Raw genomic sequence first — 72,089 nt, forward strand, 5'->3', positions numbered from 1 at the left:
GGTTCCTAATATGAGTTCTAACACTGTAACAGCTTCTGTAACCAGAAGGTTAGGTTGCAAAACATGATATGTTGAACATACGTCGTGTGTGTGTGTGTGTGTGTGCAGACTGAATTCGACGATGCCATAAATTCTGTAATCATTTACACACCCTCGTCTCCCATTCCTTCAATCAAAGTTGAACCCAGACAAATTAATATATTAATAATAGTATTCAGCACACACACAGCCTCTCAACCATTCTAATAACAATTCTCAAGTCTATTGTTTTTTTTTTTTCAAGCATGACACGGATGTTATAAAGGTGTCAAGCGCAGAGAGAGCAAGATTGGAAAAGAAAATAATTACCACCATCCCCAGGGAATAAGAGACGCATAAACGTATCACAACCACTTTTACAGACCAAAATATATTTCTAAAAGAGTGCCGCTGACTGATACTGCAGCTGAAGTGATATATACATACACACAGATGTATTGTAACTATATATGCATATATAACACAGAAATGCATTCCTTCTAACATCACTAAGACAGTGTTCAAAGGCAAATTACTTTAACAGGTCATGAAAATGCAGTGATATCAAATTATAGCCACCTCAATATGATGACCATAAACCACTGAGTGATGCAAGACAAAGTCGAGGGCAACGGTTGTTTCTCCTCGTGTGACACCTTCTCTTTTGCACGTAGAACACAACTTTCCAGAAGCGTTTCAACTTCGACTTGTGGTTGCAAAAAGGTAGTGCAGATTTCAAATATACATAAAGTTTTGCCAATTAACTGTTAAAACATTGATTTTGTCATGATTAAGTAACGTATTTAGCACGTACACGTACGTTTTGGAGAACTGTGTACAGGAATTGTGACACAGGTCTCTGCTTGTAAACTTGGGATAAACACCATTCATTTTCCATTGGGGAATGATTAAGTCACACAAGCTAAACTTTAATTGAGGTTTAGACCTTGTATGCTGAAGACAGCAGACTGCAACAGATTAAAGGTTAGGTCTTGAGCCAGCACCGGTAATCAAATGATTTTTCCATTGTAAAAAAAAAACAAAAAAACACCTTTTACTGAAATGCAATCCAATTCAAGATAAGAGGTGAGTTGATACTTCCATTTTTGATTTGCTTTTCAATATAATTTTACAGCACTGTAAACCATTTTATGGTTCAAGAGCCCTTTAATGGGTCTTTTTCTGGGTCAAACTTACTTGCATTCAGCAAACTACATGTTAAATGTAAATTTCCTATATAAAAATAATAATAATAATAATAATGAAATTAAAGGAGTTGCAAAAATCAAATATAAATAAGGTTGTTATTTTCTACTGTCACTTGAGATACGGCGGTGTCTTTCTGCCTTGACAGTGCAGACATAACAAGGGTGCAGAAAAAAAACATTCATCCCACAATGTTACCATTCCTATTCATTAGTGGAATATGAAATATGACTACAAATATATTTGAACAGATTCCTTATGAGGGACTGAAAGCACTTTGTTCCACAGAAAGGCCTTGAAATCAATCAAAGGGGCCTGGATGGGGGAAGTTGGCTTGTGAGTGTAGACATATTAGAAGATCAGTAGGACATGTTCTTGTGTGTGTGTGTGTGTGTGTGTGTGTGTGTGCTGGAGGAATTTGTTCTACAAGGACAACCTGTTAATTCACGCACCAGGCTTGATTTGTGCTTCATAGAGTCGGCCTCAGAAACCCCAGACAAAAAGCTGCATCTAACAAATAAAATATACAGCCTTAAATCACAGTCGATTTGAGTAAACAGAATCTGTGACATTCATAAATATATATTGCTTGTGCTGGCTTGCAGCAACAATACTGAGCAAATAACGGTAAAATTATGGATGGTTTCAAAAGGAACAAGGAATTTTGAGGGATAGAACTGTGATTAAAACCAAAAACAAGTCTAATAAACGTACTAATTATACACACACACACACACATATATATATATATATATATATATATATATATATATATATATATATATATATATATGTTCTCTAAAATAAAATAAATACAATTGTCAGGCCATAACAATCTAGACCTTTTCTTGTAGTTTTGTTTTTACATTTTTGAATATTTCGCATATTGTATTTGTAACTGTAAATAAAATGCCCTACAAATATGTTCAATGAACCCTATATTTTTCTTAGGAATTAAAAGCGGAAATGTTCAACAGCTTTTTGTAGCCAAGACTTGTTTCATGTAATCTACTGACACTAACCAGAGTAAAGAGTGTGACAACTTGCCCCAGGCTCCCCTACATAACAAAGACCTTTATAAATCCACTTGAGATGTCTTTTCGGACTTTGTTAGCTCATTGTACACAATGAATGTAATGTAGACGCAACCAGTGTTCTACTTGCATTAAATGCTGGAGACTGAGTAGAGGAATGGAAATAAAGCGACTCAGGGGAGAGCAGCAAGAAGTGACCTGAACTGGCTCAAAGACAGATACCCACTCTAAATGATGATAAGGACACGAGGAAGCAAAAAAAAAACAAAAAAAAAACAGCATGCCCCACTTACAGTCTGCATTTCATTCAGGATATTAGTGTAACCTGGAACTAAACTAGGTCTGTAAAAACTTGATAAATGCTAGATCCTACAGTTGTACCCTTACGCTCTAACGGCTGTATGTGTTACAGTAGCTCTCTGCATTATTGATGTGCGTTTGGAGTCATGGTTTATTCAGGAAGCGCTGCATTGAGTCATCTGCTCCACTGAGAGGGGTTTTATCAATCCCTCGTAGTGCCGCTTGGGTTACACCAAACGCCGATCCAACCCATTGATCATTGATCCAACGCAAACCCCAAAAACCAGGTGTGGACTTGAGGGAATCGTCCCTCCCATTGTCACCTTCTCACGCAATGAAATGTCAGATACACACACTCATAGAGCACTCTGCTATAATGAGCTGCTCTAATTTCACGGCAGATGGAAAATGTCTCTTTTCTCGCTCCCTCCCGTTGACAGTAGCCAGGCTGTGGCCTAGGATCGGGCAGGCCGTATCAAGTGATGGGGAAAGGGTGAAGTGGCTGGTGACTAGCTTAACCACAGTGGAAAAACTGCCTCAGCCCTCATCAATATTTCAGCCGTGCCTGCTGAAAACCAACACCGGCCAACATATTCCATCTTGTCATTGGAAGAGCGGATCGAATGCCGCGCCTTGACATGCTAACATTGTCGCCTTACAAACGGTGATGTAAAGCCTGATGTATTATTCATCGCTCCTCCAGAGGAGGAGGCGGGGGCCTGACGGAGGAGAGGCCGCGTAACGGAGGAGGTCAAGGAGAAGTGAGCGACATGATGAAATGAAAGAAGTCATTTCAGACATGTCCCCGCGGGCTAATGGTCGCAGGGATGTGATAACAACGGTGAACCCGAATGCCACAGTAATTAGCGGGCCGGTTAAACCGCTGGGTTAGGGCAGCAGTCGGTGGGTCACCAACGTCATACTGGAGGCGACTAGCCTTCGCTTGCACTGTTTCCGAAGAAACAGTCTGATCTCTAGTTCCATCTACTGTCGAGTGACCTGGCCACTGCCCTGTTAATTATTCAGCAGGATTCTGTAATCACACAATACATACATCATCCCAGGACAGTGTGCGAGAGTATATTTTCCAGCAACATATGTTGTGGTAATTGTGTCATATGTCACTGCATACGCGCAGGGCTGTCTGCCAGTTAGATCCGAATTGAGAGTATTATTTAAATTCTTAGTACATTTCTAATATTTTGCATTGACTGGTTACACTTTATTTAGGTACATTAATAACACTAATTCACACTTAGGATTAGGGTTTGGAATTTGCATAAAATGATGCATAATATATTGTTATTATAATAGCAAGTACATGTAACGTGTAACATGAACACCTTAAAGTAAAGTGTTACTGAATGAAATTAGAATTAAAAAAAGAATGAAAGCCAAACGAATGTAAAAACTGCTATAGGTGTATAATACTGCATTTATTTTTTCTGTACGAATTACTTACAAACATGCTATCATATATGTAAAAACGTATGGGATGTTTCTAGAAACATCAGTTTTCAGGTATTATATGAATGTTTTAAAATGCCACAAACAGAAATTTATATTAAATATCTCATTATATTAAATAGATTTAATCTGAAGGCAGTTTAAGTAACTGAAAACAATATAAAGAACAATTTATAGCAAAATCTGTCCGTTCGATTGTTTTCCGGTATTAAATCTAATTTATAGAAATAGAGTATGTATATGGAGCAATTCAGTACATTTATCTTCCTGTCATTCAATTCAACATCCTGTGGGGTTCATGAATAAAAAATAAGCCATTTCCACACCATATATATTTTACAGATACTCCATAAAAATACAATGGTTTAGTCCTATAAGATATACTACATTTAATAATATTGGCTGACAAGTGATTTGGTTTTTGTATAGTGCTGCACTGAATCATCTTGCAGCGATTTAATGTTATTGAAAAAAACACAATTCTGCAACCAATATTATATATATAGCAGAAAGCTGTAACTTAAAGGCAATGTCTTATAAATATATTATTCAATACTTATTGTAAGCGAACCTTTTCCAACTTAAAACATTCCCAAAGGCTTTTTTCATGATTTGCTCATAGTGTGACGCACAAGGGGGATTTTTTCTGCCCTTTGACAGATAAAAGGAGTAGAAATAACATGAAAAAGAGCGGAAATGACTGTATGTCTAGAGCAGTCTGTATCACCACACCCCTTTTTTTCTGCCCCAGATGGTACAATCCACATGCACTCAGATCAGCAGAATAACCCTTAGTCACAGTTGTCCAGATAATGACCCGAGCCCAAGCCCTCCCTTGCTTCAAACAGCTATTATTTACAGGCTTATCTTTGCTTTCTTTCCCAAAGGGGCAAAGGGGCAGGTGGGCACACTGGTGGCACAGAGGGCCGTTTTACTGTAAACTCCCTCCAAAAGCCCCCCACTCATCAGAGGCTGATTGTTCTGGCTTCCCCTTTTCATCCCATGAGGCACGAGTCTTTGGTTAGGATAGATTTAGCCCGAGTGTAAAGCGCTTGCGCATGTGTTTGCGTGTCACTGCAGACTGTTGAACCAACACATACACACCCATAAAGGAAAATAACAAAATAACCTCAGAAGATGAGCTTCAATTTCAGCAACTCATTTCCCTGAACAAGACCTGTTTATTATCCGGGGCTAAATCCTCAGTTGATCTCGATTTTATGAGCCCTCGTCCACTTTCGCAGCGGCTCTTACAGCTCTAATGGATGTTTGGCCCTCATAATGACTCCCATTTCATAAATATCATGTGCTCCTGCCACAGATGTGGAGTCGTTCCAGACAGACAGCACCTTCTGTGTGTGTGTGTGTGTGTGTGTGTACGCTTACATTAGTAAACATAGTGGCTGTGTGTGTGTGCTTGTGTGTGTGTGTTGACTCAAGTTATTGATAGGGAGAGTGACTGGAGTGTAAACAAGTTTGTTGATGTAATCATATTATATCTCTGTTTTTCCTTCCACTTTGGAACTTTCAGCTCCTTTTCTTTTGACCAGACAAACCGCAAAGCATGAAGAGAGAGACCGTCGGAGTCGGGGGAAAATTCTACTTAAAATGATTCATCTTGTTCCAAACCTGCTTGAACTCTCTTTCTTCAAAGGGACAAAAAGAGCAGAATGTTCATGCTGCCATTTTCCATACAATGAAAGCGAATGACGTACCTAAAAGGATGTAAAGCTCCAAAAATGATGAAAATCATCATAAAAGTGCTAAACTCCAAGTGTTCCAATGCATACAAAACTGTTATTGTTATGTAGCTTTACAGCCCCTTTTTATTTGCACTTTCATTGTACTCTTCTGTGGCTGATGGGAGACAGAAAACAATATAGGTTTGGAATGATGTAAGGGCCAGCAATTTACAGAATTCACATTTTTGGCTGAAGTGTCCCTTTAAAAAACATTATTCAGGCTTTACTTGCACAGAGATTGAGGAAAACAGACATTTTAGGCATGACATAGAAAATTCAGCCTTATACTGCTGCTTGGACAGACAACACATATCAGGTCCAAAGTCACAAAGGACACCCACATACACAAACAGGTAGCTAGTCACAAGATCTACAATTTTCCATAACCTCAAAGGGTGGATCACTGATTGGTGATTGTGTCACAAGGTTAATGCTAGATGCATCTGACAGAGTGAATCACATGCACTATACTGCACTGGGATAGGAACTTCCACACCAGTCGGTCCGCAAATGTCGGCATCATCAAAAAGTACCCCAAACGCCCATGCCTGATGATTTACTGAGACTGGCAGAGCATTATTCCCATGGCCTTACTTATACAGCTATGCATACACTTAAATATACATTTTTATTTACATTTTTTTCAGCATACACATACCTATATCGAACACATACAGCTCTAAATTACTACAAATACCTATAAAAAGAAAAGGAAATTACAGCAATAGATGATATGTACAATAATTGTAATGCATTATACATGAACACACCCATATCACATTTACAACATTTAGGCAGTTTCCAGAAGATGCAGATTATACTAATAAAAACTGTTTGAAATTCACAAAGTATATTTTATATAGTATATTTTGTCCACATAACTGCAGAATATATATATATATATATATATATATATATATATATATATATATATATATATATATATATATATATATATATGCACATATGCAGTATGTATTTTGTAAATATTTTGATGGATACATTTATGCATAAATATATTCAATTACTAATCAAAAATTGCGTTGTGATATATTTACAGTGGGATATTTATTAAATATTTTCATGGAACATGATCTTTATTTAATATTCTAATGATTTTTGGCATTAAAGAAAAATTTATAATTTTGACCCATACAATATATTTTTGGCTATTGTTATAAATATACCCCAGTGACTGGTTTTGTGGTCCAAGATCACATACATAAAATGGAAAATTCTATTCAAATTGTGCCTGAAAAGCAAGTATTAACTTAATTTGTCATTGACATTTCCATGGATTTGTGAATTTTTGTTCTAGGAAACTGATTTCACTTTTCTGAGCCATTATATAACTGGATTAAACTTAGATTGCAAATTTAAAAAGGACAAAAATACTTTTAACAAAAGAACATAAATGGCGGTCTAAAGTACAGTGTTGATTTTCTTTTCTTTTCTTTTTTTTTGAAGTGCAGGTTCAGAATCCAAATGCTTTTTAGAAGCCACCAAACACGCACGTACACATGACATCCAAACTACAATACATACGAAAACCTCGAGCTCGTTTGAGGACTCTCAGACTGCTGCGACTGTCTAAAGCAGCGTGATGTGTACGTACAGCAACCCCAAAGAATGTTTGGTATCAAGTTGTCCAAAGGACTGTGAGGGACCGTGAACGACGGATAGGCAGCTGTTGGGAGCTGCCCAGCTCTGATGCAGAGCCCCAGGTGGTGCGGCAGACAGCTGTGGAAACATAGGGGGAATTCCCGCCGGCCTTTAGGGAGATTTCCCTCCAAACTCTTCAGCGCAGAAGCTTCCCAAACACAAACACTGGGCCGCCGGATCCCTAGCCGCTCTCATTACTGAATGAGTGTTCAGGCTGAGTCACATAAAGAGTTCGGCATGTGTCAGAACGGAGAACCGACCTTTACAGAGCGCGAGCTAATTTACAGCAACTGTCACGGGCTCGGTGACGGATGAACAGCAGCATTCTTGGCGCTAAATAACGAGAGGAATTCGCCTGTGCTGAGCTAAGCACTTACCTTATATGGAGGTGACCCTGGCAAACCAGATTCTTGGCACATAACATAAACACAAACACGCACGTGCGCACGGTCTTGTGATCACGTGATCTCAGACAGGCCAAAAGGGAGGTGGGAATGGAAGTTGGGGGGATACCCTATAGCGGAAATGTCAAGCCTTGATCCAAAACCGCTTTCCAAGACCTCCGTCATAGTCCTTGAAGATATTAAAAGAACTCGTCCTGCTTGTAAATCAGACTTGAGTCACATGAGTTGTGTAAGGCTTTCACCTTTTTGGGGATCCCCTTCACTAGCAGTAATGCGAAGGGTCACTTTTCAAGAGCCCTGGGAATTCCATAAATACTCGGACATTCCAGTTCGGAATTCTTTGAAATAAAATCTCCAACAAGCTGATATTCTTTGCTCTTTATATCGTAGGTTTCCTGAAACCCTCCAACCTAAGCCACTTTGCTCCTCTGCGTCTATAAAAGGGAATTTTTCTCTTTCTTCTTATCAGAGTCCAGCCTTGGTGTCTCTGAGGGCTGAAAGGTTCAGTCTGACAGGCTTTTATTAACAGTTCTGCCAGTCTGTGAAACCCCACAGTGATTGGAGAGGTGGTTATAAATGGTGCCCAGCTACGGCCGGCTGAGCCTTTTTTCTTTGAAAAAAAGGAACGCTTACATTCACACATTTACTAGTTCAACAGGAGGAAAAAGGGATCTAGAAGTAGAGATATGAAATGGCTGAAGACATAGAAAAGCACTAACCTGACCTTTTGAGCAATATCACTAGAGCTTTGTTGGTCATTGGAGGTTTCGCAGGAATAAGGTGTTAATGCTGTGTAAGACAAAAGAGAGGAAACCCTCCGTCAGTTTCTACATGATGGATCAATGACAAATAAGATAAGAAAAGAAAAATCACATTAATTTAATCTTTTTTTAAGCACAAATGAAAATCTATTTTTTATATATTTTTTTATTTTTTATCCTTAAATTCATTTTAGCATGTTTCAAAAGAAAAGAATAAATCTTATGTCAGTTTTTTTTTTTATCTTTACAGGTAACAGGAAATGTTATGTTTCTTATCATTTTGGTTTCACATATTTTTGCAAAATGTTTTGTACCTTTTTTAAGATATTTAAATTTAATGGAAAAAAAACAAATATGCTTATACCACACATACATAATAAATATATTTTTAGGGCATAATTTATTTCATTATATGTATTTATTACAAATATTGTGATTTATTATTTAAGAAATCACTATGTTATTTAGAACCTGACCAAATGTTTTAATATCCAAAAAAAACAAAAAATATATAGTATTTTCTTTCTTTCTTTTCTATTTTTGTTTCGCATGGGCTTCTACAAAGTAAGTGAATAAATAAATATCACGTCAAACCAATTTTGAAATATGATCATGATTATGATATCAGAACAGTTGTATCACCCTGACCTCCACTAACCCACATTATAAACAAAAAGTGAAAATGTTATAAAAAAAAAAACCTGTCTGCTCCACAAACACAGACAGAGTTGCATGTTAAAAAAACTGTGATCAAACAATAACAGACAACAACACTTCAAGTGAAGGGATGAATGCATGTATGAAATGTTTACACAGCACTAATGAAGTGCTGGAAGGTATTTAATAGTGTGTGTGGTGTGTGTGTGTGTGTGTGTGTGTGCACATGTGTTTGTACGTATTCACCTCCATGCTGTTGTGGGTTTGGCAGAAAGTCAGTGGGAGCTAAATAAAGCAAGCATTATTCTCCCCTGCTCTACTGTCACACAGCGTGCCACACACACACACACACACGCACACACACACTCACACTGTGACCTCTGGCCCTGCCTGACATACTGTATTTGGGGTCTTTTATCATTGTGACAAGACAAATTTCTTGACATTCCACTGAGAGACACTTCATGTATACGGTTTCTAAACCTTCAGTATCAATAATGGCGAAATAAAAGCGAAGTAAAATGTAGAATGCCAGTCTGACTCATCCTGCGCTTATTGTGCATGTGTGTGTGTGTGTGTGTGTGTAACAGCACAGCAAACTATCTTTTTTGTCTTGCAAATAAGACCTTGCTTTCCAGTGCAGTGCCGCTTCTGAATAGAAGTACACACCTGTGTGTTAGTCACGGATCACACACACAAGTACACACAGTGTCGCTAGCCTTGTTGCCAGCTCACCTCTATTATGCTTTCAGGCCATCTTATCAGCAGGCTCAATGATCAATGGTAATAATTAGTCACAGCAGGGAGAGATCAGATGATAAACAGAACACTAGTTACAAAGTTCCACAAGGTTGCAATCTACAATCAATTGACTGTCACATGAAACAATTACACAATAAAAAAGTTCTTCATAAGCATATTATACCTTAATTCTTTGAGTAATTAAGATATTAAACTTTCTATCAGTTTCTGCTACATCAATTAATGAATTAGTGATAAAAAATAAAGAAAAAACCTTTAAGTCACATGCTAAATGTACTCTTTATATTCACAATGATTTTGTATGGTATTAAGTATATATATATATATATATATATATATATATATATATATATATATATATATATATGTTACATCAAAGCATCAAAGAATGCTACACTACGAATAAATAAAAAGAAAAGTAATTAAATAAAATTATATATATATATATATATATATATATATATATATATATACATATATATATATATATATATATATATATATATATATATATATATATATATATAAATAAAGGTTATATATAAAATGAACTATTGATTAATAGTAAATAATATTTGCAAATGTTAAACTTAACTTAAAACAAATCTGCCAACAAATTAAAAAGTAAAGTTTTATTAAAAAATAAAAAGGATTTAAGCTAATCAAATTGGTTATCACATCAAGTTAAATTGTAGTAAATTAAAATGAAGTACATTCACCTTGCTTTAAGGATATTTAGATATTTTTCACTGGAAAACAAGACTAAAATGGTGAATGAGAAATTGATTTTTCCTTCCTAGTGCACAGATGGCAGCTCAGTGAGCACTTTATCTCATCTTTCCTAAAGATTTGTAAATTTGTTTAGAATCTCACTCAATTCAGCGGGCAGAGAGCAGGTGAGGGTGGGAAAAAGAAAAAAAAAAAAGTTACGCATTTTACATGAGACTGAACTAAGGACAAGTAAATACGGCTTTAATATTTGAAATGTCGAGATTAAATTTAACTAAAAAAAAGGATGACTGCAGCAGTAATCAGTGGAAAATACATTATGTATATCTGTTCCAAGGCAACTAATACCTCAGATAGCAGCTCAATAAAAACACTGATTATAAAGGCATCACATTTTCCAGACAACTTTTATCTGTCAGAATCTGTTTGAAAACACTAGTGAAGTAACTAAGGAGATAAGCGAGCACAATTTACTTTGCAAGTTGTAGCAATAATAGAAGATACAGTTAAACATGCATCATAAACGTCGACCCATAAATTCAACATTTGACGTTTTAAATTCTACCGTGTGGGAGAAATTAAACTTATGCACTTTCCATTTTTAATATTGCTTTATCTGTGGAGGCTTTGGAGCACTTGAGGAAACAATGAATTGGAATGAGAATTAAATTCGGATGAAAGAGTCGAATGCAAATCCTACTTGAACAGTCAACAGGCCAGTCAATTATGACCCCAAATGACTGTATCAACCAGCTGCTGTAACCATAGTAACTAAAGTAAACGCTAAAGTCAACAATGAATCAGTTCGGTTTGTGATGTCACAGAAAGCGGTTGTCACTCTAGTTTAAAACTGATGTGTGTGTGAACGGAACGTATTTAGAGTTCTAAAACGGAACCGACAGCCGTATTCTGCTGCTGTTTGAACGTAACCACTTCTAAACCTCCCCAGCTGAACCCCATTAAAACAAAGTGCTGTCAGAACGGACCATTATTTTGATCTGTTACGCCTCTGTCTCTCTGGTGTTCGCCCTCTGCCTATCATTTTCACCCTTCCGTCTCTCTTTTAAACACCCCTCATTCGTTTATCGGGTGTATATTGACGACGGTGAACTTAATAGTTCGAGATACAGCGAACACTACACACATCTGGCCTTGGTAATAAGTGAGCGTTTAAACCTCACAAGCATTGCAGTCTGTTTTATAACAGGGTTTGAAATAGAAACATAAATGTTCTTGTGTGAAACATGAGTGTCCTTGCAAATTTGCAATGGCTGTCTCATGAACACACACACACACACACACTATTCTTTTTCTATTCTTTTTCTCTCCCCATCCAGCCTGAACAGCCTGAGCTACAGTTGGGAGGAGAAAAGTGCGTATTTATAGAAAAGCAGACTGACTAAAATGGCTGAATGACTGGTTGTGTGGCAAAACGTTATATTTAACGCACCATGATGTCAACACCAGGCTGGACCGTTGCCATGGTTTCTCCCTCACTTGGCTGAGGAGGGCGCTTCTTATCAGCAATATACAGGGACAGATGTTGAGGCACAGTGATGGGCTCACTCACACACACACACACACACACACAGACAATGAGAGACACGGCAAGCAACAATAGATCACACTGAAAAAGTCCTAATGATGTTACATATTTGGTGAAAGCGATGCCGTTTGCCGGATACACCGGTAAAAATCACTGGGAGAATAAATATTGCTGTAAATGCCTGGAAAACTATTTTTATTTAATTACAGAGCTGTAGATGTTGACGAGGGAAGTGGTGAACCCACACCGAGCTATTAGCTCGTCTGAAGAGGCTGATGTGTGCGGCTCATTTCACTACCTTAACATGCAAACACAACACCAAATAAAGCCATGTCTAACAACTGATCTAACAACTGATTCCTGCTTCAAAAGTGTTGTAAATATTTTCTTTATGCAGTTTCTTATTTTCACCATGGCTGAATTCATTTTTGTGATAAAACAGAATTATTATTTCAGTTTGGAAGAAGCATTTTTTATTTAAATGTTTTTGTAAATGTAATTTATTCCTGTGATACGAAGCTGAATTCTCAGCATCATTACTCTAGTCTTCAGTGTCATATGATTCTTCAGAAGTCTATTATATTCACATAGTACTGACAAATGAGAATGACAGTAAGTTGCATTGCAGTAATGAGAATTAATAATTCATTAACAAACAGCCATCACCTAAAATAGTATGGGTTCAAATTATAGATTTTTTTATGCCAAATGTTTTTGTAAAATTCGTACCATAAATGTATCAAAACTTAATTTAAATTAGTAATATGCATTGCTAAGAACTTCATCTGGACAACTTTACAGTCGTTTTTTTCTCAATATTTAGATTTAGTATATTGTCCTATCCTAACAAACCATACATCAATGGAAATCTTATTTATTCAGATGATGAATAAATCTCAATTTTAAAAAATAGACCCATATGACTGGTTAGTAGTCCAGGGTCACAAATATTTAATTATGTTGATTACAAATTGTATTTGATGGAAATTATATATATATATAAAATATATATATATATATATATACATATATATATAATTTCTTTTCTTTTTTTTATTTTACAGTCATATATGGATTTATTCTGAAAAAAATTCTAAAATAAAGAGAAAGATTTTTCCACAGGTCTGCAGCACCTTAAATTCTTTAAACAGTCCTCTTCTTTTCAAGGATCGTTTTTCAATGTTGGTAAGCTATCTATAACCTATATATGCTCATGATCCCAACTCAAATGTCACGTGACGTCAGTTTTATGAGTATCATCACATCTGGCCATCAATCTTACATTCATGAACGAAACAGGTAGATAAACACATGAGACCCGCCATTCTGAAATCACAAATACAGATAAATACATAATCATCTACGCACACGAACTAAAATCTTCATTTATTATTTTCTTCATATCGTGGCCTGTTTGTTAACATTACAGTTTTCCACCTGCTTTCACGTGGTCTAAGCAATTTCCTTTTTTTTAAAAGCTGCATTTTCCTTTGCCTAGCTTTCCCTCTATTCTCCTGTCCTTTAAAAGCAAAAAGAAGCCCTATTTTGCAAAAATAGGTTATTACTTCACATCACGCATGTTGCAAATAAAAGAGCAAAAAAAAAAGAAAGAAAAGCCTGAAATACGTCACATGACGCAAGCTCCATCTGAAAATCAAACAAAAAGTATTAAACTGTTCAGTGAGTCACATCCGTTGCCGTTGAGTACAATAATGTGAACTAAGTAGCCTTGATGGCTCTTCATACAGCTTGTAGTAAAGCAGTCCTAAGGCATGTTATCTGTCTGGAACACTAAAAGGGCTGTGAAGCTGAGGAGGAGAGAGATAGAGACACTCCAATAATCCTGAAAGCCTTTAAAGTGAGAGATTCTGTGACTTCTGGGTCCCTTTCATATGCTTCAGTGATTCACATGTTAATATATTTCTTTACTGGGATAACAGAGACACTTTTTATTATATATATATATATATATATATATATATATATATATATATATATATATATATATATGTGTGTGTGTGTGTGTGTGTGTGTTTTACTTAAGCACTGTTACTATGATATTAGTAAAAAAAAATCGAATGACAAGCTGGCATTTTCTTTTTAAGAACTTATTTTGGCAAGTTGTTTATTGACACCCCTGTTACAATGATTTTGTGCAGTAAAAAAAAATAAAATTCTGATGATAATCATATTGCAGCATTATAAAGTCTGGTAATGACAAAATCCAGCAATAGCTAGACAAACTCATTATGTTCTACGTCTAATAAGATGTTTCAAATCTTGTACCTAAAATTACTTTAAAACGAAACATCACCATTTTATAGACTGACCCATCTTTCCTCTTTTTTTTTTTCAAGCTTTTCAAACATTGTCAAGTCAGAAGTGTTACGAGAAAGGGGGACGTGACAGAGGAGGAATCAAAAGTGAGAGAGCGCAATGCTGAATACACACAGAAAGACACTGGTGCTATTTTTAAGCCTGTGCGTCTGAAATATGTAGGGAATCAGTTCTGAGAATAATCTTCCATTATGCATGCATGTGCAGAATTCTGTATGAAATAAAGCACTGCAAATCAGGGGCGTTTTACACATTTCACTGAAGCAGCACAGTGCTAAAATAAAGCAGCAATCGATCCCACGGGACCCTCATATGCGATCAGAGGTGCCTCAAATGTCTCTCACACACACACACACACACACACACACACATTCATTCACCTACATAAAATGAATCCCTACAGATGAACTGAAATGATGTAGAGCTGACAGAAATAGATGGGAAGACTGCCATTCTGATGTACAATTCTTTTATTAGCTTCTTAAATTGCCTTTGTTGTACTTAATCTTGCTTAGAAATCTGCATTTAAAAATATATATCATATAACTGTATGTATACACACACTCAACTGTTTATCCATTCAGGATGGATGAAAATATCCTGAAAAAAGGTACAAATTTTACATTGTAAACATATCTTTACACTACTAACGTTGCAACATATATTTCAATAAATATATGCAGACTTGGTGAAAAAGGCTATTTTCTAAAATATCTTAACAATATTTATCTTAATAAATCTTAACAACCACACTTCTGAATATATATATATATATAGATATATATATACACACACACACACACACACACACACACACACACACAGAAATGACCTAATCAGAAACACACACACACACACACACACACACACACACACACACACACACACACACACTCTGCAACAAATATCAAAGTCCAAATCAAAGCATGATTAACCAACCTCAAGGCCTTCTTATTACAGTATAAGCCTTTAAGCTGCTATCATCAGCCACTGAAAATGCAGAGTCAGATATCTGTGACTGCTCTCCACAATCCCATCATTCCCCATTCACTCTAAACTGCCTGACCCCAGCGTCAATCACTCGGATACCTGGAAAACAGAGCCGTATTTTGCAAAACATACACTTGAAATAAGTGATAAGTACTCAGTTACCTTGAAGAGGAAGGAGATAAACACAGATTAACAGCAGACACATAAAACCAGTCCAACTTTCCGATGGACTCGGGCAAAAGGCACGACCTCACTTTACACATGTAGGACAATGTACATTTGAGTCTTTATTGGAAAGTGTAGTTGATGTGGGTTCAGAGGGTTGTGAGCTGGTGTAAGCGTCAACAGTGTTAATTATATAATGAAGCCAGTGTTATCGCTGGGGGGAAAGAGAGGGCAAATTTAGCTTATTTAAGACAGAGACGAAGGAGTAATCTCACATCTTCCCACTCGCATCAGGGTAATCACAATCTACACAAACACGCAGTGTGCATCTGAGCTCATTAGCAGCTTGGTATATTTGTGATTGTGTGAATCAGATGTTTAGGCCTATAGCAGAAGAGACTCTCGTGAAGTATAAGACTCAAAGCTTCACAGCACACACACACACACACACACACACACACACAGCTTCACACGGCATGACTAAAGCACTGTGGATGCTCTGTCAAGTGTGTGAATGTGAATCTTTTACCTCTGCTTGAGCAGTTACAGAAAACACACACACACACACACACACACACACACACACACACACACTCTTTCGGGGAGTAATTAAATCACATTTGTGCTGTAGAGTTGGACAGAGTGTTCACACACTGATGTTCCCTTCGGATGAATTAAGCTGGACTCTAGTATTGAAGAAGTATTAAAAAAAAAAAAAAGTGGAAGCTGCCTCTGAGAACAATAAAAAGAGAAATTTCTTTTTTTAAGTATTTAGTAAGTAAGTATTTAATGTTACGTTTAGACAAAAGCGGCAGTAAAGGCATGTATAAAGTTACATTTAATAATTACTATTTAAAATAAATGCTGTCAAATTATATCTATATACATGTTGTATATTTAATTTACAACATGTAAAATTGTTGCTCAAATATATACATGCATGTGTGTATTTATACATAATAAATATACACAGACACACATATATTATGTCAACAAAAACTTTTATTTATTTGTGATAAATCATTTAAAAGCACTAATTAAAACAGATAAGAGTTATTTTGAGTCATAATAATATTTTACAATGTTGCCATTTCTTTTTTTACTGCATTTTTTTAATCACAAAATACAGTCATAGACCCCAAATTGTTGAACTGCATAAAATCACAGCTGTAAGAATAAGTCCTAAATGGAAGAGAATTAGTCATTAATGAATACATTTTTAAATGTACATAAATCTTTTGACAAGTAAATGCCAGGATTTACTTTTTGCAAAACATTGTTTCAAATTAGCAGCTCCGTAGAGAAGCTCTGCAACCCCTCAGCAACAAAACAAGTTAATTTCCTCTCTACACGACACTATAATCAACGCACAAAGACCCGGGAAGCTTTGTCTCTTAAATCAGACGTGTGGCGTCTCCTGAAAAATGTACTCAAAATAACACGTTGATCTGATTTGACTGTAAGAATTGTTAAACGTATAGCAATGCTTAACTAAAAGTCAAAAAAAAAAAAAAAAAAATCAGTAGAAAAGGTCCTTTTAGCTCAGTTAAAGAAACAGATTACCTAAAAACGAAACTGACTCATCCTCAAGTTTCTCCAAACCTGTATGAGAACACAAAAGAATAGCAACCAGCCATTGACTTCCTAGTAGGGAAAAAAAATTTTTTTGGCATTGAGGATCAGAATCCTCCCGAGTTAAAAGAGTTTGGCTCATCCTGTACTCAGGGGCGTGTCCAATTTATTTTCTCCAATTAAGCACTTCCTAGAATGAGGATGTCCCTCCCCTCAACACCACCTCCTTCTGAAGACCAAGTAGCAATCCATGTCGACAACAGCCTACTAGTTATACTTATTGAATTGGATCAATGAGTGCTGCCGTAGATGGAGGCATCTTGGCAAGTGAGTGTTGGTTAGTGTCTAGGGCACGAGGCCTCGGGGACGTCTTCATTAAGCTGATGACACATTGGGGCTCCTCAGACCCCCTCAGTCTGTGTGTTAGAGAGAGGACGGTCTCGCTCTCCTGTGATACGTTAATTACCTCCTACAGACACAATTCAGCTCGTGTAGGAGTCAGGGGAGTGGGGCTCTTTCCCCCAGTCATACTGCAATTTACTCCTCCGTCTCTCCCTGGTTCTCTACCTCTCTTCCCCTTTCTGTCACCCAATCTATTTCTATCTCCTCCTCTCCATCTCTTGCTCCAAATAAGCTGTCGTATCCGTTCACTTTTCATCATTCTGTTGCACCAGGGCTTTATCTCTAGTTTATGGCTCTTTGGGAAAGAATTCAGCTTCTTCTTCAAACACTACGAGTGCTTCGCTGTGGAAGTGAGTGCCTCTATGGCTGTTTCTTCAACTATTCTTTGTTTTCTGAATCAAATGTTTCAGATTTCATCTCGAGCTCTTCACGGATAGCGTTGTCTCCTTGGTAGCCAAGTATTAAAATGTGATAACACATTATGAGTGACAAATGGGATCATTTTTAAATTTCCTTAGTTGTGCCCAAACTCAGCTGAAGTACTTCTTCCATTTATTTTTCACGTACTAAAGTTTTTTTCAAGAGCCAAACAGTATTTTTATTTATCAATCAGTTTTTTGTTCTATTTATTATAAACCCCCATGAACAATAGATGTGATATTTTTAGTGCTGTCAAACGATTAATCGTGATTAATTGCATCCAAAACAAAAGTTTTTGTAAATGTGTACCATTTATTATGTATATATAAAGACACATTTTGAAAATATTTTCATGTATATATTTAGAATTTATATTATACATAATCTTATAATTTCTTATATAAGAGTAATACGTTTTCCATTAATATATATACATACACGTATGTGTAATTATACATAAATATACAGACCGATCTCACATATACTATGTAAAAAAAAAAAAAAATTGGATGGATTAATCGTGCTTAATTGTTTGACACCAACTATTTTAAGTTCATTGCATACAAATATGTAGGTAATTTGAGAATTACTCAAATTTTAGCCAGAAACGATGGTTATCACATTAAAAAACCTTAATGATGGATTTGTTTCTGACGGCACCCATTTAATGCAGAGGATTTTTTTGGTGAGCAAGTAATGTAATGCTAATTTTCAAATCAGTTCCTATCAAAAAACTCTTTAACAGACAGAGGTTATAATTTGATGCAGTTTTTTTGTTTGGTTGAACTAGTCCTTTCACCGGAGCGGGCAGGTGCTTTTTAATGTACTTGTACACAACTTGCTTGTAGCAATTCTCTGATTGGTTAAGACTTTGACGCAGAATCACAAGTAATCATAGCTTTCCACAAGAAATTTCTCTATTCAACATGATTATTTAAAAACCCATTTGAAATAATGAGGGCTGATTGCCTGAACAAAAGCCACAGCTCATGGCTCAGCATTTAACAGTTAATAAGTTGTTCAAAATCAGTTTTCCTGCAGAAAATGGATTGATTTCTACTTCCAAAAACCTGATTGTTGAAGTCTTTCGGGTTGAGCCAATTAAGCACGGAGAGAAAGTATGTTGCCATCGACTAAACAACACATTTCACCTTAAAAGGCACACCTTCAACTCCAGAATCTTACATCTTCCATATGATCAGACCAAGACGCGCTGAGCAAATGTCGTTTGAATGAACGGCCGTGGCATTAAATTACTGTGATGCATTGGGTGAGCAGATGTTTGCTATGTAGCACACCTCATTAGCTTCCTCTGCCCTTCTTTCCACTTCATAGCAGGGCAGGGAGAGGCAGAGCAAGCAGCCCGGAGCCTTGGGCATCTTGGGTTGCCATGTCCTCTGATGTTACATCAGCTGTAGGTTCTGTGTCCTTATTTTGCACTTCATCCTGTATAGGCCAATTAACAGCACCAAAACATTTTCCACCTCTGCAGCACCTGCTGCCGAGACTCAAAATAGATTGACGGAAAGAAAAAACGCAGCAATTTTAGCAATGCTACGACGCTGAAAGCAAAAACGTAGGCTTGCGTTAGTATGAGTCACGCGGTTTTCTGCTTTGCCACTAGACACCTCGGGCCAAGTTCAGAGCCATGTTAAACCCAATTTTGAACCGAAAGAATTTAAGTCCATTTTCCACTTTAACAGAGGTTTTCAATTCAGACAGCTCCATGCTGAGAAATCTTTGGGCTCAATTCGCTGTTTTGGAAGGAGTTTTGGAAGCTGCGGTCAAGAACGTCTCGGAAGAGAGAGAACCAAGGGCCTCTTTATCTTCAGAACAGCTGCGTCTGACAGCAGAGAGTCTAATCCAAACCAAGAGTTCAAATACAGAAACATATATTAATACACAGGTACAGCTGAGAGCTCACACATGCTCCTCATTAAATGTGTGGAGGACTCGATTTTAAAAAATGGATAGCATTTATCAACGTGCATGCACACACAACATTTTTTTCTTAAACATAGTGGTTGTTTACTGCCATTAAAGAACTGTTCTTTGACTGAACTGAACCGAACTTTTCCATTCAACAAAATGTGTATAACAGACACTTTCATGCCCAATTAAAATTAGGATTTTAGGATGTAATGTATTAAGCTATAACATTTTTTTGTTATATAAAGGTCATATTAACAGCGTTTAATAAAATCTTTAAACCATGCCTTCATTACTTGTTTTTTGTCATTTCTAATGCCTTTTAATCTTTTCCAATTAGTAGTATCGTTATCAACCTTGTCCTAGAACAAGACTTTCAGTCTAAAAATGTGAAAATCTATCAAAAAATGTAATCGTAAGTGAAGAGAGAAATAATAAACCATTTCAATACGTATTGTGTGAAAATAATATCAGTTTTTGCACTTAGCATAACTCGCACAAGCATTTTTTTTGTCCCTAATAGTTTACTATTTTAATTACAGCTTTAAAGCTGTAACTTTATTATAACTATAACTATAAATTAACTTTAAAGTTAGTGAACCTGTTTACAAGGTAGATTAAGTAAAATACCATAAAAATTACGGTAAAGTTTACATTTAAGCTGCACAAAGTAAAATAAAAACAAAATACTGCTTTTATTTAGGATACATAAAATCAAAACAATATGTTTATGTTGCTTCCACCACATATTCTATTCATTGTGAAAAATATTTATCTTCTTAAACAACACGGCCAGAAGTATTCATACTTGTATAAACACCAAAAAACCTTTTTCCTTTTCATGCAACTGGCCATAAAGCGCAGGTCAGATTTTGAAAGAATGCAATGGAAACTTTTAAAGAATGGTCTGAGATTAAATAGGGAGGTTTTTGTTCAGGGCGGCTTAAGCCAGGAACACTGGCATATGTGAGGGGTAGAGGAAACACTTCTAGACAATGAGGTGTTTCTGTCTAGTGTGTGTGTGTGTGTGTGTGTGTTAGAGCTCTGCTTGCACACCTGCCGCCCCACTGTCTGACAGTCACCTCTACCCACACACACACACAAACACTCTCTCTCACACACACTGACAAAGGCAGACAGATGGGCTGATGAGAGAGAGCGGGAGAGAGGGAGAGGGTAGAAAGCAGACGTGTTTGTTGTTTCCTCTGGCCTTGGGCCTTGCACTGTGCACACACAGACTGTGGAACAAAACCAAACATGAAATTTGTCCAGTTTATCACACAGACGGTTCATGTGAATGCTTCATAGCAGCTCCTGATGACAGACCCCTGAACAAAAGCCAACCTGTTTATCTTAAAGCCAACGGTATAGCTGACACATGACTAACAACCTACACTATGACTTTGAGCTTTAAGATGAATGACTGTGTGTGTGTGTGTTATTTATTATTGTTGTGTGTATTTTATATATATAAATTATATATATATACATATTTTTAAACATATTATCATGTTGTATATAAGCATACATATGTATATATATATTGTGTGTGTATATATATATATATATATATATATATATATATATATATATATATATATATATATATATATATGTATATATATAAAATATATGTATGTATATATGTATGTATATTTTATATGTTTAAAAATAATACTACTATTCTGGGGTTTTGTTACTTGAATTGTTTTTGAACATGAAAGTGCAGTCTTTGTTCATTTAAATAAAAACAAACAACAAATAACTTTTGCCGGTCAACTGAATTACCTGAGAAAATATTTAATTTCGAACATAACGTCTACATGTTTTTGATTTTCTTCTTTAATACATGGATGTGAATTTTTACATACATTTCTATTTTTACACAGTTTATCACTTAAATCTCTTACTTGACAAAATATTATTCTAAACATTAAAAACGAACAAATCATCTATCTGTCTCTTAACTATATACATCAGTGTATGAAATATAGTCGTTTTTGACAATATACAGTATGTATCTGTGGCATAATACAAATACTACGTGTGGGAACTGTATGACAAAGATGACGTGTCTGATGTGTCTGTCAGCTACTCTCTTTCATTTTCTCCCTGCATGCTGCCGCCACACTAATTAAGTTAGAGGATAATTACTCTGCCATCACCTGCCTTTATCCACTCTAATTGCATTCTGTAATCACCACACGACCAAACAAGAGACTAAATTTGGCATTCGCACATTAAAATCCACAGCATAAATGCATTAGAAACGAATTTCAGGTGATCGCCATAACCTTTCCCGTGCATCTCTGTCCCCCGTTGCTTATTTAAGTTATTCATCAAATCTCTCTTTTTTTTTTATTGGTTCGATTTAATTTCGCTTTCAGCAGGACTGACCCCTCCTTCCCTGGGGCGGTCCGTCAACGGTGCTGAAACCACACCAAGCACAAGGAACAGGTTTGGCAAATTGAAAAGACTTAACAACAATTGCATTTTTCCCTCCCCCCCCGCTGTTTAATGAGTAACGTTTTAATTGCAGAATGATCTCTGCGCTGAAGCAGAGAGGATAAACGGGGCTATTGTACGCTCCTGTGATGTCTAAATGCCACAGCGCTGCTGCTTAGCTCCTCTCTGACACACTCATAATTAGTTTTCTGAGCCACGGTCGGATTGGGGGCACTTCTCTCAACATGGCAGTGCCATCTGTCGAGATGCCAGGCGTTCTATGCCTCTTTTCTCTGGCTCAGGCTTTGTGAAGGAGAAAGGAGGAAGGAAGAGGCATGACATTTTCCACAAGTACGGTACACTGTGGCGTCCCATTATGCTACTGTAAAGCACAGAAGCATGATTTTTACTGATGTTAGATTAGCTATTACCTCATCTTGGCCATAATGATTATATTATATACATATGTTACATTATATTTGTTTAGTCAACTTGAAATTTTAAGTTACTTGATGTTAGTTTAAGTGACAACTGGAACATTTTAGTTGGCGTTCGTCTCTCTCGTTTATTGTCAAGGTTAGTTAATTTCATTGAATTGTCAACCTAAAAATGTCTAAACTATAATTAACATTTAATATACACTTGCTCCAACTGATCATTTGTGTAACATTAAAATATTTGCGTTACAGAAAAGTCCATTTATGTATAATTTAAGTCATTTGTGTATCATTGTATGTGTATTCAAATTCAGATTCATAAATTCATATACTCAAAATAATAATGTAAAAATTATAGAAAATTAAAGCGGAGATTTCTGAACACTAAAAGGCAACTGTGAAATAAGACCCAGGGATTTACTTCATGCAATTTCTTGCAACATAATAGCTCGTACATTCACAAAAAACCTGCGCAATTAAAGAGTTTGACTCATCTAAGAGACACAAATGGTGCCGTCATAACTTATTTGTGTAGCATGACAAACATTTTAATCTTATGCCAGATTATGTGAAACATGACACTGGCTATGATGTTTTAGAGTGTTACGTAACGCTCGCTGTGAAACGCCAGAGTCACGGATAGCTGGTCTGCCAGTGCGGCTTGCAAACAGGATGAAATGTAATTAAACAGAGCAGGGTCTCAAATCATAGGAGGAGTTGGTGTGAAAAGCTTTTTACACCGGTGAGTCAGAAATGGCATGTATTGTTTTTTATTATGTATAGCCTTACTAATTACAATAAATTATAACAAATTTACATTTATTTACAAAAAAAAATAAAAAAATTCTTGATGGGTCAAAGAGAAAAGCACCAAAGCAATAAAAGTAAAAAATAAATAAATAAATAAATAATAATAAATAAAAAAAAAAAGAAAAAAGGTAAAATTCCGACAGCTTGGGTGCCGGACACACAGAGTGAAATAACAGGCACATTAAATCACATTAATTATTCCTAATTTTAAAATTATTTTTTGCTGTAATTTTACATTACATTTTGTATTTTCTTCAGGTTTTACTGTTCAGTAAGATCCTTTACTTAAATGGAAAAAACATGAAATTATCATTCATTTTGAACACTGCTTTAATTTAAATAATCAGCCATAAGTTCAAAACAGTTAAAGTTCACACATTAGAATGCGCCCTGTTTAACGATATATTTTTCTGAGCAAACAATAATAACATTATTATATATTTTTATAATGATTTACAAATTCGGTAAAACAAGTAAATCATGTCAGGGATATTTAGAACAATTAGATGATATTAAGAAGACCATTACAGTACTCTATGCATTTTAAATCGTTATCAATTATTGCTATCCTTCCAATCAGTATAGGTTTCACCCATTTGTCAGCAAAAAGTTTTCAATCATTTAAAATGTAATTCAATTTCAGTATGAAAACTTATTCTTTTATATATTTAAATAAGTACAGCTCATATTATGTATGTTATTTTGTGTGTGTGTGTGTGTGTGAGTGTGTGTGTGTGAGAGTGTGTGTGTGTGTCAATCACTGAGGAACAAGATACACAGACAAACTAGTACACGCATCATATCCATGATCCACATATGAGTGGACATGTACAGCCACACCATAAAAAATAAATGCATTACACAGAGCGCACACTATAAACCAGGATGTGACGGCAGTCACAGATGATATAAACTGTGGGCAGTTTGTGGCCGACATGAGGACACCGGTTGGCCTGCCATTGGCTCACTGGAGGCTTCACAATAATAAAACATGGAGCCCAATAATAATATATAGAACAGCTCCCAGATGCACAGGCTGTTTGGAAAGTAGAACGAGAGATGAGTGGCTATTACATTAACTCAGTCAGGCTGACCGCAGTTGCCAACTATGTCCTAGCTACAACAAGTGCTGTATGAGATAAACTATTGAACTTTATCTATTTAGTGAAAAAAACGTACCACTGCTTTACGCTGGCTTTATTTTTCAGCATGTCTGAATGCGTGCGTTTGCTCCATTTCCAGTTCATAAGACCAACTGCTCCCTAACAATGCAACCTTATTAACTTGAATTTATTCACCTACTTTGCATATGGTAATACGCAAGGTGATTAAAAGAGTAAAAATGAAAGGCAAGCTCTTTCTGGCTAATAAGCAAGACCTTCAGAATGAGTTTGCCCGGGCAGCAGTGAGCACATTTAAAATGTTCAGGAAGCATGGGAGTGTGAGATTGTCAAGGCATTTCTGAATGCACTTATAGCTGAGAGTGATTGCGGTGTTATTTCAGAGTCACGCTCTCACAGCGCTCGTGTTTGTACTTAATGACTGACCAAGACTCCGGTTCACTGACTCATTCATCGCATACATGCAACAAAAGATAGATTACGCAAGTCGTACGTGGAAAAAAGTCTTCCAAAAAAGATTTTTGACAAAAATTGCGACACAGAGTATGCAAAAAATCTATACTCCATTAAGGCAAGACACAATGGGCCTTTTTTTTTTGCACTGGTCAATTTTGAGATTTTGGCCTTTTATAATGTGTTGTTTCAGGCTATGATTATGTTAACTATTTGTACCTTTAGATTAATACATATTTTTAAATGCAGCACTTACATTGATTAAACTAAAGGTTTGTTTATATATCATTTGCCTGCTTTAATTTTTTTTTTTTTTCATATTTTTTCAATTTATGGGTTGTTTGAATTTCCTCTGTAAAAAAACTTTAATATGTCAACAAAAAAACGAAATAATAATATAATAACACAAAGAAACAAGACAAACAGAGACATGCTTTGTGGAACTAAGTTGGGGGACTGAAAGACAAACGGGACTTAAATACATGGGATAACGATGTAAAAAGGGGGAGGGGTTAATGGGTAACCATGGCAACAAACAAGGATGAAGAGCAGGGAATATAGAAACAGTGGGATACATACTTATATTTCAACATAAAAGTCCTTGGAGCCAAACAGAGAAACGCCGACAGTCTGGGTGGAGTGCCCCTAATAAAATGAACGTAACAATAACACAACACTGCCAGCACTGCTGGGATGAATACAGTAGTAAATGGTAACTATTTCCAATTTTTGAATGAAATTTAAGAATTTTTCAGTGAAAAACACCTCAATAATGCCATAATAGTCTGAATGTTACATAACGGTCCTGATATGGATTTATTTCTTACTGAATAAAGATAATATATAACACAGTTCAGACCAGTTCAGTCTATCACGCCATAGACCTAAAAAGCTTTTAAGGAAGGCAGCTCTCTGTTTTAAGACACAGCCAATCTGAGACCTCGAAATCAGGCCGAATGACACACACTCACAAGGGCACGCATGGGACATGATGTTCCCTCAAGCATAAAAACGAGGAATCACATTTAATTTAAATCATTCGATATAAAATTCAGCCTCTTCACTGGCAACAAATGCCATCATGCTTTTATCCAGGTGAACAGAGCTGGATGATTTGAAAGCAAAATGCAACATTACTTGACCTCGAGCTTGACCTACTTATAATACACTGCAAGAAAACCAGGCTAATGCTGTGTGTCTGACAAAGAGAATGAGGCTGAAAGGAGAGATACAGAGCCTTGTCTCGGCGAATGCCAGGCAATGTCACTCACATATAAGGCTTATTAAAAACCGCACGACTGCTATATAATTAGATTAGGTAAGTCTGCTTCTTTAAAAAAATGTATAAAGGGAAGGTCAAAGTAGTGGAATAGGCACTGCTGGCGCGAACATTTTATAGACCCCTAATATAAGAAGCTAGATTTTATCTGTGACACAAAAATTATTACATTATATAATGCTTATCACGTTCATTCAGCTCAGATTTGCTGTATTGCATATTAGACAGCATTTCGAATCGAAAAGTAAACAAGCAGCACCACTCGGCCCTATTTTGAATGTTTCTGAGATCACGTAATGACCATTGGCAGCTCATGATGTCACCGCTGAGGTAATGCTCTGCAACCAATCAAGACCCTCCTACGCCAGCAATGGTGCGTTCAAAAGGCTTGAATAGAATAGTTCGGTCTCTCAAGTTCAAGCAAGCTGTGTGTATATAATCACTCAAGCAAGTACCAAAAGGCATTCGAGGACACATCCTGTTGCAATTTGTGTATTTGTGGAAATACTGACACAAAACAGGACGCTTCTAGCAAAACATTAAGTTCACAGAAGGGCCCCAAAAATGCATTTGGACACTTAAGTCATACTTAATGTACATATATTTTATTTAAACCAAATGTAAATGCCATTTAATTTTACCATTATACAATGGTATGCAAAAGTTTGGACACTCCATGAAGAATTTTTAATCATTTTTGTTTGTTGTTTTTTTTTTGTGTGGACTATATCTAAACATCTTTTGTGTAAAATATCTTACTCAGGACAGATATATTTTATTTTACTAAATAAAAAAGTAACATGCATTTTGTATATTATCTCTTTTTTTTTTTTTGTTAATTAACATTTTCACAGATTCTGCAAGGGGTGCCCAAACTTTTGCACATCACTGTATAGTATAAACATGTTAAACAAGAGTTCACAAAGATAGATGTTTGTTAAGAAAAGTGTTTGGATGATTACTGGTAGCCGAATGTTAGTGGATTGTGTCTTTCTGACCATGTTACAGTATGATACAGTAAAAAAAAAAAAATATGTTGATAGGTTAACTGTAAGTTACCTTATCGTATGCAGTGAAAACAAATGTGTAATTCTATTGTTTCTGTAGGTAAAAACTAAGAATATCCATCTAGTTTATAGCAACAAACAGTAAAAGGACATTCCTGGACAATCCTATATTACACAGTTTTATTATTGTTATTAAAACTAAATATAATATATAATACAATACGATATGAAAGGCAATTAATTTCTGGGTCACAAATGTTAGTAGAACACGTCTGTTTAACACAACATATGATTATACTAAATGTATATATTTTTAATCAGTAATGTACAGTTGGGTGTTGTATGTTACATTTTATTTGCATTTTTAGTATCACATTAGTCGTTTTTTTGTCTTTCAGTGTATTTCAGGAATAACGTAAACGTTCACTGTGTTTAATTTTCTGATAACGTTTTATTTTACAGTAGGTTCATGTGTAGAATTACCCTATTAAAACAACTGCGTGAACTTGAGGAGCTGTCCACCAAAAAAAGAGCGCTTTTAAAACTGCCATTATAATAATGATAAGGCTGTATGCATCCTGAGTCAGACAATGTGGTTGTTTCGCTCTCTCAAGAGAGCCTTATTCCTTCGCTTTCTCACCATTGGAGACAGAACAGAATGTTGTTCCTGTAGTGTGACCATCTGTGGGCACAGCAGCGTGGATTGTGCCTCTGACTCCAAACACACACTTAGTGAGGCAGAGTGGACAGTGTGTTTCACTCTCACAGGGACATCTCACACTCCAGGGAGTCCAGGTGGACTCATCAGTCTCCCACTGCTACACAAGACAGGCATGTAGAAGGGGAGCGGGGAGGAGGAACAAGGTCAAAAGTAACGGAGATGAATAAAAATGAGAGAAAAGGGAAATGGAAAGTGTGTGTGATGCTTTCAGCCAAAAAATCAGGTTACAGCATCAAATGTGCTAAAGCTCACCAAAAACAGAGAATTTTTTTTTATACCTTGATTTAAACTCTTTCTTCTTTGGAAAATAAAAGATAAATCTCTAAATAATATCCTGGCTGTTTTTCCCCAATTAATCAAAGTCATCGTTTAAAGTGATTCAAATGATTTCTGTGTCATATTATACATCTTCTAAAAACTATATGACAGCCTTATGGGAGGAATAGACTAAAACGAATGCTATTTTTCATAAATAATATAGCGCCAGCATATCATTTGAAATGGTTTTCAGGACAAAATAACTGGCCCTTACAAAAATCTATAAAATTGTTTTGGAAAAATTGAAAAATGGTGCATAAGTCATATGGACTCCATTTTGCATACTTTTATAGGGATTTTATTGTCATTTTGGAGCTTAACCACTCCAGTTCCCATTTACTTCCATTATATGGAAAACATTCTTGAAGTTTTCCTTTTGTGTTGAACAGAAGATACAAACTCACACTAGCTCGTAATGACATGGGAGTGAATAAATAGCTATTTTAATGTTCATACAAAAGTAATATTTATTTTTTTATGAGGCTTTTATAGCCATTTTACAGCCTGACTGGTCCAGTTGGCATCCGCTTCAATTAATTAAAATATTTTCTTTAGATTTTCTTCTTTTGTGTTTATACAGTAAATGACAAGTTCAAATATTTTTTTGTCATATGGATTCCTTTTAATGAGGCTTTTATTGTTGTTTTGGACCTTGCATTCATTTCCATTACGTATGAAATATTTTTCTTATTTTGTGTTCCATAGAAAAAGTGAAGTCATGCAAGTTCAGAATGACAAGTGAGGAAATGAGCAAATTACAATTTTAACTTTTAGGTAAAAATATAAAAATATTCACATAGTACTGCATTCACTATCTTGGCATTTTGGTCAACTGGTCAACACAAGCATGTTTATGAAAATGCTTCCCAGAATGCTGTTATCAGAGCGCAATGTCATTTCCAACTCTTTTTAATTTCTGACTTGCCCCGAAAACTGCTGTAATTTCTCTCTTATCCGACAACATCTCACTCTCCTCCCTGAAAAGGATTATTGCTGAAACTGGACCCTGATTCTTTTGAAAGCCATTGAATATATGTGTTCAGGTTGCATTGACTCAAAATGAATAAACCATACACTGTAAAGTCATTAAGGCTTATCAGCTCTATAGATGGTAAGCCAGTGGATGTCTGCCTTTATCCTTAAGCACAGAGTTGTACCTCGATGACTGGTTTACAGCTTTTCAACACATTTGCAATGGGAGGAAGCTGAAGTTAAATGCAGAAAGGCATGTGCGAGGGATATACATATCTCTGCTTGTGCTTAAGTTGAGGAGAGTTGTGACGTTTGCTCTCTAGGCATCTCTAAAGTTGGATGTGCATTACGCCATCTTTCCACCAGCAGATGATATTTCCGCCACCATTTTCATTGTTACTAAAACCAGGGTTTACTGTAACACTTCACAACCAACCTTTTAAAAACAACTGTAATTCATTCCATGGCTGTTCAATGTTTTTTTTTAATGACACAGTATATATATTGATTAAATTATGTTAATCGCATATCAGTGGTAGATTATTTCCACTATGGGACAAAATATAAAAAAATACATTTTACAAAAATATTACAAAATTTGACGCAGTTGTAATTAATTTTAATAATTTAATTTTTTTTCATACACAATTCTTTTTTGTTACAACTTTAAAAACTCTGAATTGTAATTTTCCTCACAATTTAAAATTCTGACTATTCTGGCTATTTTCTCTGAATTCATTATTATATCCATGGATGAGCCGGGTTTAGTGTTACCAGGCCAGTTCCAGTGAGTTCAGTTCCTTTCCTCTTGCCTTCTGGTCAAGTTTCTGGATGAGTTTGAGAGTTTGTCTATGGATAGACTCAATCTTTCATTTGGGGCTCGCAAACAAGATGAATTATGCATCATAGGTGCGCGGACTTGAGCCATCTGAGGCTGAAGCCTTAGCTAGGCAAGGGCCTATGGGCATTGAGTTCCAGTCTGAGACGCTGAAAAGGCTTACCTGCCCTGAGCACTCAAGGTTGTTTGATTGGTTTCTGGGTGCCAAGCAAGACTCCAGGCTGCATTCGGCCCTGGTGCCTTTTTTCCCAGAAGTGCTTGGGTTGCAGGACGTTCCACTTCCCACCATGATACCATGATACCTACCTCAGCAACAACCCTGCTCGATATTCATCTAATGTGGTTCCCCTGAGACCATTGGCAGAGTGTTTGGATGATTGGTTAAGCCTCTCCAATCCCTCCCAATGGCTCCCCAAAACCGTTGGGCCTGGCTATGCGATTCAGTTCGCCAGGCGTATGCCAAAGTTCATGGGCTTTCTCTTTACTTCTGGTAAAGGACACAATCAAGCCTCGGGTCTTTACAAAGATTGCAGAGACTGCCCTTGCCCCTCTTAGTAAACCTGGAAAAGAGCAATCTCTCTCTGACACAGAGTATCTCTTTTCTCAGTGTACAACTTGGTATAGTAACCATCGGTCAGTGACCATGCACAGTCAGTGCTGAAATGCTTCAGGGTTCTCAAACAGAAAAGGGCGATCCCTTTCAATCACTTTCAGAGCCTCCTGGGGCACGCCACTGGGACTAATGCATATGAGACTGCTTCAACACTTCACATAGATAAGTCGCCACATTTTCAGCCCTTGGCAGGACATCTCTTTCTACGGGCAGGAGTACCTCGACAGGTGTCCAGGCGCATTGTTGTTACATCAGATGCTTCTAAGGCAGGACTCAGATGCTTCAAAGCAACGACTCGGGTCTAGGCGTACCACTCTTATCCCAAGCAACCGTAATCATGCAGCGAATCTCTTCTCAGGGGAGTGGAGACTTTATACCCAGACAGTTCAGCTGATTTGGAGTCACTTTGGCCAGGTACAGGTGGACCTTTTTGCCTCGTTGGAATCTACTTACTCCCAGCTTTGGTACACCCCGACTGAGGCGACCCTCTGCACGGATGCACTGACACACAGCTGGCCCAGGGGCTTACTCAAGTATGCTTTTCCCCCAGTGAGCATCATTGCACAGACACTGTGCAAAGTCAGGGAGGACAAAGAACAGCTCCTGCTTGTGGCCTTTATTGGCCCAAAAGGACCCAGTTCTAGGAACTCATGCTTCTGGCGTCAGTTCTCCCCTGGCGAATTCCCCTGAAGAAGGATCTTCTTTCCATCTGGTTATGAGGTTCCTCAGAAGCGCAGAGAGGTTGAACTCTCCAAAGCCACGTCTCATTCCCTCTAAGTAAATTCTTGCCTGGGTTAGAGCTCCGCATGTAGTGGATCCTCTTATGGCCCCATCTGTGTATTCTTCCACTGCTGACCCTCGGGCTCAGTGTTCCCAAAGACAGACACACTGTAAGCAGGTTTTGGACTTGGTAGATCTCCCCTTACGTGGAGCCCACTTCAGTACCTTCATTATCTATGTGGTACTTCCTCTCTAAGTCCATCAGGTAGTATGTGATCTCCATAGTGCCTTTTATCTGCGGGGAAATAGTCACTTTCCCAAAGTTACTACCAAGACTTTTCAGGTATTCACAATAGTGAGTATTATTTTTAGGAAAAGATTACGGCAGAGGGGACCTTTTCCTCTACAGCAGCTCTCCCAGATGCTGGGTAGTGAGGTCTTAAGTCTTGGGCATTGAAAGGTAAAGAGGGGGAGAGATGCTGGCTTATCACCATCTGTGGCCCCATGGACTTGTGACTCAATTCAGTAGCTGTGACATTTAGTATAGTATAGGGACTCAACACAACGTTGAAGTGAAAGACAGAAAGGGAATGTCTCGGTTGCATATGGTAACCCTCGTTCCCTGATGGAGGGAACAGAGATGTTGTGTCTTTCATGCCACAATTCTGAGTGGGTTGAGACGGTTCTCGACGACTCAGAAGAGAACGAGTGAGCAGATGCTTTGCTACGCTATTTATACCCAGATATCTGGGTGTGGCTAGCTATGCAAAGTCTGCACACCAGATTTTTATTGGCCTTTTCTCAAAGATCTCCAAGGTGTTTGGGCTCCCAAGAACGCCCCCTAGTGTCATACACTTGACACAACGTCTCCGTTCCATCCATCAGGGAATGAGGGTTTCCGTACGTAAGCCTTGCAAAGAGTTTCATAAACTACTGAAATAATTAATTTGATGTCTATGAATTAACAATGAATCAATTAAAATGGGATATATTATTTAACCAAAAAATCCATAATATTTGATGACCAAAAGGTCACCAAATGAAGATTCAAAAGACATTAGAGATAAAATCATTAAACAGACTACATACTACAAGTGGTTTTAGAATTCAATTATTTCCGTATCATTGACCATTGAGCATATAATTGAAGTAAATGAACGTGTTAAATTGACAGCCATGAATAATTCATAGAAGAATTGGGTGTCTGATGAGCCACGTACATGTGCACATGCACACGCGCACACACATTCACAGCACTGCTCTCTTTTTTCGGTGGCTCTCAGCTGCCAGACTGCGTAACCCTACACTGAAAGTTGCCCCCTCTGCCTGCTTCCCTCTCCTTCCAAATGTCATATGTGAGACATCCTGCTCTCAGGGACAAAGACAGGCATTCAGTTTCCAAGTGAGACTTAGCAACATCCAAACTTAGCTCTGACTCACGTAGAAAGGGGGCATGAGGGGGTTCTACCGTGCAATGACAGGGCAGAAGGGAGATCCCCCCCAGCTTTCACGCTAACAGTAAAAATAGATGTACAATGAGTGTATGAAAATATCTATCTTTTTTTGCCTTCGTGCTCCTTGGAGGTTGGAATATTCCACTATGCTCATGCCACCCAGAAGATTGGATGTTCAGGCATCACATATGGATTACACTCTGCATCGTGTATCAATTATGGTTAACTAATTATTTTATATCATTATTTACAGAAAAGAAAGTGTCTTTCTTGTGAACACAAAATAATAATAATAATAAATATGTAATGTATTATTATTATTTTTTAATTATTTAAATAAAAATCTTTATGTGGTGCCTCAAATACGATGTATACCATTAAAGGGCTTACTTTGTAGCATATTTAAATAAGCTTTATATGTTTAATGAAATCATTTGGAACTAAAAGTGCTAAAGTACTAAAAAAATTTGCTTTTGTTTGTTCTTTTTTTCTCCCATTATTAGTAAATTTTAAATAACCAATAATAATACTTTCATTACTATAAATATTAATTTGTATTTATTTTTGCTTTTAATAATTATTTTGCATACTTTGCAACAATTTCATCATTATTGTTATTAAAACTATAATAATGAAATAATTAGAATAATAATTAAAGAAATTAGGCCCATTTAGATTATATTAAATGCACTGAATTATTTTTATATTTAAAAATTATCATCTGAAAAAAAATAATAACAACAGATACAAATTAACCCATTTTAAAGCATTTGAGGCACCACATACAACCAAAAAAAAATAAAAATGCTGATTAAGTTATGCTCTACTAAACATGCACCAGTGAAACAGAAATAATGTTTCACCAAGTCTACAAATCAACTTTTGTGCAATGCGCAATAAATTTGTTGTAAATGGAAAGGGATATGGTTTAGGTTTCACAGCAAATTATGAGGCTGTAGCTGGCTTTTAGTTACACAGTGACAAGTTCTTGACAAATCAAGTATTTAACCTAGAACATCTCTTTAATGAATGCGCTTTCAGCTCGTTAAACAAAACTGATCTCAGTGTTTTTACAGCCAGAAACAGGGAATGAAAAGACACGATTTGACTCTACATCTACTGTTCTTTGAAGCTACGACTACTCATTATAGCCCAGTGTTTATATTCATATACTACATGTACCTAGTAGACTTCAGCTAAATTAATGTGTGTTTTGACCACAACGAGGCAGCTCTGATGTTATCGGTCCAGCTCTCTAATGGCTGTGCCTAATGATGGGTGGCAGACGGAAAACTTTTTTCTTCTTCTTTTTGCTATCATCCGGATATCCTTGTTTCATAAAGACAGAGATAGCGGAAGTGCCTTGCTTTATGAAGATATATACATGGGCAGAAAACGCTAAATGCGTGTGGATGATAGGAACCTGATAATGGAACACAAGAAAAAAAAACATTCGTCCATTTGTACTAGCAATATAAGGGCACAGAACAGTTAAGTTTGCCCCGTATAACATGACCTGACATTTTCATCATGTTTAAGTGAGATGGGAATAATGACATAGCCTCACTTTTTAAATGCATTGGAAATCATCTTCTGAAAGAACATCCACAGACGTGAGCGTGTCAATCAAATAGGTTGCAGGTTTTGTGGCTTGTGAGTACAGGATGACACAGACCAACTGAGGAGTTTAAGGGAACAGTGGAGGTAGCTGCTTATTCGTGGACTCTGCTGGCAGCGAAGGCAGTGATATTCAGGGTTAATCGCATGTCTCTTAGTAGAGCAGAGCTGTGACTCTGTACAGAACAGAGGTGACACAGGAAGTAGGTCTAATTTGATGTCATTAACTAAAGGCCACACAGACCAGCAGTAGAAGAAGAGCAGGCCAGGTACATCAATCAGAGAAAACATGACAGTTTGAGTCAAAATCAAATCAATATATATTTAAAAAATAGTAATAAAAACATTGGTAATACTTTTTAACTAATAGCTATGACTTTTTCTTATAAATAAATTCTTAATTCGCTGCTTATTAATAGCGCAGTAGTTGTTATGTTTAGGTACTGGGTAGAATTAGGGATGTAAAACAAGATAATGTAGAATAAGGCATTAATATGTGCTTAATTAGAACATATTAGTACTATTCTATGTTCATCGGTTTTATTGTAAAATTATTATTACAATTTCAAATCATTGTTAAAAGTAATTCATTCACGTGCCATTACTCCAGTCTTCAGTTTCCCATGATTTCATAATCATTTCTAAAAGATCAGATATGAGTATGCAGATTTAGAATACATTTTATGATTGCCAACATTGACATTATTAATATTTTTGTGGAAACCCCGGTAATTTAATGAAATCATAAAAATCTTTGGTAACATTATAAATGCCTTCACTGTAACTTTTGATCAATTTAATGCAAATAAAAGCATTAAGAAATCTTTTAAATGGCAGTGCATTGGGATTGTTTTAGCAAACCCAAATAATGCCCACTTTTTTTTTACAACCTAATTAATTTCACAATCAAATTTCTGACAGATATAATAAAGTCAGGCACAACGGGTCACAACTTTACTACGCATGCAGAGTAAGGGATACTACATTTACTTTATATTCCAATCCTAGCAGTACAGAGCCAGTGTGCATCTACGTGTGCTTGCATACATTCTGCTCAATAACACACATTCATGTTAAACCATCCTTCACTTAAATATGACCATCAATGTATCCAATGCCTGCGGTGCAAAACTGTGTCAATACAGCAGTGTCTCAGGTGGTGAAGTGAAGGCTGTTTCTTCACTAATAAAGCTTAAAGGGGAAGATGAGCTCACAGAAGAGCATAGGATGGATCAAACGATAAAGGCCTAAGATGATGGAAGATCATTTATTTGGACAAATGAAGGGGATGTTGATTTTCATTACACACTGCATAATTTAAATAAGAATGTATTTTAAAAAACAATAATAAAATTATAACTTTTATTATTCAGTGAGGACACATTAAATTCATTAAAAGTGGCAATAAGAACAATTACAATGTTAACAAAAGAATTGTATTTCAAATAAATGGTTTGAATTTTACATTCATTACACAATGCATAATGATTTCCACAGAAATAATAAGCAGCAAGAACTGTTTAACATTAATAATAATAACCGTTATCAATAAGGACCAATGATGATATATAATAATCAAGCTCCAAATTAGTAAAAAAAAAAGGATCACTGAAGACTCTAGTAATAATGCTGAAAATTCAGCTTTAAACTACATTTAAAATATATTAAAATAGACCCTAGACCACAAAACCAGTCATATGGGTCTTTTTTCAATTTAGAAGCTGAATAAATAAGCTTTTTGTTGATGTATGTATTTGGCAGACATACAACTATTTGGAAACTAAGGGTGCAAAAAAAAATCTAAACACTGAGAAAATCACCTTTAATGTTGTCCAAATGAAGTTCTTAGCGGTGCATATTACCAATCAAAAAATACGTTTTGATACATTTATGGTAGGAAATGTACAAAATATCTTTAACGGAACATGACCTTTACTTAATATCCATCAATAATGATTTTTGGCTTCAAAAAATATTTCGATCCATACATTGGTACGTTATATAACCCTTGCTACTCATGACCGTTTTTGTAATCCAGGGTCACATTTGTCCTTGTGCTTTTTACTGTATTTTAATCAAATGGTCTTATTTTTAGTTGAATCTTAATTATTCAATCTCTTGACTGGTAATGTAGCTCTATTTGCATTCCATTAAAACGTTCACTGCAGAGAGTCTTATTTTTGTCATCTGTCCTTCTTAGAGGTGAGCGTGAGGACAGAAAGGCAGACTAGCGGCTTTAAGGAAAGCATGAGTCACACTTTAAACATGATTCAGTGTCACCAGGAAACAAAACTGGTCCTTGGAAGTGTAAATGTTAGTGTAGGATCTTATATTGAGCAAAGTAAACACACCTCTTCAAATGAGCCATCGTTTAAAAGCATCTAACAGTATGTACATTTACCAGTGTATTGCTATGTGCGTCCGCGTCCATGCCAGGGCCTTTAGGTTTACATACATATTACTAAGTTTGCTTGAGAGTGTGACTCTGTGTGTAACTAGAGCCACCGGTGTATTAAAGAGATTGTTGAAGCCAACCTGTACTGAGCCAGAACAGACATGAAATATTCACAACACCACACACACACACACACACACACACACACACACAAAGCTAAAACATGCCAAGGCAGATGGTGTGACATTCGAAGAGCACAATCTAGCAGCCTATCAATAGGATACAGAGAACATTTTGTTGAGAGGGGCGTGATGGGTAATAAACACTTTGCTCCCAGAGAGGGACTGGGTTACAGCGCCACCTTGTGGAGCTTTACCAAGCCATATGTTTGGGCATGTGGTTACTGATTGTTGACCTCTGATACACACGGACAGATGGACCCAGCGCCAGACCGAAACAGAGCCTGGGGAGACGAGATAGGTTTGTACCTTGGCTTCAAAGGCATCAAATGGATTTATATCATACAAGAGCGAGAATTTAAAACTCGTCCGCTCAATTCACCGCTGTCTGCGTCCAGCCGGGATCAGAGAGAGACGAGTATTGATTTTGCCTTCAGTTAACAAAATGGTTTTCCCAAGCTGACTAAATATAAGGTCTAGCGTGAAAAAGTAGGGTCGTTCTTGGGTGCAAAGCAGAAAATCGAGGAGCCTGGCTAGCCAAAACACGCACAAAATTGCCCGCTGTCATACACGGTTTGCCTCAGAGCGGCTTTCATTCAGTTGATACGTTGTTCACTCACTCATCTTCCAGTCTGAATTGGCCACGCTCTACAAACTCGGCAACAGAGCTCGGAAAAGACAAGCGTTATTCTCATTTGCAGGTACTTCTGAACACATACGAATACCTGGTAAAAAGGGGGAAATGAATTACTAAAAAGGTATTTAAAAAAATTAAAAACTAGCAATTTTAGTAGTCAATGAGTTGTAAAACGTTGATTTGATGGTCAATAAACAGTTTAATATGATTTTTTTTATCCCGTAAGGGCACATTAAATTCATCAAAAGTGGGAGTAAAAACAATTATTTAACTTTTACATTAAAACCACGTCACAAAAATAAGAAAAATACTCTAGTGTTCTTCCCTGATAATGTTTAAACTGAAAACTATGAAGCAAAATATGCAAATACATTGTAAAAAAAAAAATTATAATAATTAAAATTCCCAAATATCTTTTTGCATTCCACTGAAGAAAAACATAAAGATCTGGAAAGACATGCAGGTGTTGAAATATGCTGATTTGGTGGTCAGTAAACATTTCTTACTATTATCAACATTGAAAATAATAATAATAATAATAATAATACATAATTAAACATAAAGGTTAAAATATAAAATAGCTTTCCACATTAAAGCAGCACTAAAGTCAGTAAAATATCAAGAAACTATTTTTAATACAAGTATAATATAAAACGCAGACAGCTTTCCACATTATAAATATGCAATTTCAAATAGGAAAATAATTCAATTATCAATAAGGCAAAAGACAACTACAAATGAATCGATTAAATTCGTTATTAACCATTTTTCTTTCGTTATTGTATTGATTAATTTTCCAACTGGAAAAAATATATGCATAAAAAGTTCGCACCTAAACAGTTTTTCCACATCATACTCAATGTTTCCCTCCAAATAATCAGTAAACTGAAGACTATAAAATCAAAATGGGTGCTAAAAAACATGCGTGAAAAAATACTAATTTCCATGACCGCTTTCCTTCTTATCCTTTTCTCATCACATTTAAAGCAACAGAAAAGTCAAATTATCAGTAACTGATGGTGAAGTACGTTCTTGATCATTGTCTTGATCAACTGAATTCATTGTTGCAGGCCCGTTCGAGCTTCCCAGATAGTGTGCTAGTGTGAGTGTATTCGTGCCAAGCATCCTCCCGGGTGAGATCTACCCTGCAGGACTGCTGCTGGCAGCACAATTGGTGTAGTACTTAACCCGAAGAGACACTGTGCTCTCTTTATGTGAGAAACGCAACGACAAACCTTTGTCATCCATGGAGCCTTTTAACCCAAATTGAATATCGCCTGCAGCTTTTGAATGTGCGTGTTTGTGTTTTTTGAGCAGTGCAGGAGATGTGCTGAACGTGAAAGCACAACAAGTTGCGTGTCACTACAAAGCACAAGATGGCCTGACCGGTCTGGACCAGCTCTACGACTGGATTACGTCATCGTCCAGGGAGTTGAGTGTGTGAGTGTGTGTGCAGTATCAGTGAGAAAATCCCATTTTGATTTGAAATGCTCCATTGTATAATCCTTTGAGCCTGTGAGGAAGGGATGACAGAACGGAGGAATAGCGAATGAGAGAGAGATGATCTGTGTGTCAGCGAGTGAAAATCATACCTTTAGCTCAGAATCCGTTCAGTTAGTGTGTTTACAAACACAGTCTTACACAAATAAAGCTTAATAAATCAGCAATGTCTAATACAATTCTCACACTTTTTGAACATTAAACATTTTCCGTGGTGTTTCCAGCCATTCGTGACCAAATTTCCATAACTGTCTACATGACATCTTAAGATTTTAGTAATGCACGTGATTTTTTTAAAAGCCAAATTTTATATTTTAAAAAAAGTTTTGGACCGTTTGGACCATTGGAAATGGATTCTGAAAAATGTTTCAATTCTAAAATGTACTGGTGAACAGTTTTATTCTGAGCTAAGCATATTTAATACACTTAAATTTTTAATGCCTAAATAGTTTACACATTTCTGTGTCATTGTCATATTTGTTTGAATTTTAAGTTTTACTAGGGAATAAAGAGTTAAAACATCTACTCCAAAAATAAATAAATAAAATTAAATAAAATAAAAAATCTGCATTTTTTTATGTATTATTATTATTATGAATACTACCATTATTAGTTTTATTATTAGTTAAAAAAATTTTTTTTTAAATGTCTTCAAACCGTTTTTTTTATTATTACAGTGTTAATGAAAAAATTGAAAATGCAAACTGTACTCGGGTATTCAATAAATGATAAAATCCCTGCTATTTACATTTCTCGACAGTAAGAAGGTATTAAATGTAATTTGATTTACTCCCTGGCGGTCACATACAGTTTATAAATATAAAAAAAGAGCATTCTAGTATGCATCGTTTTTTTTGCATGGCCATTACCTTATTTTCACAAAATTACGTGTTTATGGCTGCTGGCAGCAAGAATTGATGTCAGATCCGTACATGTCAACACAGTCAGCTTTGTCAAAGATTTCTAATCAATAGCCAAATAGATCGAAATAGGCATTTAAACACAACCCCCTGGAAAGAAGACACATTTTAAGCAGGTATGCTGTGGTCTCACTCTGATGTGCAGTCAGCAGGGGGCCAGGTGGGATTCTCATTAGAATAGCATTAAGGGGCAGGCTGGAGAGACAGCTTAATGAGAGCGATATAACTACTCCAACCCCTTTGCTGGATACCTAACGCCTCCTGTCTGCTTTGCCATTTCCATCTCTTCAGCTGAACCTGCATTTTCAGTCAGGCATTCCAAGGATGACTCTAAATGAGAGCGTGAGGACCGCCTACTGTTAGCACTTCTCACCTTGAACGATCTTTTATGCTTTTATGAAGCATACAGGATGAGACATGATCCACAATGAGGGGGCTCACGGCGTTACACATACTCGCATTTGAGTCAAGGGTGTGAAAGCACTCTCATAGAAAAAAGGGCAACCTCTTGCCGCAAAGGAAAACAGAAGAAACAGAAGGATAAGATTGGCTAGAAACAGGAACAAACTGAAGAGACTGCGTGATGTTTATATATCCCATGTCACTGTTGGATTAAAACAAAGCTGTTCAGCCACAATTGTCAATTAGCAGACCTCATCTGGCAGCTAATATATAAAATAAGCTGTTTGTGGTTTTATTTTAGGGTTTTTAACGCATCTTCAAAATTTCAAATTTTTACCTAAACTAACCTCGTCTTCTTGACGAGTCACCAACTGGCAACTAGTTGTTAGCTATACAATAAGTGCAGACAATGACCGACAAACAAAGACTGAAACACTGCGGTCTATAAATACACAGAGTAACAATAGGCAAATGAGAAACAGGTGACACTAAACGAATTACCACGAGAACAAATTAGGGTAACTATGGAGGCAAAGGCCATAAAGGAAACAGGAACTAAACACAAAAAGACAAAACACAGAAACAATACCTCAAAATAAGAGTCAGTAAAACACAAGACGGGAACATTTAACACAAAGGTTAAGGAATGTGCACAATGTGATATAGATATGGATCTATATAAATGACTGGATTTCAGTGAAGCTACCAGAAGTGTTTGAGTGGCCGTATTGCTGTTCCCTTACCTAAAAACCTAAAAAAAATTTACTTCAGGTATTTCATTCCAAACCTGTAAAAGCTTAAATGTAAGATACTTTGGCTGAAAACCAGGAGGCTTGCGGCTTTTCCTTCTACTGTCAAGTAAATTACACCGTCAAGGTCCCATAAAGTATGAAAAAGTCATTGTCAATATGAATTTTATTCGAGTCGAGAATACTTTTTGTATGCAAAGAAAACAGACATAATGACTTTATTCAACAATTCACTTTATTCACTGTAGCATCATTCTGGAGAGTATGCACTAAAGTGAATTACGGTCCCTCACAAAGCATCGATGAGCACACTAACATTATACATATGATGATGGTTACCGTAATGAATATGAACATAATTCTCTTATAAGCAAGGGAACTTTCCCACTTCGAAGAAATAAAGCTTTAAATACTTAGGATGATGACCTTAGATAATGTTTTGACTTTAAAATCTTATGTTTTCCGGTTGAATTAATGCAATTTGTGCAAACCAAAAAAAAAATTCTAAACGGAACCCATGGTTCAAAATTCTCTTCCAGGTTTTAGAGTTCTAAAGAGAACACTCCCAAACAATAATGAAATTGCATCTGTCCGAGTCCACCACTGCATGCAGATTCGCAGTGCACTAGTGCAATGGAAAGCAGCGGGGTGGAAACGTGAGACTCTGGTGGCTCTAATCTAAGATTTTCCTGCACGCAACAGGCGTATTGTATTTTTAGGGCAGATGGGACACCTGTTAGCTGAGGACATTAAGGGTAAAAGATGCCCCCTGGAGGCTGGAACGTGATGAAAAGGAAATGGCTCTTGAGAGAGAGCGGCAGAACGAGAGCGAGCAAAACCCGCTTCGGAGTTATTCAGTGCATGGAGTGTCCTTGATGCCGCTCGAACGCCAGCCTAGTCATGAGAGTGCGTAATGTCCTCAGAGACACATCGCTCTGCCGTCAGAGAGAGGTGGCTATGGGACAGAGCCTTCAAATGCCAAATATAACACATCCCTCGAGGTGAGAATTGACACGCTTTACGTAAGAAAACATATCAATCAATTTCATTAAACATACTGAGATACTGAGAAGCCTAGCACAAAAACCGGAGGCAAAACAGCATCAAGATATTTTTTTTAAAAGTGGCTTAACACTCTTACACAAATCCAAAATGCTTGCAATGAAAACGGAAATCAAAATAATTAAAACAAAGAACTAATATGGTGATGATTTCTTTGACTGTAATTGTCAGGAAATCAACACCTCAGCCTGTGACGCATTTAAAAATGGATTTCAATTGTCTTCCAAATTGGAAAAAAATATCAAATGCTGACAGTCTAGTTAGTTAAGATTTGCAAGGCCTGACCTTTACAAACAAAAAAAGGAATAGAAAAAAATGGGAGCCATGAAATGTAATTAAATTTATGGCTTCCCATCCAATAGTTAAGTATGTCCACTTGAATGCACCAACTACACACACGTGGTCTGGTTGAGTGAGAGTATGTGTTTGAATGCACCTGCCGCAAATTTACATATTTCTCATTTTAATAATCACAAGAGGCCCTCGTAGCAGAGATAATAGAAAACTGACAGGCAGGATCTCACAGCCATCCGTTACAAGTAAAACAGAGGTAGACACATTCGCCAGGATAAGAGAATATATAACTTCAGGACCTTTGTGGTCATGAGATAATAACAATAATATTTTTTACGGCATTTGCATAATTTAATACCGTTTTGATTTTGAGTTAAAAATATATATAATTTGTTTCTTCTAATTTACAATGTGACTATATATATCTTAGGATGACCATGTCACTCACAAAGATACATTTTAATTTAAATGCAGAATCGGAAATGTAATTTAAAAAAAGTAAAAATACCAACAATCTTAATATTTTAAAACCTTGAAATAGTAGTAGTAGTACTAGTAGTAATAGTAGTAGTAGTAGTAGTAGTTAAGTCACATAGCTTAAATATTTCATGTCAAAATAAAAAAATGATAATATAATATAATATACAGAATAAAATAAAATACTTAATTTGATATGGGGGTGGAGATGGATAGTTGTATAAGTGATATCTAAAGTGGGAGGAGTTGGATCTTGAGCGTTATTGTATTACCAGTGTACTTACATAGTAACTCCTCATGAACTGAATACACAATTGTACTTTCATTACCAATATATAGATATATCTGTGGTTAGACAAAAAGGCGTCCGTTAACAGCGAGCTGGCAGATGTGAGAAGTGGCAGCTTTGAGCTGGGCGGGAGTGAAGCGTTCTGTCCTCGCCTCTCTCTTCCTCTCTCTGCATCGACCTCTTTTCCATTTTGTTTAGCGGCTGCTAAAACTCACAAGCCTGTATTGACAGAAGCCAATTACTCCTCACTTCACCTGCTGCAAACAGGATGAAATAGCAGTGGCGTACAGCATCTGTGTACACAAAGACAACTCTACATTTCTCTTCTCCACCACATCAAAACAAATTGATTTACAATAAAGACTCGCCGAGCGTTCGAAATAGCTCAAAGTTCTGAAGCCTCGCCGTGTCACAACCCACCAAAGGCTGCTGATGGTCAAATTTACTGAAGAGCCACAAACCAATTAATACAGAGGCGGGAATATGTACTTGTGGGGGGATGTGAATAAAAGCCTGTCTTTCCTGATTTCTCTTATTTTTAAAGGGCAATGAAACATTTCCTCAGATACAAAGAGTGCCTGGACCTGCATTAACCTGATTTAAATATACATCTCCCTTAAGGGTGCTGCACATGCCTCCTAAAATCCAGATCTCCGAGCCTCTCTGAGCTGTGGAGTGAGGCGTGCCGCTGCCACCGATTGCTCTCCGAGTCTGATCTCAACTTCACTTCATCTGAGGAAACGGATCAGCACTCTGATGACAGTTGCTGTTTTCTGCTTTAATCTGCTGGGGTCTGTGTTCACATGAACGCTGCAGCTGACCTATTTATCTGCTTTGACCTCTGCACAGACTGACACACAGGAAAATAAGCACATTTTCATGCACTATACTACTCTCTCCGGTTATTACTTGATGCACTATCAGAACATGTAAGTGTAATAATTCTTAGTTTCACTGAGAGTCGGCACGCACAAAAAGACCGCTTTGAAAGTTAACCTATATTTAGTCTAAATTGGGAAATAATTTATATATATTTATTTTCTAGATACTCTAGATATTATACTTTCATTCACAATGTAGTAATATAATAAAGAATAAACAAATTGTTATTTTAGTACTTCCGATATTTATTACACCGAATATAACACCGATCATTTCATTAAATAGTTTTTTATTTATATTTTTTAATAAATGTGGCAAAATCCTGTTTCTTAAATCTTACATTTGACATGAGGGAGGTATAAAAGGGTAAAGAAAAAAAGATTCTTTAAAACTCTGATATGTAATATATAATAAAACAATACGATACAGTTGCAGTATAAAACGTTTGCAATGAACCATGCAAAATAAATTCAAATAAATAAATGCGTTAATCATGTGAACAGAATATGAATATGCATCTATACTGATTATTAAAAATACTAAATATATAAAGCATGACCTATTTGTAGGATGAACCATGAACCATGTATATGTATATATATATATATATATATATATATATATATATATATATATATATATATATTATATCATACACACACACTTTTTGGGCATACAATTAAATTTTTTAATTATTAATTTTTAATTTTTAATTATTTATTTGTTTATTTCAGCATGCAGCACTTCTGTGGTTATGTCTTCTTTCTCTGAATCACCTGCGTTGCAACATTCCCCATTTAAAACTTTCTTTGCATTAAATAAATGTTAATGTCAAAAATAAATAGCCTTTTCATTTGTGCTTTAAACGCGCCACGACTGAAAATGAAAAGAAATGTCAGAGTTTTCAAGATCGTGACCTTACAATGGGCAAACTGGCAGTGTTGGTCCAATGCTCATGGTGAAGGAAAAATCAAGTATAAATAGCCCTAACGCAGACCTCCGAGTCTCTGTATGCGGTGTGATTCATATCTCGTTAGAGAAGTCAGCCTCGTTAACCTCTGCGTAATTACCCGGTGCGCGGCTCCGGCCCACAGCACACACAGCTCCGGCAGACTGCAGCTAGTGTGCGTCAGTGAAAGTGACGGTTCAGATCTCTCAGCTGATTACTCATTCCTGAGCTCCTACTTAATATTATTAATTCTACATCTGAAGTTTAGTTTGGCACGCAGAATGCTCTTCTTAACTGACGTACAGCAACCCTGAAATGATCTGCAGAGTGTCCTTGCCAACTGCGCTGCATAAAAGCAGCAGTCATTTGTCAAATAAGGCAATATAAATCCCTGAATGTGTGTTTTTGTGACCTTCTACCTTTTTTTCCCTCTGCTTTCTGGGTTCTGTCTTGGTGATGTGCATAAGACTTTTTTTTCTGTCCCTCCCTACTGTTCTCTTTCCATTCGGGGACATTGCAGAGCCTTGGGAACGGTTTCCATAGCGACGGTAACTGCAGACAAGGAGAGTGTGCTGAGACAGGGATGTGAACGCACTGGCACTCTCATCTCATGTGGAGTGCTGGCCTGCCTCCTTCCTCCCTTCTCATTTGGAAAATGAGCTGCTATATTTGTTTGTTTTGTTTTGGGGTTTTTTTAAGCTGAGCTATTTATTTATTTTTTTACTTGGTTCACCGCAAACTTATTACACCGCTGGTTGCAACTAAATCAAATAATATCACTTTTTTGGTTAACCTTTTTTCTTTGTCACCCTCCATCATCTCCAGCATGACAAACGTAAGATTAAGACATTTTTTAATACAAGTGAAAAAAATCCCTTAGACTTTTTCTTAAACACTAAATTTTACAGATAGGTCATGCTTTATATATTGTGTATTTTTAATTATCGTTGTGGCTGCATATTATATATTTATATTTATTATAAAACAAGGTTGTTGTAAAACAGTAGCCAAGATGGACTAACAAGAAATATGCTTAATGGCTAAATTGTCACAGTTTTAGTGACGTAAAGAATGCAATGGCTTAGACCTGTTTACATGATGCATTGGCGCATATCTGATTTATTTCCACATTTGAACGAGGCCTGAAACCGATCAGAATTGGGTCACGTTTAACCGACAATGCAAACGAGGCCTTATTTTGACGGCACCCATCCACTGCAGAGGATCCTTTGATTCAAGTGATGCTACGTTTCTCCGAATCTGCTTAAATAATAAAACAAATGGATCTACATCTCGCGTGACCTGAGGGTGGGTACGTTTTTTCAACGTTGAGTGAATTATCCCTTAATCATGAATATAGGCAAGCAACTCTAATAATGCAAACACAAACCGCATCGCACAAAACTCCACCAAAGCTCAAAATAAAACAAGCCTCATTCTCACTCCATGACATCTCCCTCCCTGCACAGGAGCAAACAGTGAAAAGCAAACAAAATGTGTCATGACTCTTCCATTTGCTGAAGAACCGAGGCAGATCAAAGATCCAAGACATGGATGCATTACTGAGAGTCATCTGGTTCAAACTGATCAACAGCCAGCTACTGTCTGTCTCTCAACAAAGTGCTGTTTTTAGACCTTCTGCGACAGCATCTCTCTCATTCTGCCTTGCGGAAAATCCTGCGATGATTCTGGGAAGACTCGGGTGGATTTTGTTTTGTTTCTAAGAAGCGCGCATGCGAGAATATGCGCCGAGACAGGTGAGCGGCAGTGGAGGACAAATGTGCCGGTGTTTGAATCACATTAGTGTGTTTATAAGGTGTTAGACTCGAGTGCTACTTCTCACTCTGATTAGCAATGATGAGGAATATTTGTATGATGAGTGTCTTGGTTTTCACACAGTATTACATAACAGCACTAAGAGGAGGTACATGCAGTCACTGACTTGAAATAGAACATGAGCATCAGCCCAAAACGGGAGAATATCAAAGCGGACGAGCCTATCCATAACCTAAACCAACACTGACGTAATGCCAAGAGCCACGCTGCTTTTTGTTGAATCCAATTAAAACTAAATGTCGTCTGTTACATTTTTTTTTTAAATGCATGTATTTTATTTTTATTGATGTCATGCTATTTTTGCTTTATTTAAAATACTTTTTCAAATGTATTTTTAATATTAATGTCAATTTCTTAAATTATTTTCAGGAACAAATATATAGAAATTGCCCAAAATGCGACCTACTCCTTTACAGACAAATCTTTAAAAAGAAATAATGGTATACTGAGGGTACGTGGACACCTCCTTAAAAGGTACACATCCACATGAACTGAGATGGTTTAGAAATATCCAAAAACAATTACCTTTGTTCAAACCGGCAACAAAATCTGCATCACAAACTGCTGTTTCATTGGTTTAAATCCCTTCACACGTACACAGTGAGGCCCTCTCAACTCATTTCTCCTGCTTATTAAACAATTCGGTGTCACTACACAAAGAATTCTAAAGAAAACTGCTCAGACACAAGCAGCAGGCTGAGGTACCACATATCTGATTTAATCAACAGAGCAATGTCTTTTGCTGAACAGAAGGACCCTTGTCTGTGCTCTTTCAACTCTCTGCAGGGCTTTATGCGATCGGATGACATGCACATTCCAGGTTTGGGCCAGGTTACACGGCAAATCAACGAGCATGATGATTGCGTGCAATGAGTGAGCAAAAACTAAACCTAAAAACATTAGTATTGCATATTCTTTAGGTGTCTGTGAAATTGATGCATGTGGAAAAAAACAGTTAAAACGGTCCTATATCATTACAAATCTCCTAAAGTACAAAAAAGCACTAAACCTTTTCGCTCTATACTTAAGACACACAACAATTGTGAGTGAGAAACAAACTAATATATTAGTCATTATTCACTGATAGGATTCACCTCAGTTACAGCTATAGTAAAAGTCAGTTAGATTTTTAAAAGATATGTTCATTATGGTTGCATTTATTTGATAAAAAACAGTAATGCAGTAATAACTTCTGTTTTCTGATTTATGTTTTTTTTGTTTTTTTTAAGCAGCCATTACAGAAATCCTTCTAAAATTTCGCTTTTCTTTATGTTTATTTATTATTATTATTATTCATGTTGAAATCATTTTTAATTTAGGGTTGTTTGATGAATATAAAGTTCTAGAGTATGGCATTTATTTAAATAATATTTGTTTTCACTGTTACTTTGAACAATTGAATGCATCTTTGATAAATAAATATCAATTTCTTTATGGGAAAAAAACTAATACCCCTCACTTTTACATGGTAGTGTACTAAACATTTTTGTAAACATTTTCATTTTTCGTAAACATTTTTTTTGTTCAAATAACTTTGAACAGACTACTTTTACAGTGCATTTTTTTGTCCTTTTTGGAGTTTGACAGTCTAGTCACTATGAACTGTCATTGTGTAGAAACAATATATATGAAAATAATTTTTGTAAACGATGACAAACTTTCAATTTTCTGGGAACTGTACCTTTAGTAAAGTAAGAGTGCAGACTGTAGAGTTGTAAGTCGGTTTAGTGGGTCAGTTCCTCTCTGCGATTGTGCTCTCAGGTCTCTCACAGGTGAACTGCACCAGGTTTGGCTTCTGCGTCCTTGACACAGTTAGGCGACCGCATTTATGTCCATTTCCTCCTTGCCAACCTGTCTCCTTGATGATGACGGGGCAGGGGCCAATCGCATCTCTTCCACCTTGTCTCCTGGGTGGGGAGAGGGGAAATGGAGAATACAGAAAGATAAGTTGAGGGGCCACTTTGGAGTTTAGGGGGACCAAAATAGATGTGACACACAACAGCTCTGCAACTGCCCAGTTAGACTAATGAGGCGAGGTTGAAGGAGAGGGATGCTCCCGGAGGTGCGCGCGCTCACGTCAAACCCCTGCCCCCCTCACCCGTGGCCTATTTCCGCAGCAGAAATTCATTAAAATGGTCACAGCGAGCGAGCTTTAGGGCCTCAATTGGGTCAAGGCAAAAATATTGAGCTCAAAGCATTCAACTCAATATCAATTTGTCAGTTGACCCAAGTCTTAGAACGGTCATTTATCACACCTGTATCTCAGAGTAACAGGCGCCACAGATGGGGTGAAAGGTCCAGGTAGACCATTGACTTTTGGAGCGCTAGGACCCTCCCCGCACACCTCAACCAGCTCCCACATGTTTCCAGTTACTTCAGTGACACGAAATACATGCATCCTACCAGTAAAACATCTGGAATAATATATTTACCAAGGCTGCATTTATTTTATGAAAATACAATAATATAGGGATAGGAATATAGAGATATTACTATAATTTAAAAGGAAATATTTCCTATTTTAATATAATTTAAAATGTAATTTACATGGAAATCCTGATCCTTCAGGAATCCTCTGAATGTACAAATTTAGAGAAAAATAAAATACTAAATATATTACTTATTTGGTGCACAATAAAATAAAAATAAATCGTATTATTATCCGTGATGTAAACAGATGTGATACTAGGAAGTTAGTGTTTTTATTCAACAGGGCTCAAACAAAATGATCAAAACTGACAGTAAAGACGCTAATAAAGTTGCTAAAAATAATTATATTTATTTTCCTAATTTCCACAAAAAATATTTAGCAGCACAACAGTTTTCAACAATGATAAATCATATTAATTAAGCATATTAGAAAGATCATGTTACACTGGAGAACGATTACTATAAAGTAAACTAGTGAATCAGTGTTTTGGGAATTCAACAGCTAGACAAAAAAAAGTGATACCAACAACTGGTGTCTTATTAAAAATTTTTAAACTTCTTTATGATGTATTTACCTGTTTTTATAACAGTAGTATGCCATTGCATAAATCTCGCAAGACTCTAATTATAATGCAAGCAAATAGATGCTTGCTACATGATCATATAGCCCATATCATAACTCAACTTTCGCGTTCACCCTTGTATTTCTTGCCTTCCGTAAACGAACACGAGGAACAGAGCTCCCTCTTTCTAGATGCATCGGTCACATAAAATAATAATGAATCAAAAACTAATTTTAAACGCTCACTTTCAAGGCAAACTCAACACAACGCTTATTAGCTGAGTCATCACAGCTAACATTTAAAGCTACACAGATCAAACGCTTGGTGTGGTGGGCTATTATTACGGACGTTGAAAAGTACGGCAGGAAGAAACCAAGCAGCAGGTTTGCTTTTATCAAGTCTGATCAAACTTACAAGGACACGACTGCATGACATTTCTGTGACCTTTTCTTTCGGCCGAACAGAGTCCACTCCGTGGGTGTGTCCAACCACAACGCCACAGGCACCTGTCTCTTCCTGTCTCCGGGAAGGTCAAAGTACTGTTCTCTCTGTCTATAGACATGCATATTTAATGAATACCAGGCATTGTTTAAGCAATATTTAAACTAATTTATTTTCATATTTGCTTTCCCTATGCAGCCCCAACCCGTTCCTGCAATGGCAATTCAGTGTCAGTTATTCATCAATTCAACAAGAAATTCACAAACTAATTATAGCCTAGCGCAGAAGCTACAGAAAGTAAGCTGATGTTACTAAACTATAAGCAGTACAAGCATTCACAAGCAGCATTTTTGTACAAAACAAAGTAAGGAAAAGTGAAAGGGAAGCATTTATTCCCGGGGTCTTACCTTTATCCTTAAGTGCTCTGTCTGAGGTCGGAAAAGTGGTCAGTTCATCCAGCACCAAACAGCTTTTCACACATTTTCTTTTCTCTTTTTTCCCATGTTCTCATAACATCTGCCAAAAAAGTAGGACAAACTGATAACCTGAGGGGGGAAATGGCAAGTTGGAAAACAAACTAAATAATGGCGTGATTACAAAACATCAGAGGGTTACTGATGTTTAAATAAAAGAAGCTGACAACAAAACACAGGACAAATATACGAATCAACCGACGTGAAAAACTTGACGTAAACTGAACGTCAAACATATTGGCCTACGCATTAAACCAATTTCACTGTGGGATAAACTGCCTGTTTTTACACAATTGACGGGATAAAACAGCCGCTCGAAATTAATTTCAACTTGTGTTACAGCATCTCGATCTTTGTATGTTGTTATGCTTACATTTTAGACACGACATCGCCATTTGTTTCTTAGCGAACGTCTCCGAGCAAAACATAACCGTCCTTCCTGAATGAATCGACATTGAACGAATCGGTTCAGTGATTCAAAGACTCATCCGTAAGTTGCAAGCAGAAACTAGAGCCCCTAAATAACTCTCCCCATACCGCACGGCCTGTATATAATTCATTTATGTGTCATTTTTAAAAAATTACAATCAGTTTGATAAATGGTTTGCCTTGAGTTGTCAATATTCAGGCTAATTTTAACCTTTTCAGTTTCATTAATGGAATAAAGTAAACCGCTTCCATTAAAAAATGGCCTTGGTGAAACAGGCAGTGAAGCGGAGTGCTTTTGTACCCGATTACATAACTTTAAAAAAATCTTTATAAACCCAGAGGTTTTATGTGAAAGAAATAGACTGGAATCATTACGCTCAAGAAAGATAACAGATAACAGCCTATTTAGTTTACATTTAGTTTCAAATCCCATGAAGACTTAGCCAGCCTTATCTCGCCTAAATGAAGCGTACCATTCACTCGAATCAGATAAGATTATATATATTTTCTAAGTGGATGCACCTGCGCTTTCAAATGGGAGCTTATGCTGGTAACTTTTCTTGTCTGAAGCGGGAGAAAATGGGTATGATGGATGACCAAGGGACAGGCTCTCCCATGAGACCAGGCTCGCGACTAATCAATAGACTGGCAGTGAGGCCTGGCTGGAGGGCTTCATATCAATCATAATGCACAAGCCTTGTATTCTGCCGTCATCTCATTGACAGCACACAGCAGGCCAGGGACGAGTTGTCTCATATATTACTTTTGGCAGATAGACCACGGGGCAACCGAGCTGACACTAAAGACTGTCAGTGTGGGAGAAACACTCACCATAAAACGGAGAGAGAGAAAAATACTGAAACTTAAATTTGAGCCAGCGTTGAGAAACGTGGAGAAACAGAGGCAGGCCTTGTCTTGTGTAGATTCCTTCCATTGACAAAGAAGTGCGTGTCCCCATCGTCTATGTAATTGGAGAGGTTTGTCCTGCTCGGGTCTCCTCCATTACTTCATGCCCCTCGCTAACAGATGCCATGCACTGTAATCTAAATGTGGCACTAGGATTATCAACACATTGCTCTGGTCGGCCTTCCTTGGGTGCTGCTGGTGGGCTTTACTCTGCTGTGGCACTTTAGGGCCACCTGGTGTTGAAAACCAGTTAGGAAATGGCACCTGTTTGCCACATGGGTTTTTTGAAACCGCCTTGTGCCAAAAACAGAGCTGTGGGGTGAGGATGGGAACAAGGCGTGCTTGTGCTCAAAACAATCATATGCCAAGAGAGTCAATTAACAGAAGTGCTGATCCGCAGCCTGTTTACATTTCATTTGATGAAGTGCTTTGTGTACCCGTTTAAAACTCACATATTGCTATGGCCAACAGCGCGTATTTGTCAGGAAACAAATGTTTTAATTCTAGAATAACTTATGAATCCAGTATGAACGTAACAAGGCTTGAAGCAGTACTTGGAGAATTTTGCTAATTTTCTAAAACCTACTCCAAACCACGGTTCGCTCTACACCAAAAGGTGTTTCTCTAGACTTTTTTGGGATCTAGTTGGTTAAAACTATGGTCATAAATATTCTGGGTTTATCTTTCAGCTGCCAGCATAAGGTTGATAAATCACCATAAAGCCTTTATTTAAAAAAAAAAAAAAAAAGTCTGAGTTGGAGATAATGAGCACATGAGAGAAAATAAATCAAGCCTGTATCTACTAGCATAACGGAGTTACCAGAGTCTCTTTACTTAGTTAATTCATACATCATCCTTTATTAAATATCGTTTGGCCATTTACTTTTCAAAAAGCTTCCATCCTTCAGAGACATTTTCTTAAAACTGCAACACAATGAAGTAAACAGGCTACACAGGTTCTTGCCATTTATAATGTGTTTGTGTAAAAGATACAAGCGAGGAACCATTTTGAACGAGCATCTTAAAATACATTCACAACCAATCACTTACCTCATCAATTTTCACCTTCCTGAATTTATCACTTGTAGGAGGTCAATCCTTCACCAGATTTAGGAGTATTAAAATCATAGAATGGGTTATCTTATCCAGCAAAAAGAAGTTGCTCTTTAATGCGTTTAACTGCCTTGTACATTATAAAAGGTATATTTTAACTTAAACATTTGTAGTCATTAAGGTTTGTTACAATTTTTTAGCCTCTCTATGGAAAGTAAATGGACTTTATTTGTTAAAAAAAAAAAAAAGCTAATTGTTTGTTCTCCGTTGTTTTAGGGTTTTGCTAAAACTAGTCGTTATGGAGTTTTGACCTCTAGTTAAATCAAACACCAACTTGACACGCTATATCCAGTTTAAAAATCAGACCAGTGTAGAGAGGCTTTTTATAGCTGCCCAAGCAAGAATGTCATGGTAGCCATGTAGTTTTGTAATTTTATTCCAAAAACATTAAACATGAACGTTTCATCATTACCTAATGAGCACCATTCACAATTCTTCTCACCTGACCAACTTACCCATTCTTCTCATTGTTCTTCAGAAGCAGTCCTCCATGGCCCCAATTGTCAACTACTAAACTTGCTTTAAAACCTTAAAAGTACATCACTATATACCTTAGTCATCTTAAATGTATATGGTGTGAGGCCTTCTTGTGCCAACTTCCTCAGAAAGAATCAGCTTATGTAGTGCACGTGCAAGAATTGGGTTGACACAGGTAAATAACATCGCAATGCAATGTATACAATGTTTAATAAAACAAGATGAAAGTCAGATGCGAGTTTCAATAATTAACAATTTTAATAGATAATACAATCAATATTTACAAACGTTCTCACAACGTGTATCATACGAATCGTAGCTCTGAGTGCACTTGTGTAGGATTTACATTCAAACGTTTACCACAGTTACCCAGCAGTGATGAGCAGGCAGCCATGCGGCTTTGTCCCAAGGCTCTGGGTGGGTTGCACAGACAGCTGAAATCCACCGAGGAGGATCAGCGACCTGCAAAAGTCTCCCAAAACACACATGCATCCGTTGGCAGAACAATGCATGCACATTTCTCAGTAATTACACCGCGACAGCACGCTACCGCAGCGCTCTTACACCGCGTACACAAAGGGTGGAGCGGGTTTACCTGCTGGCCACGTGGTGGCCGCCGTACCGGGGGCGGGGCGTGGTGCACACGTCATCACGCAGCCGTGACGCAGAGCGTTCCGCCTGCCCGAGTTGGAGTCTGCGCAATGCTGTGAGAACAAGGAGAGCCAACAAATGAAACCATATTCAACTCGTAACATGCAACTCAAAAGCATTGTGTCGACCGCCTCGGCTTCAATAATCATTGTCTGATACGATTACATGTTTTTTTGTTTGTTTCACCGCTAACAGATAAGGCATTTTCACGCACGTATTACTGTCTATGGGTTCGCGGCAGCCCAGTCGTCTCGTTCCGACGAAATCGAGTCCGGTTTCGGAAACGCGTCAGATTTCATTCCTGAAGAACACGTTCTCGAAGTCTCTCTGTTGAAAGTCCAAAGATCTGTCGTAGTCAGAGTCCGACATTGAGAAAGCGCTCTCATCAGACGGGACATTACTCTGCGTGGAGAAGTCGTGGCTTACATCAAAAACGTCTGACTGCTCGGCGTACACCAGGTCCATTAAGTACTGCGTCGTGTTTCTGGGTGCCATGGCTACAGACGGCACGCAACTTCGGTTCCTCGTAACGTCGACGCTGTCCGGACTCGGCTGCCGTCTCCTGGCCGACCAGACGCGGACCTTTCGCCTCCTTTCGCTCATACTCGCGCGTAGAAATGTCCTCCTCTTTGATTTCGACCACTTTTTCTTGTGAACAGGCGCGGCCTCGATGTCCTTCTGGTAGTTTCCCTTCATTGTCGCGAATTCAAGACACATCACCAAATAAAAACGTCTTTGGTTTGCCGGAAGTAAACGATTTGAGAGAAACAAAACAATCGTCTAGTGGTTGAAATAGCACAAAAAAAAGTTTTTAAGTCGCCACAAACGAGACAAGCTCACTCTCCGACGATCGAAAGCAAAACGTGGCTAACGGACGTCTGTCTCACGTACTTAAGAAACTTGCGGAAGTGACGTTTTTCGCTTCCAGCGAATCAGCTTTCACCTAGTCTTATTCGGCGGTGTTTGAGGCCGCGCCCCCTGAGCGGGCTGTAGGCGGCTCTTCCCGTTCAGCAAAACCCAATCAAACACGGAGAAAGGTCGTCGCAAATCACAGAAACAAACTTAAAATAAATAAATATGCAAGCAGAGTTTTCACGCGTTAATGGAACTAACTTAGACTACTTACCATTACGTATGAGTTGCCATATCTGCCCGTCGATCACGAATTGTTCATTTACAGATTAAATTGGTTTGACATGAACAAGAGACTTTTGCATATTTAAGACGACGTGAACTCCGTAATAGCGCTGGGACACAGGACGTGATTTTGTATTTCACCGCACTGCTTTTTCATTGTTTTTGTGTCTCAACCTGCGTCTTAAATATGATTTCTCATAAAGTATCCCGCAATTCTAAAGAAATGTGACGATGCAGACTAAGTATAATTATTATTTAAATAATCTTAAAAGGGTAAACGTTTTCCCACTTTAAAAAGTGTCTATATAATCTTAGTTTTTGTTTGTTTCTGTGAAAAAAAAGCAATTTTAATTTAAAAGTGCGAGACATCCTTGCACGAAGTGAGATCGTTTGTTAGATCTGATTAGTTTCTTATTTCTGCCCAAATGTGTATCTATGATTTGTGTTGTTTCCCAAACAAAAGCCGTTCGTATTGCACGCTGAAGCAACGTCCACGTCTAAACGTCTTAACCTGCCCTTTTGAAGCTCTCTGCTGCCATCTTTGTATCGGAGAGGCATACGACAAATAAAACGCACTCATTTGCGAAACAAAACTTTTATTTGCATCAGCGTTTTCTCAAAAAACAAACGAACCAAACGTGTGAGGTGTTTGTTCTTTCGGCCTCGCATACAAAAGCTCCCTTTTATTAAACAGAGGGCTTGTCTGCATCTAAGGGTTTATTTGCATCAATGCACCGCCATGTACAACACAGCACCGCCAGCAGGTCTAGGCCAACAGTTTCGGAGACGATGTAAAAATCAAAGACAGCACATCTGGTCTATCTTAGTGAGCATGCTGTGCTTTTTTGTCCATTCTAATTTTAAGTTGCGAGACAGACGTGCGACACCTGATCTCGACAGTAAGCTGCTCATCGAGTGGACATGTGCGGGTTTGAGAACACGACAGCTGACACGAGACGGGATGCTCTCATTTACACCGAGGGAAATATTTTAATAAAATATTCATAATATGAAATATTTATTTTCATGGCGGAACCTATAGATAAACACATTTGTGGTGCTTTAGGTGCTTTGTGGTGCATTATTATAATACCCAGCTTTCCTCTTTTAGTGTACTGTTATAAAGTAAAATATCGACTAGAGGTTCCAGGAGGATTCAGTCATAGCCCTGGTTTTCTTTTAGACACATACGACGATTCAGAAAGACCATCACCGTTATCCCTTACATCAAAGCACGAGTGTTTCAGTGGTTTCAATGAACCTTTTTCACGTTTTCTGGTTTCTCAGCAGCGGAAGTCGTCATAACTTGAAGAGCAGTATATATAGGTAATATAATACAAAGAATATTGTTATAAGTTACATATATAAATATGAAAATCTATTGGGGATTCATGATTCTGTATATATATATATATATATATATATATATATATATATATATATATATATATATATATATATATATATATATATATATATATGTGTTATTCATTGCACTCCACTGTATATATCTATTGTAAATGTATGTACATATCCACTGTACATACTCTTGTAAAATTGTCTATACATATCCTGTATATCCTGCTCTTTCTTATGTACATAACGATCTGTAAATTGTTTACACATACTCACTGTAAATTCCCCCTTCTCATCTGTAATTTGTACATATTTATCACATATTTATCTTTGTAATTTATATTTGTACCTATATCCTGCACTTGCTGCTTATTGCACTCCTGGTTAGACCTAAACTGCATTTCGTTATTGTATTGTACATGTGTAATGACAATAAAGTTGAATCTAATCTAATCTAATCTAATATATATATATATATATATATATATATATATATATATATATATATATATATATATATATATATATATATATATATATACTGCATTGTTACAGTGTTTAAAAATATGAAAATCTATTTTTCATGTATATATATATGTATGTATATATATATATATATATATATATACTATATATGCATTGTTACAGTGTTTTTAATATAACGTGATTTTCACGTAGCTTTCTCCATTCAAATGTGTCGCTCAATAGAAGCCCAATAGAAACCTTGTGGCTCCTAATGGTTTCTATTAAAACATCACTATGGGCCATTAACTGTTTTTCAGTGAGGCCATTACAATTTTTGTTATATAACTAATTAATATAAATATAATTATTTTGTTAAATAAAACACTTTCCGATAGGATTTAAAGTCCAACCACTAGAATCCATCACATACCAGTAGACATGATATACTTTACATTAAAACCAATATTATTCCCATTAAATCCATTACATGTTCTATTGTGTTTTGGGCAGGGTTCTATTGCGTTTTTATTTGTTTTTCGGTAAACAAACACATCCTCAGAGCTAGAATAGTATGTAGACTATATCTCCGATATAATATGTGAACAAACCAACAATTTATTGTGCGTATCTGCTTCTATATCAAATGCACATTTTACACACTACCTTTTGCCGCGGACTTTTTACCTTGTAGTATCACAGCGGTCCACTGGGTGGCGGTATGCACACTCGGACCGTCATGAACCAACTGCAGAAGAAATGAACCTAAACCCTCCATTTTCTCTTCTAGTGCCCTTCGCTTGTGCACTAGCGCCATGAGTAGCGCACTTGATGACTCAAAGACAACAGACGCAAGTATGGACCACGAACTTTACACTGTACAGAGTCCCTCCGAGGACATTAAGGATGGCCCAGACCATGCAGAATTCATTTATAAAAGTGAGTAGCAATTAATTTCATGCATTTAAAGTCCCGATGCATTTAATTAACTGTCTTACTTTAGCAGTTCAGCACTGAGCTGGCCACGTAAATTGAATGCATGCATTATACAAATCACGTGCCCTACTGTTATTAACATCAGCATTTGTGTTTATTTTCCGTGTGTGTGTGTGTGTGTTTCAAGTGTCAAATGAAGAATTCGTTAGATTCGTGAAGTTGCGCGTGACCAACGACTCACTTTTCACTGGAAAGAGAAATTCTTCAACTCTGGCTTATAGGTAGACCAGTCACCACCAGCAGAGAGTTACACATGCACACACACACACACACACACACACACACACACACACACACACACACACACACACACACACAGTCTTTGCATCTATAAAGAAGCATACAGTGGATGTTTATGTCAACAACCTGCAGCAATTAGTGTGTAAAGTCTGCATGCCTTTGTGCCATAGGGCCATCTTGAAAGAACTGGGTCTGCAAAGGGAAATTTCTGCAAGCCAGGCCAGGAGGAAATGGGAAAACCTTAAGATGAAGTATAAGGTACGCTAATGCCACGTTATGAATGTTCAGTAGTTCTCCACTCTGTCCCACAGGCCCCAAGCACTGCAACTTTTTGGATATCGCCCGTTTAGCGCAACCTCATTCAACTTCAAAATTCAGGATTTCACAAACCTCTCTTTAGATAGTCCTGTAAAGGGTTTAATGTATAAATGCATACATTTTTTTATTAATTATTAGATATTTTTTTAAATATATTTCATAGTGTATTACACATGTTTCATATATATATATATATATATATATATATATATATATATATATATATATATATATATATATATATTTTTTTTATATAGTGCATAGCATTTTTTTAATTAAACAAAATGAATAACATAATAATAACATTTAATATTAAACATCAGAATGTAATAAACTTTATAGATATTTTGTAAAAAAAAAAAAAGTGTAGTAAAATATAAATAACTTATTTAAAAGGTATGGTGCACAAGTGTATTATATAAATACACATAACATTAATTAAAGTTACACATCCAGTTACACAACTAAATGTGACCCTGCACCACAAAACAGTCATAAGGGTAAATATTATATATATATATATATATATATATATATATATATATATATATATATATATATATATATATATATATATTGTTCCTTTGATGTATTGTTTGTTAGGTATGGCAATATTTGATTAAAGTAATACAACTATTTGAAAATCAGATGCAAAAAATCTAAATGTTAAGAAAATCACTTTCAAAGTTGTCCAAATGAAGTCCTTAGTAATGCATATTACTAATAAAAAATAAAATTTTTATATATTTAGGGTAGAAAATTTAGAAAAATAGCTTCACGGGACAGGATCTTAACTTATCATCCTAATGATTTTTGGCATAAAGGAAAAATCTATCATTTTGACCCATACAATGTATTGTTGGCTATTGCTACAAATATACCCGTGCTACTGCTTTTGTGGTACACATAAACATCTGAACTTCATTAAATGCCATTACATATTGATTTACACATAATTCTGAACGTCATATAGTGTTATTACACTCTACAACCCTAATCTGCATGATTGTGCACTCAGACTGTTTGCATCTGTGTACCTCGTACAGGAACTGAAGAATCCTCCACCTGGCGTCTCAGTGAACCCCACTAACTGGCCGTGGTTCTCCCTCATGGACGACGCCATGGAGGGAAGACTTGCAGGAAGCGAAGTCACTCTAGACACTTCGACGGTGGGCGATGACAGTGAGTATCGCCCGAACAACACCACGCGCAGGAGGAGCAAGAGAGCGCGGGAGCCGGACAGAAGCGAGATCGAGCTTTTCGTCGAAGAGGACGACATGATGTCTGAAGAGATGGGGAGAGACAGGGCGGAGCTGGACAGAGACAGGGATGAGATGGAGCACGAGAGGGCCATCCTAGAGAGCGACAAAGCTGCTATTGAATACGAGAGGATGGTCCTGGAGCGGGAAAAGATGGTTTTAGACCGAGAAAGAGCGGGAGTGGAGCGAGAACTCGCAGCTTTGGACCGAGACAGGGCCTCTCTGGAGAGAGAAAAGGCTGCCGTGGAGAGAGACAGGGCCTCTGTGGAGTATATCCGAGCTCAGCTGGAAAAGGAAAGAGCGATTCTCGACAGAGAAAGGGCAAAGCTTGAACGAGAGCGGGCCGTCCTAGAGCAACAGCGCGGGACAGAAAAAGGGGAGCAGACGGCTAATCTTAACGATAATACAGAAGGAACTGATACCTCAATTCCCTTAGTGATGGAACCGGCTTCCTTAGAGAGGAGGCAGAAATTCCTCAACCTGTTTGAAAAGCTCATTGAGAACTTCTAAAATGGAACTACATGTTCTGAACGGGACCCATTATGTATATGTCATTATTTTTGTACAACTTCTGTTTGAAGTAAAACCGTTTTCTGTTGCCAGAAGTGCATTGTGCTGTGTTACAGTGATTGGTTTTGTAATGTTAATAGCTACGCTTGTTTAAGAGAGCGATAAGTGTTGCTTTCATGCCTTTGAAGCTATCAATGAAAACGTTAAGCCACCTCTGTTTTGGAGAGGTCATCAGAAAACTTTATTCAGGTGTGATTATTTCCATACAAAACACACAATGCTGAGCTAATATTTACCCCCCATTCTCCCCCAGTCATTCTCAAACCCCTCAGCCAATACAACAGGTCAGAAATGTTCATTTTGAAGGCCATTGGTCATAACAACAGCTTGAATTTGTGATATAACAACATTTTGCAGTTCTTGTAAAATAAAAAAAACAGCTTATATATATTTATATTACAGTACAGACTTTACAACAAATTAATTGTTAGAATGCTTCTTTTATTGCATTAGTCAAATTTACCTTTCAAAAAGTTCATTGAGCGCCAGCTTCAATTAGTTTATGCTAATTATGATAAACATTTGTTAAATTCTATATGAATATTAACAATATTTAATTTACAAAACAAACATATTTAAACAATTTGGGCTGGCTATTGCAGCTAACCCCAGACAGGCAACCAGTACAGCACACAAAAAGGCTTTTCTGTGCGGTTTTGTTCATATTTGCACTTGTAAATTAATGACATCTTGTTTTCCTCAAAGGCTCATTAGTATTTGATAAATAAAAAACTTTCGGAGTTATGCATGGTTCTGTGTTTCTCTAAAAGAGATTGTTTATGAGGCTAGACACGTATGTGTTTTTGAGACGTCATAAATCCAAAATTGATTACGAACCACCTACATTATGAAAAGTGTGCACTGTGTAAAAAGGTAGAAACACAAGCAGCGTAGAGTTGGAAGTGTCCACCAGAACTCCTGTGAGAGTGTGAGTTTATGTATTTATGCCAACCTTCTTTAAAGACAGCCATTCATATCCAAGTGTTTGCTTGAGCCCAAAGTAAAAAAAAAAAAAAAAAAAGAGAGAGGTACGCACAGAGGAGTTTTGATGCATGTGCATACGTGTGAGTTTTGTACGCGTGCATTTGAGTGTGCGTTTTCTCTGCTTAAACAAGGGCACCAACGGGGATACGTGGCAAACATATGTAGGCCTGTGGGGTTCTACTGAGGTTGATGGGATTACCGTCCAGGCGAACGTCCTCAAGAGCATTGCGGATGTAATTCAAGTCATGTGGATTGCAGAAGGTGTCCTCATGCAGCATTTGAATATTGTTATTCTGAAAGATAAACCGGAGAATGTTGTCAATGTAGCATTCGGCAAAGATGTCGAGGCTTCTTTAGAAAGCACTGTGCAGATCACCAGGAAGACTTCTTTAAAGTAAATTAGCTCTTTAAATTAAAACCTATACACAAATGTTATTTTCAGTTTGCTGGCAAGTGCCTTGGACGTCCACAAGGTGGCACTAGTGAGGTGGGAGTACAGGTACCTGTAGGTGCAGAGAGCGCAGACTGTCAGGCAAAGGAACCGGGATGTGGTCTATGTTGTTTTCTGTCAGGTAAAGGTAGAGTAGGCCTGGCATGTCCTGGAAACAGAAAACAAGAGCTGATGCCAACCTTGTCAAACAAAATCGCCCAAGGTACATTCAACACATCTAGTTAAGAACAATAGCAGCAAAAGAATGTAGATGTTTTTATCTGTTTTTTCTCTCATTTAAATTAACTAAGTTGTACCCTCAGGTCTGTTTGTACAACAGTAGACTATTACAGAATCAAGGAAAGCTTCAAAAAGAATATTGCTTTTTTTTTTTTTTTTTTTTTTTTACCTTGAAAGCTTCTCTCTGAATGCCAGTACTGCCCAGCTGGTTGAGAGAGGCATCAATAAGGGTCATAGAGGGTGGCAGAGCAGGAAGTTGCCTAATACTATTCTCTCGTAATACCAACTCCTCCAGAGCAGGAAGGCCAAAGAAAGCATCATCATCAATCCTAGAAATGCCATTGCTAGTCAGATCGATCCTCTTTAATTTATCTTTATGACAAACAGAAGACAAAAAGACCATTCAGTAAAGGTTATGAAAACATCAAATTCACATTTTAGCGTCAAGCTAAGGCTTCAATAGCACAACCCATTTTACTTCTGTAATATGTAACCTATTCCTAATGAAAGAAGATATTCAGCTAGAAATTTTATTTTTTTGTCAATTTTGCTTAAATACTGACTTGAATTTAACTGTGACATGCTTAAAACTTTGACTGCCACATACTCAGGTTGGCGAAGTCAGACTTGCCGATCCTAGCAATTTTGTTGTAGCGGGCATAGAAATGAGTGGTTTCTTTGGAGAGGGGAGGAACACGGTCCAGCTTCAGGTCATCACAGTACACAGATCCGACCAAGCAGGTGCAGAGCATACAGGTACCCATACCTTACCGCCAAATTAACAGGTGGCATTCAGAAGACAAAACACAAATACATATTAAAACACAGAAACTGTATTGATGCATGTGCCAATAGCTGCCTTTTTGGAAACATGAGGCAAATAGTTTTTGCACTTTTGTATCATATCGTTAAGAGACTAAAAAGTCTGTATACAGCATAGCATAGATACACCTGATCCTGCTCCCAGAGGGCCACTTTATTGCAGACAATAGACACATTTGCATTGCATAGTTTTGTTAAATAGCCAGCAGGGTGGTTCATGTTTACTTTTGGCCGTTTCCTTGTTTTCATTCACACCTGCACTGGGTTCTCTTAAGCGGCTGACAGGGCGTTATTCGCAACATTTACAAATTTAAACATCAATGGACAATGGCGTGATCTGTTTTGTTTTTGTTGTGTGTTGTGTGTCACTGGTAGCTTATATAGAATTGAGTTCCTCCAGCTAAATACATTCCTATCTCTGCCAAAAAGCAGGAATGCCTGCCAATAGTTCCAGGAACTATGAGAGGTTATTCTGGTATAAAACCCCCTTTTAGTACCATTACCCAAATAATCGCATCTAATCAAGGTCCTCAAGAGGACTAAAAAGCTTCCAGGCAGTTTTTTTGTAGCTTAACTCTTCAGGATAGTGGCCTTCCAGGGGCAGGATTGGACACCCCTGCACAATCTTGCAGAACAGATCTTCATAGTGATATGTAAGTAGCAACAGAACTTAATTAGGTAATACAATGTAAAGGTATCAGAACTACTCAGGATACATATTATGGAATTATTTAACTGCCTTCAGAATGATTCAGGTGGAATACTGACCTGTTATATCAGGTATCCCTGACCCTATATCACCCCCAGTCCCCTCCAAGGGAGTGGCCGGGGTAGTTAGGAATATCTCCTCCTCTTGTTAAACACAACAACATGAAGGTGTTAGGAGACAGATTAGCACATGGACAATGGAACAGGACAGACAGTGAGTAATACTGACACTGAAAAGTTATAATGATTGTTATTGTTATTGTTACACAAATGCAAATGAACACACATTTAAACAAGGTCAGACAGTTAAATGAAGTATATGGGTGTCACAGAGGGAATAATGTCAGAGGATTGCTTAGAGCCTAGGAATAGATGGGCGCAACAATAAGTTCAATAGTGATCATAACTCTTGCTAAACTTGTCTAAATTATCCAGATTTTATATAAATGCATAGTATTCACATCATGGTACTGACCTTCATCTAAGTCAGGTATTAATATTTCAGTGGTGACGACTGGGGCTTCAGTCACCCCAGACTCTTCTGTGCTTCCAGACTCTCCTGACTCCCAAGAGGCCTCAGGCCTTTTAGACTCTTCAGGGACCACAGGCTCAATTTCTCCAGGCTCCTCAGTCACCCCAGAGAATAATGGCTCTCCAGACACCTCAGGCAACCCAGAGGTCCCGGACCCCCCAGAAACCTCTGGTATACCAGAGTGCCCAGATTCTCCTGAAATCTCTGGAACCCCAGATATTCCGGACACCTCAGATACCCCAGAGACCCCAGGTTCTCCAGAAAACCCAGATTCTCCTGACACCTCAGGTACTCCAGAGGCCCCAGATTCTCCTGACAGCTCAGGTACTCCAGAGGCCCCAGATTCTCCTGACAGCTCAGGTACTCCAGAGGCCCCAGATTCTCCTGACAGCTCAGGTACTCCAGAGGCCCCAGGATCTCCTGATACCTCATGTACCCCAGAAGGCTCTTCAAAAACATCAAGAACCCCAGAGGCAGAAGGCTCTCCTGACACCTCAGGTAACCCAGAAGCTCCAGACACCCAAGAGATTCCAGACTCTCCAAAATCCCCAGAGGCCTCGTGTGGAATGGTTTCAAGCGTCAAGTGGAGCTCCTCCTCTTGTGAGAGACAAGGTGGGTTGGCAAGAAAGAAATTAGCCTCCTCAAAAGTAGATTAGCGATAATAGTAGTGCTGGAAATTATTATGAGTTATCCCTTTTGAAACAACATTTTAACCAATATAAACTATTAAATGGTTGTGAATTATAAATTGTGATTCCTTGCTTTAAAATACTCAGGAAATCCCAACCCCACCAAGGTCTAACAGGCAGAGACAATAAACTGCACTCCCCACAGAAAAATACATTGTGCTAAAGTAATCAAAAATCCTAACTATAATATTCAAAAAAATCTAAAGGGACATCCGATATGCACTGTTTAAAGGGATGTAAGGCACAAGTGACAAGCTAGTGTAGCCATAAAGATACCATTTTAAAGCATATTTTCTGAAAGTGTAAATATAAAAAGCAAACCAAAGTCCTGAGTACTGACCTCCACCTGAGATCAATATTATGCCTGAACCAAAAAGCCCAGAGACTTCAGAACCAGGGTCCTCTGAGTCCACAGAACCTGATATGTCGCCAGAGCCCCCAGAACCTCCAGAGCCCAAAAGCTCTCCAGAACCGGACGCTTTGTCATCAAGTAAGTCTCCAGAGCCCAAGTCACCAGAACCCAAGTCACCAGAACCCAAGTCACCAGAACCCGAAATGTCCCCAGAAATCTGAAGATTGTCAATGGGCGTCAGACGAAGCTCCTCCTCTTGTTCAAGACAAGGTTAGGTGTTAGAACAGTTGTTAGAATTAGAATTACACTTAGAACCATACCATATGGACTGGTTCAGTAAACACTATGAGTGATGATTTGAATATGACGCACATACAAAGCAAGTTAAAGACTTATTAAAACACATTTAACCAATCAGATTGCCAGTTAAATGGAATGACAGCATGATGAAATGGTTGTCAGGCTGGTCATGAAAATTAGTAGCATTTGTCCATGCATAGTACAGACCTCCTTGTGCACTAGGGCCCATCAGAGTCCCAGACTCCCCAGAGCCTGATGGAATAAACTGAGGCTTTATGGGCACTTCCTTGTTTTCTCTCCCCTCAACTGTCCTCCGTTCTTCATGTTCCACATGCTCCTCCTCCTCTTCTTCTTCCTCCAATGAGGCATGATGTGAAGGATCAATGTCCTCATCAGGACTCAAGGTGCCAATCTCTATCTGTAAGAAGAATTTAGGTCAGTACATTATACAAAATTTTGCTACGTTACAAACTCTAACAAGGCTTTTTGCATACTGCCAATGGTTTAAATAATCGTGGTTAAAATACTTAATGTTTAATTGGTTTAAAAAAATTTCCAGAAAACAAGTGAAACATAATTATCTAAATTTGTTAAGATATCCAATGCTGGTCCTGGAAGGACACCATGAGGTGGAGTTTAGCTCCTATTAAACACAACTGAATAAATTAATCAAAGTCTCGAGGATGACTAGAAACTTCATATGTTTTTAAAAATTACACACACATTAATACAAGTCATTGTAACAGAAGCAGATTTTGAGGATCAGTAAAATGTGTGACTACGCAAATGGCTGGCCCACTTAAAGAGAATAGTCTTTTCACTGGATATCTGCCTATGCGTTCAAAGCTTTCAAAGTCATCCTTTTCCTTATAAATGCTAATTTTTGCTAAAAGGTGTGAGACAATTCATATACATGTGCTGATTTTATTCCTTTTACTCTGAAAATGTTGTAATGATGACTAGTTTTATCAGCCTTCTTGTATTTGATTCCACTACAATCCAGAGTGGGGAGCTGTGAAACCATTCACAGTCTCATCTGCAAGCGGCTGCAATTCTTCAGAAATGGTCCTTGTGGAACCAAGACATACATGGTAGCAGAAAAATTCATTTTTTTCTCCACATCTTCTTTCCGGAGTGTTGAATTAACTCCAGAGATGTCTTTCAGATGTCACACAGAATGGCCAACTTATAATACAAAAAAATGTTTTTCAAAAAAACATTATTAAGCTACGCAGTAATTTTATTCAAATTCACTACACTTTTAATTTTGTCAACAGTCAGGTATAAAGGCAAATGGCCAAAATCTATGCTGAGGGTCAATAAAACAACAAGCCTTTGAGAGGCCTTGCTTAGAATATGATTGCTTTTCGTACAAAAACCTAGCCAAACATGCAAGGCTAAAGGGATTGCTAAGGGTAATCAACAATGTGTAAAGCAATAAACAGTGCTAGTGACTCAGATACCAGGCTGCATGAGAGCTTTCTAGAACCCCAACCGAAATCTATTGTACAGCAGCCAGGCCTATGACTCACAAGCCTGTGAGCATTTTGCTCTTTAGACAGAAAGGGTAGGATTTTTGTGTGTGGTGGAAGCAGTGGAACAGTTTGTTTTATGCTTTTACATACAGGGGTCATTAGGTTAAAATTTGATTTGCAAAGAGATTAGAAATGAATAAAAAATAAAAAAGAAATGAATAAATGTGCATTGGATCTACACATATACCTTCATGCTTTCGGTTGGCATAGCTTTATGCTTTTTCAGAAACCTCTAAAAATATTGAGTATTTTATAAGTCTAACCATTGGAGCCCGAGATTCACATGGCATCAGGAGCAACATTTCAGCAGTTGCTCTAGTCAGAGTAATATAAATACACCTGCTCGTACATATATGTCCCTGTTCATACATGCATTTGCACAGACATGCGCCTGAGGAACCTACAAGCACTCTTACATGTACAAGCAACTTCAGTTTGTAATTACTCAACGTGTACTCAGTTATCCAAGATCAATTTAGTCAGTTTATTCAGACTACAATTTCTGAAACATTTCCTCTTCACACGTCTGAAACAGTTCATTTCTTAATAATAATCATGATAAAAAAAAACTCTCCAGATGGTGAGGAACAACAAACTTTATGAAACATTCATAATATCCCGAAGAGTTGAAAATGAAGATTCTTACACAAGAAAAATGTGTTGTAACTCACAAGTGTGCTTTTGATTGTGGGTTTAACAACATAACATTCACATAAGGATCAAGTTAAGTCTCTTGGCTTCAATGTAATTCTTCTAAAAACCCATCTTGGTTTGTGCCAGTCAAACACAGTTTGAGCCCAACTTTTTTTTCCAGGCTGAAGATAATGAACTGGTTGTTGTTGTCTTATTGTTTTACTAAATAATTTTTGCATACCCGCAGGTTAACTTCAGGCTATCAAACCTCAGTGCACAGCAACATTTCCTTTAATAAGGCATGTAAAGATGTGTATACATTAAGTATAATAACACCAGAGATTTCCAAGTTAATGTTATTAACTAAACATTCCTTTAAAATGAAAATAATTTTCAATATGGATGCTCCTACTATGCAGCTTAGGAAATGACAGCAAAATTAGATGCTTTAAGCTACCACTGATGATGTTATTGTGCATACAGCCAAAAAAATGCCACTCAAGTGAAAATATCTCAAAGTACAAATATGACTAGTGTTGTACAACTATTGATTGTGAGTGTATTTCAGTACAGGAAAAAATGCCAGTGTCTGCCTCTCATTCCAGAAGGTTGTGCCAGTGGAAAATCCAGCTGAGAACATTTCCAATGCAACAACATCTGGTCTGTCCATCATACAGATGATATGTCCAAGAATTTGTTACATTAAAAAAAGAATTATAAATCAATCTGACACATTGAACTTGCTGCACCAGTATGCCTTTGTCCACAAGCAGCTCTTTGAACAAAGTACAAGAACAAAAACTAACCTTTGAATGCAAATGATACAGAAAGTCACCGACAGCTATGTATCATAAATGCAATTTACTGAAAATTGCAGCTCTTATGAAGTTTTACTTTACTGAGAAGGGATGAATATTAGTATGCACAGCCGAACACTGATATTAAATCAGAGAGGATGAGTAAATACAGGCCCGCATGCCCTCAGTGACCGACCCTGAAGCACAGCAGCTGGGTTAAAACTACTTTCTAAATGGAAATCATAAACCAAAACTGACATAGCTAGATACTTTTATCCCCAGGAACATTTGGATCAGTAGAGCAAATGAAAAGTTGTCAAACACCCCGAAGCAAAACTGCAGGAATACATTCCTGCATGACAATTAGAACCGAGTCCAATGCTTGAACATTAGCCATCTCAACAGACTGGAGGAAACTAATGAATATGCAGAGAGAGGAATCAGCAATCGAGGTCCAAATATGAATAAGGCTTGATTCGAAACACTTAGATGAGATATATAACGGAAAACAGTACTGTTACTTGCTTGTTTGGAATGAAAGAGTTCATGTGTTAATGCATTACTCATTTATGGAAAATCCTGAAATTCTTGAATGACTCTCTCACCTGTGGTTCATCAATTCCATCGTAATAGTCATAGACATCATCGTTATCCACATTCAGGTCTAAATCCACATTGTTGTCGTCGTAGTTATCTGGTTCTGCTTGTCGGACGTATCTGCGGGGAGAGGCTGCCACCACACACAGGACCAGGAGTCCCCACATCAACCTCAGCGTTACCATCTTCCTGCTAGACACAGAATCAGATGGATTAATGTCTGGTGAGACCATAAAATGTTAATGTAGAAGAGCAGCAATGGAGTTGACATGAATGGTTGGTTGTATGTTTTAATTTTTATTTTTCATTCAAAGATTAGCAAAACGCAGCAAAATTCTAGTCAACAGTCTATTGTTACCTTCCTGGCATTTACAGTCTCTGCATGGTTCTATGGCCTTAAGTATAAAGATGTTTTTACGGAACACAAATTTTTAAGGTTGGATAACTCAGTGTTCATTACTAGGATTTAGACAGCCAGTAATACTGAAATATAAACCTCTAAAGTCTTTAACTCACTTGCAAGAGCCAAGAAGTCATCACCTAACCCAGCAGCCATCTTGAATGCACTCAATGACTGCTTTGTGCATTAAAGTTGAAGGGTCGCAGGTGAGATTCCAGACATCATAAAAGGTTTCTTTTTAAACAATATGACATATAAAATATATTTTTGTAAATATAATGTGTTATGGGAAAAGTTTACATTCTTTATTTTATGTTCTATATGGTTAACACTCATGGAACATTTTTATTTCACAAAAGGTTAATTTAGATCATTGAATATTCTTCCCAATAAGAAAAAAAATGGTTTGTAAAGGAATTGTTCACTAAAAGGTTCTTCTGGAAATCAGAAATGGGTCTTACTGCTGTAAACCCACCTTTCTTTTTTTAAGATTGTGGGTAGATTATCTATTACAAATCCATACATATTGAAAGAAAATAATACATAATTTTCACATTGTCATTATCTGACCCAGAGGAAATCTGCAGATGTTTTTCCATTTTCTCTGCTGATTTTGGTGGGAAGTTCTGCTGACTGGATAAAAGTCTGGGATTAGATTCCACATGGTCTTAATCACATATTCTTAATAAGTAACAAAGTCCATATTTCTTTCTCATATTCTGTCAAATCTGTAATGCTGTTTTTCTCCACCAATTATCGTCATTAGAATTTGAGCTAATTTGAGATATATATATGATAAGAGGCTCACAGGAAAGCAATGACCAGCTGGTGTGGAGGAAGAGCAGGGTGTACTTGATGGGCAGACCAGGTTCTGGTCCTCGGGGTGAGACGGAGAGAAAAAGAGAGGGAGAACTCTGACAGAGCCCCTTTATGAGTGTCTGACTCTACACTCAAGTTCGAAATTCCACCGAGGTTTGTGGACAGCATGGCAATGAGTTACGATCTCCCTCTATCTCTCTCTCTCTCTTTCATACACACATATCCACGTAACTCTCCATGAAAGGCTATTTTGGGGCACAGCTGCACTCTAAAAACCGCTGCATTTTTAGACATAAATCAGTTCCCTGTGGGTTTCTGACAGCCAATCAACACATGCCATCACATCACATCATGAATAGAGATCATATAGTGGTGATATCGATTAGATTCGAAAACTAGTTCAGTCTGTATCTATGAAAGAAAAGTTGTCTCACAGTGAAGTTTCAGTGTACCAGAGCCTGACAGCTTCAGCTGGGAAATGCTGAAAGAGGGACTATACTGCACACAGAGCTTGGCTTTTACACACTCTCAACAGTGTTTGCAGTGCATAGACCCCATGTGAGTATGTGTGTGTGAGAACTAACTATCCCAGTGTTGTTTTTGGCTCTACCCAACATCATTCCACACACTCATTGATTTTACAATTCCTTCTTCACAAGTGGCTCTGCCAATATTGCCAAATTTATCACTTATTTACTCCAATAAGTCAAATTGCATAAACACATAAACACACTGTAGCTTAATTAGACACATATTCCACACATATCTGTTAAATTTCATCTGTTTTGCGATTTAATGTTACAACTAATCTCAAAATTTGGAAGTTTCTATAATATGGCCCTTGACCTGAACACATTTACAATGACCAAACATCTCTTTCCTGTAACAGTATTTTCAGCTGTCCTATCACATTTTCATAGAATAGTCCTATTTTTATTGGTCAGGCTTAAA

General features: G+C 37.2%; 2 protein-coding genes and 2 long non-coding RNA genes across 5 annotated transcripts in view; 1 reads left to right on the forward strand and 3 right to left on the reverse strand.

Moving 5' to 3' along the window:
• Nucleotides 1-6,911: 6,911 nt before the first annotated feature.
• On the reverse strand, nt 6,912-53,143 carry LOC122342531. Its single transcript, XR_006250589.1, has 4 exons — nt 52,647-53,143; nt 51,321-51,429; nt 49,161-49,386; nt 6,912-8,622 (listed from the first exon to the last, which is right to left on the reverse strand). It is a non-coding gene; the product is annotated as an uncharacterized LOC122342531 (long non-coding RNA).
• A 1,403-nt stretch (nt 53,144-54,546) lies between these two features.
• Nucleotides 54,547-56,561, reverse strand: LOC122343432. Its single transcript, XR_006250777.1, has 2 exons — nt 55,177-56,561; nt 54,547-55,015 (listed from the first exon to the last, which is right to left on the reverse strand). It is a non-coding gene; the product is annotated as an uncharacterized LOC122343432 (long non-coding RNA).
• A 2,156-nt stretch (nt 56,562-58,717) lies between these two features.
• Nucleotides 58,718-61,479, forward strand: si:dkeyp-38g8.5 (uncharacterized protein LOC568385 homolog). The gene is made up of 4 exons (XM_043236209.1): nt 58,718-58,856; nt 59,041-59,134; nt 59,324-59,411; nt 60,518-61,479. The coding sequence occupies exons 1-4, from the start codon at nt 58,733-58,735 to the stop codon at nt 61,238-61,240; spliced, it is 1,029 nt and encodes a 342-aa protein (XP_043092144.1). The 5' UTR covers nt 58,718-58,732; the 3' UTR covers nt 61,241-61,479.
• Nucleotides 61,480-62,183: 704 nt separating this feature from the next.
• Nucleotides 62,184-72,089, reverse strand: part of epyc (epiphycan) — a 10,640-nt gene continuing 734 nt past the window's right edge. Inside the window, exons 2-10 of one of the 2 annotated variants that reach the window (XM_043236207.1) lie at nt 69,928-70,111; nt 66,565-66,775; nt 66,046-66,312; nt 64,960-65,613; nt 64,545-64,628; nt 63,562-63,720; nt 63,124-63,326; nt 62,788-62,883; nt 62,184-62,577 (exon numbers count right to left, since the gene is read on the reverse strand). In XM_043236207.1, the coding sequence (XP_043092142.1) occupies nt 62,407-62,577; nt 62,788-62,883; nt 63,124-63,326; nt 63,562-63,720; nt 64,545-64,628; nt 64,960-65,613; nt 66,046-66,312; nt 66,565-66,775; nt 69,928-70,104 (2,022 nt within the window). In that variant the 5' untranslated portion in view covers nt 70,105-70,111 and the 3' untranslated portion in view covers nt 62,184-62,406. The remainder of the gene's footprint in view (nt 62,578-62,787; nt 62,884-63,123; nt 63,327-63,561; nt 63,721-64,544; nt 64,629-64,959; nt 65,614-66,045; nt 66,313-66,564; nt 66,776-69,927; nt 70,112-72,089) is intronic. The other variant, XM_043236208.1, reaches the window with a different exon arrangement.

The sequence above is a fragment of the Puntigrus tetrazona genome, chromosome 4, assembly GCF_018831695.1.
Source record: "Puntigrus tetrazona isolate hp1 chromosome 4, ASM1883169v1, whole genome shotgun sequence".
Taxonomy (NCBI): Eukaryota; Metazoa; Chordata; class Actinopteri; order Cypriniformes; family Cyprinidae; genus Puntigrus; species Puntigrus tetrazona.

Coding starts and splice junctions, on each gene's coding strand:
- si:dkeyp-38g8.5 (XM_043236209.1), top strand. CDS start 58,733: ATGAGTAGCGCACTTGATGACTCAAAGACAACAGACGCAAGTATGGAC. Junction 58,857..59,040: donor TGCAGAATTCATTTATAAAA/GTGAGTAGCAAT, acceptor GTGTGTTTCAAG/TGTCAAATGAAGAATTCGTT. Junction 59,412..60,517: donor ACCTTAAGATGAAGTATAAG/GTACGCTAATGC, acceptor TACCTCGTACAG/GAACTGAAGAATCCTCCACC.